The sequence below is a fragment of the Ambystoma mexicanum genome, chromosome 9, assembly GCF_040938575.1.
Source record: "Ambystoma mexicanum isolate Mex_15411 chromosome 9, UKY_AmexF1_1, whole genome shotgun sequence".
NCBI classification, from domain to species: Eukaryota; Metazoa; Chordata; class Amphibia; order Caudata; family Ambystomatidae; genus Ambystoma; species Ambystoma mexicanum.
In genome coordinates, this window is record NC_090931.1 from 1,532,538,494 (window position 1) to 1,532,599,441 (window position 60,948).

Below are 60,948 nucleotides of genomic sequence, written 5' to 3' on the forward strand. Positions count from 1 at the left end.
CCGGTTTTTCATACCTCCCTTCTCAAGCCCTATCTAGCCCCGACCCGGTTGGTTCCGACCCCGGCCCTGGTGTCTATCTCCTCTCCGGATGTATATGAAGTCAGTGCCATTTTGGGTTCCCGCCTTTGTAGGGGTCGTCTCCAGTACCTGGTGTATTGGCTTGGTTACGGTCCCGAGGAGCGTTCGTGGGTCCCTTCCGGGGACGTTCACGCTCCACAGTTGGTTGCTGCTTTCCACCGGAATAATCGATCAAGCCCACGGGGTCGTGGGCCTTTAGGGGGGGGCTCTGTCACATCTCCTAGGTTTCCCATCCCAAAGGTCTCTCCCGCTCACTCACCTGCAGAGGCAACTAAGTCAGTGAACAGCGTCGGCGGATGAAAACGCTGCCTGGCAGTCCGGGTGTCTTTCGCCCCTCCGCTTGTTGGCAGTTGCCTTGGAGACTTTTTCGCAGCCGACATCGTCCCCGGCTTTCATCCTGGCACCGTACGGTGAGAGCCCCCACAACAACCCTGATGAACTGCATCACGTGACCCAAATCACGTGACATTCCTCACACCGCACGTTCCAGTGTTTTTTTCCTCACGTGACAGCCCTGAATGAGTCATAAGCACTCGAAAACATGGAAGCCGTGCCTTACAGCTGTTTCACGTGAGGTTTTGGCGTTTCTTGTTGCTCCTGTTGACTTCATCCTTGTTTCGACTTCGGACTGTTTCACGGACCTGCCTTTTGCTCTCTCCTCGGATTCTGGTACAGCTCTTCAAGACCTCGGATAACTTGACCTCGGACTGCTCAACGGATTTGGTTTTTGGCTTTCTTGGAATTCTAAGTACTACTTAGGCACGGCCTTGGACTGCTCTCTTGGACTCGTTTGGAACTTTCACTTAACTTTGTATCCTTGGAACTTTGGACCTGTTGCTCCTATATTTTGCACCTTGTACCTTTGGAACTTCACCATCCTGATCCCGGGTGTTGCCTTCCTGCAAGTCAGATTGAACCCTATTCACCTGGCCCCCCGATTCACTACTCTTCATCATTCTGAGGGTTTTTCCTGTCATCTATCGGGGTAAGCCTTATTCCAACTGTATTTAGTTTACATTTCTACTACCCTCTGTTTTCTTATATATTGCTTTTGCCTTACAGTGATCTGGGGTTCATCCGGTGTTCCCGGTTCCTGACTGATGGCTACAATACCTGTGGCCTCAAAGACTGCACAGGCAGTAGCTTGTTCTTGCCTGTGCGGTACTTGGGGACGGAGGTGCAATAAATCTGCACGACCATCAAGATCAGGACAGGTTGGCTCATTCACTCTTTGGGTGAAGCCTAGTTCTGTCAGAATGTTAGATGCTGCTATGGCATGTTGGTCATTGGTGTCATTGAAGCCAATATTTAAGTCACCCAACAGTAATGTATGGGATGTGTCTTTTAAGTTTTCTGAGAGAATGGTGGTCTCATGCGCCATGCAAGGGATGCAGAACATTGCCTTTCTACCTTGAACTAACTTCATTGCCTTAACAGGTGTATCCCAGTCTACCACATGTGCTATTCCTAACTCCATTAGCCGGCTTGTAGTCCAATCCATCTGTCAACATCTCTATCCTTTATTCATGAACACAATCCACAGGGACAATAATATCACTTGCGAAACGAATACCTTCAGTATTGCCTGTTTCCTCATGGCCACGGCATACATGCCTGGTGTAGCCTGAGTACCCAAATTATCTCAAAGCAACGTTAGGTGTGTTGATGTCTGTTTGTACTCCTGTGTCCTCATGACATTCATACTGCCCCTTTATCATGAGGTGTGTCGCAGCCATCCCGCTTATTTCTTACCCTCTTCCTGTTCCCATGTGCACCTGATGCGGCTCTCTGGCTCATGACTGTGGCCACCAAAGCATGTATTGATCCTGCAACAATGCTATGTCCCATGTATGCATTCATTATGTAGCTCCCCACAACAAGAGGCAAGCTTTTCCAAGTTTGTATCCACTGTACCAATTATGTCCCCAATATGCATCCATGATGTAGCTCCCTGCAACAAGAGGCAAGCTTCTCCAAGTTTGTATCCACTGTACCAATTATGTCCCCAATATGCATCCATGATGTAGCTCCCCGCAACAAGATGCAAGCTTTTACAAGTTTGTATCCACTGTACCAATTATGTCCCAAATATGCATTAATGAAGTAGCTCCCCACAACACGAGGCGAGTTTCTCCAAGTTTGTATCTACTGTACCAATTATGTCCCCAATATGCATCCATGATGTAGCTCCCCGCAACAAGAGGCAAGCTTCTCCAAGTTTGTATCCACTGTACCAATTATGTCCCCAATATGCATCCATGATGTAGCTCCCCGCAACAAGATGCAAGCTTTTACAAGTTTGTATCCACTGTACCAATTATGTCCCAAATATGCATTCATGAAGTAGCTCCCCACAACACGAGGCGAGTTTCTCCAAGTTTGTATCTACTGTACCAATTATGTCCCCAATATGCATCCATGATGTTGCTCTCCGCAACAAGAGGCAAGTTTCTCCAAGTTTGTATCTACTGTACCAATTATGTCCCCAATATACATTCATGAATAGCTCCCCGCAACAAGCGGCAAGTTTCTCCAAGTTTGTATCAACTGTACCAAACATGTACCAAATATGCATTCATGATGTAGCTGCCCGCAACAAAAGGCGAGTTTCTCCAAGTTTGTGTCTACCATACCAATTATGTCCCCAATATGCATCCATGATGTAGCTCCCCGCAACAAGAGGCAAGCCTTTCCAAGTTTGTATCCACTGTACCAATTATGTCCCAAATATGCATTAATGAAGTAGCTCCCCACAACACGAGGCTAGTTTCTCCAAGTTTGTATCTACTGTACCAATTATGTCCCCAATGTGCATCCATGATGTAGCTCTCCTCAACAAGAGGCAAGTGTCTCCAAGTTTGTATCTACTGTACCAATTATGTCCCCAATATGCATCCATGATGTAGCTCCCCGCAACAAGAGGCGAGTTTCTCCAAGTTTGAATCCACTGTACCAATTATGTCCCCAATATGCATCCATGATGTAGCTCCCCGCAACAAGAGACAAGTTTCTCCATGTTTGTATCTACCGTACCAATTGTGTCCTCAATATGCATCCATGATGTAGCTCCCCACAAAAGAAGCGAGTTTCTCCAGGTTTGTATCTATCGTACTAATTATGTCCCCAAAATGCATCCATGATATAGCGCCCCACAACAAAAGGCGAGTTATTCCAAGTTTGTATCTACCGTACCAATTATGTCCCCAATATGCATTCATGATGTAGCTCCCCGCAACAAGAGGCAAGCTTTTCCAAGTTTGTATTTACCATACCAATTATGTCCCCAATATGCAGCCATGATGTAGCTCCCCACAACAAGAAGCAAGTTTTTCCAAGTTTGTATATTATGTACCTTCCAGGTCTCATGAATGGCTGGTTGGCAGCCATTGTAACAGGCAAGCCCTTACTGTAACCGTATTCTTAAGTTAAAAGCGCCTAGATACCTCTGGGTTTTGCGCGCTATATAAATGGCAAAATAAAATAAATAAATAAATAAGTTTAGGAAGTATTTTAGGGATGACCGCGATTATCGCTAAGATAGGGTTTAACGCGTTTCAACCCAAATTTGATGACACCTATAGAAAAAGGCCAAAAGAGAGTACACCGAATTCATCACAGGGAAGCTCAGATATAGAATCAGTAGAAGAACCCGCTCACACTAATTGGACGGAACCTACTGGTATTATCAGAAATACCAATATACAGAAGAACGTTTTTTTTTAGAAGAGATCAGACGGTACAGGAAAGGCACGATAAGAGATTTTTCTAAACATGTACAGTTTCATGACCCTCTCGCAACACATATATCAACAGCAAACACAACAGCAGGGGCAGGAGGAAGTTCAGAAGAAAAGAAAGGGGTAACAGGCAGACTCATGAGATTGGGCACAAGGAGACAGATAGTGAAATGAATGAGCTAAATGTAGTTATCAATTTGTCTAATCGACAGCTTACTGAAGAAGAAGAGTCGGTTTTAAATAAAGTACTTTCCTTTGCACCACTAATGACTTTACCAACTTTCAGATCGATATTTTCAAATTTGTTCGAAAACTGAAATTGAAGACGTTTTTTACTAATAAATCTGAGACTTATATACCAAAAAGACAAGAGAGACCATTGAGTCATTTTTCCTTAGAGGACATTGAGAATACCCATCTCCTAATGTCTCTCGAATCATAAACCCAGGTTAGTCAGGAAGATATACACACTGATTTAGGCATACTAACCAGCAATTTGAAGTTTAACAAACTTAAATCTAAATGTAAGTTTATCCCTCAGATGCTGATAGAAAACATAATTGACACTTTTCATCAACCAGTCATAATAGACATACATCATCATTTAGATTTCAAATTGAGAAAATCTAATTTGGGACAACATAATCTCAAAAAAATGAACAAGTAGCTCTTGATGCATTAGCCAAGGACATGAACATTGTAATTAAGGAAGCAGACAAGGGAGGCAATGTGGTTATTATGAATAGAAGTGATTATAATTTACACAGGTTTGTTGCACCTGGAGACACCAGGGTGCTACAAGAAACTAGCCTCCAACCCTATCAAAATTACAGTCCATGAATTTGAAAAATTAATCTTGGAGTGGCACAGATTAGGATTACTGATGTATGAGGAGAAGTTCTTTTTGTTTATTGCAAAACCAACCATGCCAACCTTATATTTTGTACCTAAAATTCACAAACCTTTTGACCAATTTCCACAATTAGGAGTGGTATAGGTTGGACGACTAAATAAAGAACATGTACATACATTACAATTTTACATCGGAGACAGTACACATGTACTGCAGTTCCTGCAACAAATTGAGTGGCAAGAGGATTACCTATTAGCCACTTTAGACGTAAAAGCATCATACACCTCCATTGACCATCTACTGGCTATTAAGTCAATTGAATACACGGTATTGATCTTCAGCAGTGCTACGATGGAGCTTTGACCCTTCGCATGGAGGGAACATCCCTTCTCAATGTCAGCTGAGAGTCCTATGAAGAAGAGCCTTTGTAAGTGCCCCTGGACCATGCAGTTGGTGACCAGCTCAGAGTTTGGGCTACCGTGCTGCAAAAATCACCATTCCATATTGAGGCCTGGAACCTGGGGGATCGCCAGCATGTGCTTCAAGACTCACTTCTGCCAACTATCATAGTTCCAACATCAAGGGAACCCGCGATAGGAGGCAAAGCCTGGCTGTGACAAGTGTACCCTCATGTGTCGCTGTGCATCAGTGGCCTTCGTCTGAAACAGCTTTCCTGCATCTAATCCTGTGCCGAGAGGGGCGCTGCATCGAGTTCTTCTGCATTCTCCAACCTGAAGACCTGGCACCAGTATTTGTCACCGACTGGAGAAGTGCTCAAACCTGCAACACCTGGGCATCAGAGACTGGAGCTAAAGTTGGGAAAAGCAACTGCAGACCCTCTTCAGAAGACCTGCCAAGTCCTAAGACGAATCAGTGTACCGAGGGTTGGTGGTAATGATACTTACCTGAACCCCTACCTCCCTTTTAAAATGTTGTCAACTTTTAGAAACTTTTACAACAGCTTGGCTTTGCCATTGCTTGCTCGGGCAAGAACAACAAAACGTGGGTCACTAGTGTTAGTTAGAATACCTTGTCCTGTGCCACTTGTAACTCTTCACTGGACCTCAGAATCCCTACACACATTTGTTCCCCTCTCACAAAATGGTGTGGAATTTGGTGAAACATTGGGCACAAGGCCCCATCCAGCTTAGGGATGGATTTCTAAAGTTAGATCTATCTCTGTGGACCTGTAGTGCTGCATACTAATACTTAGCTTCCTTTTCAAGGATTTGATATGTTTTTTGCTGTGCTTCATTGATTGTATATATGTATCTTTTATTTAATGTTGTGTGATATAATTACATGCTAGTAGTCATTTACTTTTCATAGTGTTATATGGTCATAAATAAATAAGTATTTTTATAACTGATTGTAAGGGTGTTCCCTGACTTTTCACTATATGTACTCATTGAGGACCCCTTACAATTTCACCACCTCTTGAGACTTAGCATAGATCACTCGTCCACCTACCTTGAACTGGTTTGGCTACAGCTCCCAGAGTTGTCCCTGTCACTGAACTAGGTTGGCCTTTTATACATCTGTCCACCAGGCAAGTGTATAGAAAACCAGTCCTAACAATAGGCTGGGAAACCGCCTGACACTCCTTCCTCAGACGAGTCCCGAAAAACATGTCCAAATGCTTGCAGAGACCTAGAGCTAATGGCACCAGGACGCCTCTAAGGAAACGGGAGAGTCAGAAGGGCAGAGAGACCAGCAGCAAGTTAGTGCTCCCTGATGCTGTGAGAATAATTGAACAGCAACCCTGCTTTACCTGCAGATGACCAGGAACAGGCCGCAGGTAATTCATTCAGGAAACAGAGAGCAGAAAAGCAAGAGATGCTAAGCAAGGAATCCAGGAAGAAACTGGGGTTGCAATCCAGTATAATCAGAGGCAGACCAACCAAGACGCTGGGCAGACGATCCAGCGACAGGCAGAGGTTGAGTTCCAGAGTAATCTCAAAGGCAGACAAACCAAAACAAAGAGCAAGAAATCCAGGGGAGAATGTCATGTCTAACTGAGCCTAACTTCTCATGCTTAACCGTTGACCGACAAAGCTTCTCAACTCAGATTGCAAAGGTTTCTGAAGTGTTGTGTGAAGCCCATGCTCTGTAGGGACCTATACTGGAGCCAAAGCACTGTTTATTGCACTGATTAGATTCTATACCCCATGATGACAACATACCATGAAGCATATGTGATGTGACTTCTACCACTAACATTCCTGAAGCAAATGCGATGTGACTTCTACCACTAACATTCCTGAAGCATATGTGATGTGACTTCTATCACCAACATAGCTGAAGCAGATGTCATGTGACCTCTACCAGTAACATACCTGACGCATATGTGATGTGACTTCTACCACCAACATACAAGCAGCATGGGTTATGTGACTTCTGCCACTAGCATACCTGAAGCAGATGTGATGTGACATCTACCACTAACATTCCTGAAGCATATGTGATGTGACTTATACCAGTAACGTACCTGAAGCATGTGATGTGACTTACCACTAACATACCTGAAGCAGATGTGATGTGACATCTACCACTAACATTCCTGAAGCATATGTGATGTGACGTCTACCACTAACATACCTGAAGCATATGTGATGTGACTTCTACCAGTAACATACCTGAAGCAGATGTGATGTGACTTCTACCAGTAACATACCTGGAGCAGATGTCATGTGACTTTTACCAGTAACGTACCTGAAGCATGTGATGTGACTTTTACCACTAACATACCTGAAGCATATGTGATGTGACTTCTACCAGTAACATACCTGAAGCATATGTGATGTGACTTCTATCAGTAACATACAAGAAGCATAGGTTATGTGACTTCTGCCACTAACATACCTGAAGCATATGCAATGTGACTTCTACCACTAACGTACCTGAAGCATGTGATGTGACTTACCACTAACATACCTGAAGCAGATGTGATGTGACATCTACCACTAACATTCCTGAAGCATATGTGATGTGACTTCTACCACTAACATACCTGAAGCAAATGCGATGTGACTTCTACCACTAACATATCTGAAGCAGATGTCATGTGACCTCTACCAGTAACATACCTGACGCATATGTGATGTGACTTCTACCACCAACATACAAGCAGCATGGGTTATGTGACTTCTGCCACTAGCATACCTGAAGCAGATGTGATGTGACATCTACCACTAACATGCCTGAAGCATATGTGATGTGACTTCTATCACCAACATAGCTGAAGCATATGTGATGTGGCTTCTACCAGTAACGTACCTGAAGCATGTGATGTGACTTACCACTAACATACCTGAAGCAGATGTGATGTAACATCTACCACTAACATTCCTGAAGCATACGTGATGTGACTTTTACCAGTAACGTACCTGAAGCATGTGATGTGAATTTTACCACTAACATACCTGAAGCATTTGTGATGTGACTTCTACCAGTAACATACCTGAAGCAGATGTGATGTGACGTCTACCAGTAACGTACCTGAAGCATGTGATGTGACTTTTACCACTAATATACCTGAAGCATATGTGATGTGACTTCTACCAGTAACATATCTGAAGCATATGTGATGTGACTTCTACCCGTAACATACCTGAAGCATATGTGATGTGACTTCTACCAGTAACATACCTGAAGCAGAGGTGATGTGACTTCTACCAGTAACGTACCTGAAGCATGTGATGTGACTGTTACCACTAACATACCTGAAGCATATGTGATGTGAATTCTTCCACTAACATACCTGAAGCATATGTGATGTGACTTCTACCACTAACATACCTGAAGCTTCATATGTGATGTGACTTCTACCACTAACATACCTGAAGCATATGTCATGTGACCTCTACCACCAACATACCAGAATGTGACTTCTACCAGTAACGTACCTGAAGCATGAGATGTGACTTCTACCGCTCACATACCTGGTGCATATGTGATGCGACTACTACCACCAACATACCTGAAGCATATGTGATGTGACTTCTACCACTAAGCAGAGCTTCCTTCGCTTTCCTTCCAGCCAATAACATGCTTACTCTGGCTACCCAATCTGTGCAAAGAGGTTTGTTGTTCTTGCTAACAGGTGTCTGAAAATGGTCTTAATGTAAACATACAAGAGACGAGGAAACCTGCATGCTAGGTCGAAGGTATAATCTCTGTGCACTTGTCAAGAATCCCCCGGCCTCCATGTTGTGTGAAAGGGACTCATTCTCTCCAGGAATCTCGCTGTGTTATCATAACACATTCTATCACATACTACTGTGTTTGTAGACCAATAGAGGTGGTGCACTGAAATGATCGTCATTGTTCTAATAGATACACTCTCTTGATGATGTCCTAGTGTGATATAAGGAAATTGTTTAAATCTACAGAACACAGAGAATTGCATTACATGGCTCTACTACGACTATTCAAACCTTGGAGAACACAGAAATAATTATTAGGCGACAATGATACATTTGAAGCTGTATTCACAGCAAATGAAAGCAATATAACAAATTACATTTTAAAAAATACAGAGAAATGTTAGATAATGAACATCAACAAGAAAAAGAAATAGAAAGAGAACTGGACAGAGAAACACCTGAAGGCAGTCAGCCATCTCTTACAGGAAGCCAAGGACCACTTGATGAACCACTCATGCAAAGAGAAGCAGAAATAGCAATGAATGAAGTGGAAAACACCATGTATCAATGCAAACATTCTGAAGACGACGTGTCAGTGCTCAAATCATATTAACAACTCTACATTCACCGAGATGGCTATGAAGTAATTGAACATGGATTAAAACATACAAATAAAGCATGCAGTTGCAAAAATGACAAACCTCTGCTCTGGTATTTAAATAGTGAAACTGGTTCTGGCAAAAAATGTTGATTAAAAGAATTCAAACATTTAAAGAAGATAAAACAAATAACCTTTCAACTCTTGTAACAGACACCACAGGTCTAGATGCTTACAACATAGAAGGTGTAACTTTACAACGACTACTATTCCTCCCAGTGGAACACTGAAACAAATTAAAATATTACAAATTGTGAGCAGACTGTGCATCTGAGAGCATAGAATTCTGTGACTAATGAAAGTTCTTCTAGTAGATTAAGCATGGATTCCAACCTAACGGATAGTGAGCAGTATAAAAGGGGAGTGCATCGAATTGTGAGCGGACGCTGCATCTGAAGAGCGCAGCCTTCTGCGACTAATGAAAGTTCTTCTAGTAGATTAAGTAAGCATGGTGTCCAACCTAACCGCATAGTGAGAAGTATAAAGGGGGAGTGAATGGATGTTAGAGTGTGGTTTGCATGGGTGAGGTCAGGTGACATGAAGGTGGGCTGAGAGACAAGGGGAGGACAGACAGAGTCGAATGCTGGGGGGTAGTGCTTATCGAAGCTCAAGCACTCACAGTTTGGCTCCTTAGCAGTACGTAGCCCTATAGCGCCTTAGCAAGACGTAGCCCTATAGCTCCTTAGCAGGATGTAGCCATATAGCTCCTTAGCAGGACATAGCCATGTAGTTCCTTACTTAGCAGGACATAGCCATATAGCTCCTTAGCAGTACGTAGCCATATGGTTCCTGAGCAGGACGCAGCCATATAGCTCCTTAGCAGGACGGTTTCTTCTATTTTCTTTGAATATTAATGAATTTGGGTCTGTACAAGGTTCATTGTCTCTATGTATATACATCCCATACATCTCTGGATTATGTACACAGTGAATTGGTTTCCTGAACAGTTGCTGCACCACAGGACATTTATTTATGTCCAATAGCTTTTATTTTTTACCAACGTAGACACTGTTGCATGGCATGTGTCAGACTCAAGTACACCATTTGTTCTCCAGACAGGCAAGTTGTTTAGCCATTGTAATATTATTTTTGAAAGATGATTTGCTATGGAGGAGACGCATCATACGTTTATTTGTTTGCATTATAATTGCTCACAGTTAGATGCCCTGAAGATGGACTACACAGTCCTAAATGCATTGGCCAACACGGGCTGCCTCGCAAGACCTTGAAGAAAATGGAAATGCAATCAAATATTTACAATTCTTTTCAGAGGGAAGAGTTGGATCTAATGAGTCTTGCGTGAATGTTTCTAAACCCCAGGGTGCAACCACAACTGTGGGCACTTCCGACAGTAGTATTTGATAGCAGTAAATCTGCCATGAGTCGCCGCTGAACCCTGCTCTGGTGTGTTCCCTTGTGTGTCATGTTCTCACAGATACTTCCACCTCACCCATTACACTCCTTTCTGTACTTCCTGGAAGTACTGGAGTGCTTCTAGAGGTGTGCCGATACCTGGTAGTTGTCATCCAGGTGTAGTTTCCCCTGTATCCTCATCTTCCCCTGTATCCTCATCTTCCCCTGTATTTTCAGAGCACCCACTAGTCATGCATGCCTGAATCATCGCAAATCATACTCTGGGTGTGTCCCAGACTTGCTCTTTTTTTCTCTGGGATCTTTTTTGTTTGTTTTTGTTTGTTTGTTTGTATTATTTGTGACGCGCACCTAACCCGTGGGTAGCAGGGCGCAAAGCAACAAGAGGAGTGTACAACTTAAGTTACAGAGCACGCAGTAAATGAATCCAACTAGGTTACAGTGTTGGAAGCATCAAACATTTTGGTCCAATACATCAAAGTATAAGTTATAGGTGAATATACATAGTTTTCAAGTTGTAGATATATCTAAGCATAGAGGTAAGAGGATATACAATTTATGCACAAGTTACAGAAGGTGCGGCAGTGGAAGAGATTGGATGTCATAGCATTAAGAGTCATGTTCCTTGATCCAGTGGATGGTATTAGATCTGAATCGTGGGTAGGGAAGGTCTTCCCTAAGAGATGGTGGTAAGAAATTCCAAAATTGTGCTGCTTTGACAGGAAAGCTATTCCCTCCAGACATAGTACATTTGAATCTTGGGACAAGGAGGAGGTTTGAGTTGGCCTTTCTAGAGGGGCGGCAGGAAGTCGGTCTGGTGAATCTCGTTATCAAATATTGAGGGGCCACTTTGTGTAGGCATTTATGGGTCAGAGAGACCGATTTAAGGAAAATGTTATCTTTAGTAGAAAGCCAATTGTACGATCTTCTAGCCTCTGAGATATGTGCTTTCCTCGGGAGGCTTAGGGCTGCTCTTAAGGCATTGTTTTGTAATGTTTGAATATTATTTGTGATGTATTTGTTACTACCTACGTAGAGCGTGTTGCAGTAATCCAACTTGGATAGGATCAATGCTCTGGCTAGAGTGATGCAGTTGTTTGGTGAGAGGAATGGTTTGGTTGCCCTAATAAGTTTACATGTATAAGATGTAGCGGAAGCCATGGCTTTGACTTGTTTTTTGAAGGTGAGCGTTGAGTCTAAATAGAATCCTATGGTTTTACCCTTGTTGGCTACGGTGATGATATTATCAATGACAAAAGAGGAGTAGTTTTGACATAATTTATTGAGGTTGGGTGTGGTGGCTAGGATGAGGAGTTCTGTTTTGTCATAATTTAGGCATAGACCATGAGAATCCATCCATGCCTGGATGATGAGGTACACGCGATTTACAAAGGCCAAATCCTTGACATAATCCCCCCGTCAGCGGGATGAGGATCTGGATATCATCAGCATAGTTCGTGTAGGTGATACCCAGGCCATCTAGATCATCGAAAAGGGGCTTTGTAAAAATGTTGTACAGGGTGGGGGAGACACGAGAACCCTTTTGGCACACCACAGGTAATGGGCATAGTGTCAGCGGCTGCTGAAGGGGAAAAAAACTCACACGGCGCGGTTGTTGAGGAAGGACTGGATCCATTCACATGCCTCCTTGGAGAAGTGAGCAGCCGACTGTAAGTGTGTGCAGAGGATCTCGTGGTTGCCCAGATCAAATGCAGCTGAGAGATCGAGAAGTAACTGAAGTGCTGTCTTGCCCTCATCTCTCAGCTCATCTATCTGTGCCTTAAGATCTATAAGCGCAGTCTCGGTCCCGTGCTGAGGTCTGAAGCCTGACTGTCAGACTCCTAGGAGGTGGTTGAGTTCAAGGTATTGTTGAATTTGTTGGTATGCCATCTTATCAAGGATTTTGAGAAGAAATGGCACTGTAGTGATGGGACGGTAATTGGTAGGGATGGCAGGATCTAGATTCGGTTTTTTAAGGAGTGGGAGGACCCAGGATTGTTTCAGATTGTTGGGTATGGTTCCGGCTGTAAAGGATGGATTTATTAGTTTAGTAATAAATGGTGAGAGTTCTCGAGCTGCATCTTTTATTAGTTGTGCAGGGCATAGGTCCCCATGGCAGTTTGAAAGTTTGAGTGCAGGAATAACTTTTTCAACCTCTTTGGTAGAGACTTTACTGAAGTTGAAGAGGGGGGTGGGCACAGGAGGTGATGTCCAGGTGGGTTGAGGTAGAGTAGAATTGGTGTTACTCAATTTGGAGATGGAGAGAAGGGAATCTTTTTTGTTACTGATTTTAGTTTACAGAGAAGTAATTTTATTGGCAAGAGCATTTTGAATATCTGTGCACCAGTTTGTGTCCTTGATGCATGAGTCAGGCAGCTGCACGGGAGTTTCTATTTCTTTCAGAATTGAGAAGAGCTCTTTAGTATTAGATTTCACTTGAGAGATTCGAAGGTTATAAGAGGTTTGTTTGGCATGGATAATTTCTTTTTTGTACTGGGAAGCTAAATTACTTAGGTTTATCTTATTAGTTTCAGTTGGATCTGATCTCCAGATTTTTTCATAGCGTTGTTTCTCCTGTCTGATAGCCTTAAGGTGAGGTGAGAACCAATTGTTCACATGTTTGCAAGGTTTGCTCCTTCTCACTTTGAGAGGTGCTATGGCATCAAGGGAGGATAGCATTACTTTATTGTACAGATGTACCATGGTTGAGGGATCTGTATGGTCGGGAACAGCGTTAAGAGTAGGTAAGATCATAGGAATAAGGTTTTCAGAAGTGATGTTTCTCCTATTTCTAATTGGGACCGCTGGAGCTATGCTATTAGGTTGCAACGGTGGTATGGGCTCTAGGGAGAATGTGATCAGGTGGTGATCAGACCACGGCTGTGGAATTATAGATGAGACTGTAAGTGGGCAGTTGTGCACAGCTAGCCAGTCCAAGGTTCTACCTTTGGTATGGGTAGGAGCTGTGATTTTCTGAATGAAACCTAGTTCCTCTAGGGTGTTATTGATTATAGTAGCATTAGTGTCTAACCAGTCGCTAAGACCAAGGTTAAAATCTCCTAATATGATGCTTTGGGAGGAGATCTTGAGATTATGCGATATAATATTTGTTAAGTCATCTTCAAAAGATCCTAATGGACCAGGAGGTCTGTAAATTAGGTGAATGGATACAGTCTGCGTATTAGATAGAGTTAACTTAGCCGTTAGGGATTCACAAGAATTTATGTTGATGGTGAGAGATTCACTGATAGGTTGGTTTTAGCTATAATAGCAAGGCCACCGCCTCGCGAGGTGGTACGGTCGAGTCTTAGGAGGGTGTAGTCGTCTGGCACAGCTAGCATAATTGCTGGGCCGGCTGCTGGGTGGAGCCAAGATTGAGAAACAGCTAAGAAGTCTAGGTTTTCATTGTGTAGTAAGTCAGCTATGTCAGTAGCATGGGTTACCATATAGCGTGCCTTTATAAGAGCAACTCTCATCCCCGACTGAACTGGTTTCAGGATTGCTAATTGGTTTTAGAAAGGAGCCTAGTGCTGCAAAAGTGGAAGCGCTGCAGAGTTCAGCAAGAAGAACGTTCCAGGCAAGTCAAGCATTTCTTGGAAACTGACTTCTGCAGCAATATTGGAGATTCCAGTTTATAGATTCCATGTTCCATGTTTTTTGTAATCTCGTTCCCCCACATAACCAGCTTCTGGTACCCACAGATGCTGGAGATACTGCTAAGCTTCTGACACCCACAGATGCTGGAGATACTGCTAAGCTTCTGACACCCACAGATGCTGGAGATACTGCTAAGCTTCTGAAACCCACAGATGCTGGAGATACTGCTAAGCTTCTGACACCCACAGATGCTGGAGATACTGCTAAGCTTCTGGCACCCACAGATGCTGGAGATACTGCTAAGCTTCTGACACCCACAGATGCTGGAGATACTGCTAAGCTTCTGGCACCCACGGATGCTGGAGATTCTGCTAAGCTTCTGACACCCACGGATGCTGGAGGTACTGCTAAGCTTCTGGCACCCACGGATGCTGGAGATTCTGCTAAGCTTCTGGCACCCACGGATGCTGGAGATACAGCTAAGCTTCTGACACCCACGGATGCTGGAGATTCTGCTAAACTTCTGGCACCCACAGATGCTGGAGATACTGCTAAGCTTCTGACACCCACAGATGCTGGAGGTACTGCTAAGCTTCTGACACCCAGAGATGCTGAAGATACTGCTAAGCTTCTGACACCCACAGATGCTGGAGATACTGCTAAGCTTCTGACGCCCACAGATGCTGGAGATTCTGCTAAGCTTCTGACAATCACAGATGCTGGAGATACTGCTAAGCTCCTGACACCCACAGATGCTGGAGATACAGCTAACCTTCTGACACCCACAGATGCTGGAGATACTGCTAAGCTTCTGACACCCACAGATGCTGGAGATACTGCTAAGCTTCTGACACCCACAGATGCTGGAGATGCTGCCAAGCTTCTGACACCCACAGATGCTGGAGGTACCACATGCTGTACCGGCCTCCTGAGCCCAGGGCAGCCAGCATGATTGTCAGAATATAGGCTGATTATATGTTAAACTAAACATACATTGTCTGAATTCATCGTTGCATATACCATTATTCCTGTTGTGGTCAGAATTGTATAACCTCAAGGAGAATTCAGAGAAATACAAACATGATAAGAACGTTTAATAAGCTGAGAATCACATTCATTCTAAGATAAAAGTGAAATCAAGACGGTCACCCCACTACCTAAAACACACCAATCGCCTCTGTTGCAGGCAGCAGTTTACTCCAAAGTAAAGGCAGAAAACAGAAACATTTATTTTGTATGTAACACAGCGGCACATTGGCTGAAGCTCAATATTCTTTTAATCAGCATTTCATCCAATTTGTGAACACAGGTGTGTAAAGTTTCAGTTCAGCATGTCAGTTTTCCAGGATTACTTTAATGTGGTAAACATTTTTGCCCAGTATTCCTTCTTGGAATTCAGAGAGCAAGTCTATGATATCATTACTCCCACAACACTTTCATTTCAGAAAGACCATTTAATTTCCAAATTTGCATAATGAGTTTTATTGCCTCACATCTCAGTGAATAATTCTATTCCATTTGCCCTCTCTGCTTTATTCCCCAGGTCCTTCACACCAAACCATTGTCTTATAAGATAATGCTTTAACAGTGGGTATGCACACGCCCTTTAGTAAATGCCCCCCCATGCCGCTCCTAGGCCATGGAACTATCCACTAATCTTATGTGCCCCCAATAGAGACAGGCGATAGTGTAATACGCGAGAGCGGACCTTGAGGAGAGAAAGGAGCCCAGTGGTGCAAAACTGGAAGCGCTGCAGAGTTCAGCGAGAAGGACGTTTGAGGCGAGTTATGCATTTCTTGCAAACTGACTTCTGGAGTAATATTGGAGATTCCAGTTTATAGATTCCATGTTCCATGTTTTCCCCTTGATGAACATTGCCTTTTCACATTTGTATTGCCGAGCTTAGTCCAATTAGCCATGCGAGAATGCAACTATCTCCCAATGTATTAAGGACGGGTTCCAGATCATTTAAATTTGGAATGTTTAAATCCCTGTGATTATTAGTTGAAAGTAACATTTCTTTATGGGGGTGTACAAATACAATTCTCATTCTCAGTAGAGGCATTGTTTCACTTAAGCAGAACAATATTTAACTCTTTGTTTTTCACGCTTCTTTGCATCTAGCAATTCATGCAAAATAAAATATTGAATTTTTACTTTACAGTTCCTCTACTATCATTCAGTAGTACCTGTATAACACATCCCACTGGTAAAGTGTGCCTGGTGTCACTGGGCTGAACATATCCATGGAGCTGAGGGGTGAAAACAGGAAAGCAGGCAGCTATGTGTCCATTGCTTCCAATTCTACATACATTTATTAAGATGGGACTATGTGACAATTCTTGGGAAGTACATGTGATCAACACACTGTATCAGCAGGGCTGGGATTAAGAGTTTCTTTCTTTAAAAAAGAAAGAGGCAATCTCTATGGTACTTGTGCATCCAAAGGACACATGGGCCCTCATTACAACACCGGCACTAAACCATGGCGCTATTAGCACCATGGTTGGTGCCGGTGTTGTAATGGGTCCGCCATGGTTCAATGGGGAATTACCACCCCATTCCAAGGTTGGCGGGGCGGTAATTCCCCATTGAACCATGGCCCTTCCCCATTACCATTTTCACCCCATGGGGCTCTATGGGAATGTGCTAAGTACGGTACCGCAAATTGCGGTATAAAATAATCTAATTCTAAAAAGGTAGAGGATATCCACTAAACGGAGATGTAGACAGGGTAGCGGTACTATGCGGTCTGAGTTGCATATAATACACTATGCTAATGAGAAAAACGTACAGGAGATACGCAGCATCTGAATCACAAGTCCTGTCTTGGAAATGATACCCCCATTTTACGTTGAGATGAAGCAATTGAAGACATTTTTTATTGTGTATTGCAAAAATTTGAATAAACTTTTGGCGATGATGCCACCACCCGGTTAGACATACATACATCTAACACGGTGGGAGAGAGAACAGTTGTAAAGACACCGATCAGAGACCACCGTATAGTCCTCTTTGTATGACTACTTTGCGCTGAGGTAAGTGCGACACTAGTGAAACCAGGTAGAGTGAAGAAGTGGCTTAATCGCAATGTTAAAGAAATCGGCTATTGGTAGTCAAAGTGAAGAAGTGACATTGGAATATAGCAAGCCTATAAACCTGGCGGAATGAATGAATAAAAGTTGCCGGCTAGATCGGTACTTACAGTGTCATGTTATGTAATGTAACACTCATAACGAAATGACCAGTAAAATTATGGAATGTAGTGTGACGAATGTGCATAAAGGGATAGATATACCCTGCCTATAACAAAGAACTTCAGCAAAGTAGTGAGTTTGAAAAACGGTCGGGTTACACTAGAGAAATGAAATGGAATTGCGCGTAAAAATAACGGGCAGGCGACGAGATACTATGTACTACAATGTAGATTCATAGAAGATTGATTAGAGATCTGGTTCCCTTCAGTACGCTATTGTCAAGACTACCTGCTGTATGGAACTAACAGCACTCAACTATATTAAGCCAGCAGACGAGACGGCACACACCATATACATTGGACCAACCACTCAAATTGAATAACAAAAAGATCAATATTTAAGTATATACTATAAGTTAAGTAATATACTCTGATGTGAAACACAGACTAGATGTAGGAACCAACATGAGTGCTTACGGAGAGTTTTTTATTTACTGGCGTTTTCATTGTTTTATAGTGATTTGAAAGGAAACTAATCCAATATGAAGTCCATATGTGGGTCAAGGACTGAAGAATATCTAATTTGGACAGTTGGTCTACCCCATTAAGAAGCATTTAGCGGTATCAAACAACAGGGATTGTAAGAGTAAGAATATACTCTCTCACACATAGTTTTTGAGATATGATCAAGGAATAGTGAAGATGATTGAAGAATGGATATCTATTGCAGGGGAATTAATTTTTGTGAAACCTACACTACGTAAAAGAGATCCAGTGGATATAGGATATCGAGCTGATGCTGACTATGGAAATGAGTACACGGCTGCACCTATTGCGTTGAATTGTTGGCGATCAGAATTCTTTGCAATCAGGATTGAATTTTACCATTGGTATTAGGAGACCACATATAATTGAGTCTCCATCATTTCACTTTTTCAGGTTAGACCGGAAATATCTGGCCAAGCTTAGAATTGGAGTGAGGATTCATTCATCACATCTGTGCCGCCCCCATAAGTGATATATGGAGGCGAGTCAGATGAGGTGGTTACTGTTAAGCGTCACTTAAAATACATTTAGAGTGCTATATGAACAAGGGGGGTATGACAGACAAATTGAGTTTACAATGGGTTTTATTTGTTTGTATAGGTGGTGTGGTTCAGCCTACTGTGAGAAATAGGACTTATTGTGTTCCTGTTTTTGTCCTGATGAAGATTGCATTATCGAATGGACATAACTTATGAAGTCCAACACTGACAACCGAAACAAAACACACGTCGACCAAATATCTGTGGGAATATTTACATACAGATTGAGTCACCTTAGAATGGTCAGAGGGATCCAAATACTGTTGAAACTGAGAATTGTAGAGAGTGACCCAATTTAGATGGTCATTCCTGTATGTATTGAAGAAAGTTTGTGGAGATGTAATGAGAGTGAATGAATGAGAAATGGTGGAGAAAAGATATGTGAGCCAAAAATGATGTGTTAATATTGTATGGGAAATGATTTATGTTGTTTTTAAACATTTATATACAATAAAATGAAAATGGATTAGAAGAAAAACATTTATCGATATATGAGAAACGATAAATAAGTGTGATTTGTCATCCTCCATCCTTTGGTCCATATTGTTGTTATATATGGTAGATTAGTCAGGCCAGGAGTAGAACATAACATGTTAAGGAGAGGGGATCAAGTGGAGCCCTGGGGCACACCACATCCTGTTCTTAAGGGACTCTGATATCAAATGAGGTGTCATAACTGCTAATGTTATCCTGCAGGGATTGCAAAAAGGAGATGGTTGTGTCCCTGAGTGAGGCATCTCTTAGACTAAGGAGGATCTAATGGTCAATGGTGTCAAAGGCAACCGAGAGGTCCAAGAGAATTATAAAGGTTTCACACATGCACTTCACCAATGCAGGTTCTCATCTGTATATGTTCTCTGGCACCATCTAAAGAAATGATTACTCACTTAGTGACAGGCAGCATCTTGCAAAATAATGTATAGGGCTGTTTCCTTCCCTCATATATCCAAAGAGTGTCTATAGTTATTGATTCAACCACTGCATTTTTAAGCTTTTTCAGAATGGTGGTGCCCGTTAATCTGCAGGAGGTGCTTGGGAAAAGTGTTCTGTAGGATGAGTATCTTAGAACATAATGTACAGTTTCCGGTTAGAATATTCCAGAAATATTCCAGAAAGGATGCATTTGAAACAGCATTGATTCAGCCAATCATAATCAGCCACTATTTGTGAGCTAAAAGAAACTGGCAACAACTGTGGTGATAATTTCACAGATTTAGTCAATAGCCATGGCAAACTCAGACCCATTGAAGAAGCACCACCTCCTCTCTGAAGCTTCAATTGAAAAGAGGATTTCACCACCTGCATGTCCTCGTTTGGCAGACACGAACACTGGAGTATTTTCAACATTCACTACACTGCAACGGTTCCTTGCATCTGGTGCCTAATAAGATTACTGTTCACAAGCTCTTTTCCACATTATGTGATGTTTCTCACCTGTATGTTTTCTGACGGTTAATAAGATGTCAAACCCTTTCCTGCATTCAGTGCACTCATGAGGTTACTCATCTGTATGTGTTCTCTGGTGGATAGAAAGATGTCCCTTCTGAGAAAACCCTTTCCCGCATTCTGTGCACTCATGGTGTTTCTCACCTGCATGTGTTCTCTGGTGGCTAGTAAGATTTCCCTTCCGAGCAAACCCTTTCCCACATTCAGAACACACATGAGGTTTCTCACCCGTATGTGTTCTCTGGTGGTTAGTAAGAGATGTATTCCAAGCAAACTCTTTCCCACATTCAGTGCACACATAAGGTTTCTCACCTGTGTGTTTTCTCTTGTGGCTATTAAGAGCTGTATTCCAAGCAAACTCTTTCCCACACTCAGTGCACACATAAGGTTTCTCACCCGTGTGTATTCTCTGGTGTTTAGTAAGATGCTCCTTCCAAGCAAACTCTTTCCCACATTCAGTGCACACATGAGGTTTCTCAGCTGTATGTGTTCTCTGGTGGCTAGTAACATGTTCCTTCCGAGTAAACGCTTTCCCACATTCAGTGCACACATGAGGTTTCACACCGGTGTGCTTTCTCTGGTGTTTAGTAAGATCTGCATTCCTAGCAAACTCTTTCCCACATTCAGTGCACACATGAGGTTTCTCGCCTGTATGTGTTCTCTGGTGGCTAGTAAGATGTCCCTTCTGAGTAAACCCTTTCCCACATTCAGTGCACACATGAGGTTACTCATCTGTATGTGTTCTCTGGTGGATAGAAAGATGTCCCTTCTGAGAAAACCCTTTCCCGCATTCTGTGCACTCATGGGGTTTCTCACCTGCATGTGTTCTCTGGTGGCTAGTAAGATTTCCCTTCCGAGCAAACCCTTTCCCACATTCAGAACACACATGAGGTTTCTCACCCGTATGTGTTCTCTGGTGGTTAGTAAGAGATGTATTCCAAGCAAACTCTTTCCCACATTCAGTGCACACATAAGGTTTCTCACCTGTGTGTTTTCTCTTGTGGCTAGTAAGAGCTGTATTCCAAGCAAACTCTTTCCCACACTCAGTGCACACATAAGGTTTCTCACCTGTGTGTATTCTCTGGTGTTTAGTAAGATGTTCCTTCCAAGCAAACTCTTTCCCACATTCAGTGCACACATGAGGTTTCTCAGCTGTATGTGTTCTCTGGTGGCTAGTAACATGTTCCTTCCGAGTAAACGCTTTCCCACATTCAGTGCACACATGAGGTTTCACACCGGTGTGCTTTCTCTGGTGTTTAGTAAGATCTGCATTCCTAGCAAACTCTTTCCCACATTCAGTGCACACATGAGGTTTCTCGCCTGTATGTGTTCTCTGGTGGCTAGTAAGATGTCCCTTCTGAGTAAACCCTTTCCCACATTCAGTGCACACATGAGGTGTCTCACCTGTGTGTGTTCTCTGGTGTTTAGTAAGATCTGCATTCCAAGCAAACTCTTTCCCACATTCAGTGCACACATGAGGTTTCTCACCTGTATGTGTTCTCTGGTGGCTAGTAAGAAGTTCTTTCCATGCAAACCCTTTCCCACATTCAGAACACTCATGGGGTTTCTCACCTGTATGTGTTCTCTGGTGGCTAGTAAGAATGTCCTTCCGAGTAAACCCCTTCCAACATTCAGTACACACATGAGGTTTCTCACCTGTATGTGCTCTTTGGTGGCTACTAAGATTTCCCTTCTGAGCAAACCCTTTCCCACATTCAGTACAGACGTACGGTTTCTCACCTGTATGTGTTCTCTGGTGGATAGTCAGATGTTCCTTCTGAGCAAACCATTTCCCACATTCAGTGCACTCATGAGGTTTCACACCTGTATGTGTTCTCTGGTGGATAGTGAGATGTTCCTTCTGAGCAAACCATTTACCACATTCAGTGCACTCATGAGGTTTCTCACCTGTGTGTGTTCTCCGGTGGCTAGTAAGAGCTTTATTCGAAGTAAACTCTTTCCCACATTCAGTGCCAACATGAGGTTTCACACCTGTATGTGTCCTCTGGTGACAAATAAGATATCCCTTCCGGGAAAACCTTTTCCCACATGCAGAACACTCATGGGGTTTCTCAGTTGTATGTATTCTCTGGTGACGAATAAGATTTGCCTTATGAGAAAACCCTTTCCCACATTCAGAACACACATGAGGTTTCTCACCTGTATGTGTTCTCTGATGGCTAGTAAGATCACACTTATGGGCAAACCCTTTCCCACATTCAGTGCACACGTGAGATTTCTCACCTGTACGTGTTCTCTGGTGGCTAGTAAGATCTACCTTCTCTGCAAACCCTTTCCCACATTCAATGGGCACATGATGTTTCTCACTTGTATGCATTTTGTGAAGGCAGAAAAGTGTATCATGCAAATGGACGCTATTCTCAAATTCAGTGACCTAATAAGGTTTTTCACCCATGTTCTCATGTGGGCAATAAGTATGTTTTTCAGATGGCAACTTTTCCCATATTCTGTGCATGTGTAAGGTTTCTCGTCAGTTGCACTTCTCACTATATCTTTTCCTAAATTCAGAGCACAGATGAGCTTTCTCTTGCGAAGATCATTTCTGGTGACAAATACAATTCTTCCTTTGATTGAAGCTTTTAAAATATTCAGCGTAAGGATATGCTTCTCCTATTCACAAAATGCTTTAAAGAAATGACATTTTTGTCGTTTTCATGTCAGGATTGACATCCAGAACAAATTTGGATATTGGATGTTAGCATGAAAGAGTTGCATGGACAGAAGCCGCCTGGTAGCAAATAGGCTTCTCAATCCGAGTTGCTGAAAACTCTGAAAAGACAACTGGACCCCACACTTGCATATTCTAATAATGACGCTTTTCACTGCATTAGTCCAGAGAATCTAACAATCACTGCGGTTGCATTTCTGGGGCATCAATCACCTGTTAAAATAAAAGGAGATGCATGTTATTAGTTGCAACATGTTCAAAATCGTAGGCATCCCATGTAACAGGCAGACTGGTTCTCAGTAGTAGTAATGTGCACTAGTTAATCACTCACACAGTAGCTCATAAGACTTTCAATACTAGGGTCCTATCTACTGGGGACACGCACTCTAGGGGGCAGAGTAGTGGCTCGATGATGATAAAATATGATGTGATAGTGGCCGTATGCAGCAGGAATAGTGGGATTATTTTTATTAAGACCATTTTAGCATCCAAGAGTAAGAGGAATGAAACATGCTGGGTGAACAAACATTTAAGTGGGTACTTTAATCATCAGGGCCATGCATATACCTTCTACCATTTTATTTATTCAGAATTGAACAAGACCCCTAAAACATGTTGGAAAAGTTTAAACATGGCTTTTTAATTACTGTTTACAGATAAACTTACTATAAAATGCCCTCATTCAAGCTCTCTGTTCAGGGGTTGAAATTGCGGGTTATTCGTCTTTGATCCACGCACCATGGGGCACTTTAAAAACTTTTTCCAGGGCCACATTTGGTTCCTAGTCGACCCCTCTGCATGAGGAGAGGAATAAGAGAAAAGGAAGTGGGTACAGAGCGGGCCTGGATACACAGGTCAGGAGACAGAAGCAAGGAACATGTGCAGAGAGGCATACATATATCACAGCAGGTTCTTACCTTTTGTAGCCTTTTCTCCTTACTTTTTGCTGAACACGACCAGACAACAATAATGTATTCAAGTCTGGAGAAAGCAAATATTATCATATGATTAATTGTTCTATAAAGAGTGATCTGAAGTAAATACTCCAAGCAGTTACATGACATACACAGAAAATATTTCATTCTATTGACGAAAGAAGCTGCTGACCCACCCTCATAACCCGCCCTCCATCACATACACAGGAGAAAGGCTTACAGAAGGTTTTAGAAGGAAAAGCAGAGACAAGTCAACATTTGAAGAAGAGGTGGGGGGCAGTCCTAGGAACACATCTACCAATCAGGGGCTCACAGTCTTCCCCCTTCTTCTTGGGGTAACCCCAGAACCAGCGATTTCCATCTAACTAGATGATGTTCGTCAAAATATGCACTAATCAGGTAACCATCACCACTAGATCTCTTCCCACCTCCCTGTCTCCCCCACAAACTGAAGCAGGAACCTACACTGTTTATCCTCTACCCCTCTTTTCCAACAGAACAAATCTGGTAACACCTGCAAAACCACCCCAATGTCACACATCCTAACTGAGCAATTCCCTCTGCACACGAAACCTCACACAATCCAACATATAATGAGAAACCGTCTCCGGGCAACCGCACGACTCACACGCCGCCGATGCAGCTCTACCGATCATACATTTACACCCCGCCAACCCCGTATGACCCACCCTAAGGTAATTCAAAATAGTTTCCTCCCTTCGTGCCAACTCTACACCCCCTTCAACTGCCCGAAACCGCACCTCCCTGCACACTACATACAACTGCCACCCCTTCAAACTCATATCCCACCGATCCTGCCACATATCCTTAATCTTGCCACGCACCATCACCTGTACCCCAGCCACGCTCAATGGGACTTCCACATCCACCTCGCCCTTAAGCATGGCCGCATACGCAGCCTGATCCACAAACTCATTACCCAAGAGCCCACAATGACTGAGAAGCCCAGCCAACTACACCACGGTACCCCCGCAACACTCCTCTAATCACTGTCTAATGAGCACAACTATATCCCCCCTATCAAAGTTCTCCTCCTTGATAGACAACAACGCACTCATCAAATCCACAACCACCACCACCTTAGCCAACTGCATCCCCAGAATCTGAAGCACTGCCATATTAACAGCAATCAACTCCGCCGTGCAGACGGACACATTATCCGACAATCTAGCCACTGAAAACTCCATCCGTCTGAAAATAGCACGCCATACCAACCCTGTTCCTCTCGGGGTCCCTGGAACCATCCGTATATACCTTAGCGCCAACTTTCACCTCCACATACTGCACCGCCAATCTTTTAATCACCCCTCGATTACTACTTTGACTACCACCTTTTCCAAATCCAAACAGATAATTGGATCATGCCACATCCAAACCGGCACCACCACGCTAGCCACATCTTCCACCATACACAACCTCTCCACCCCCAATCATTTCACCAGCCTGTCCGCTTGGAACCCAAAGGTCCCCCTTTCCTCTCCCAACTCCCAGTCTTATAGGCCTGCAACCAATTAACCACCAGACACTTCTTCACAGGATGACACACACTGAGGGACTTACATCGCAACCAATACCTAGCACTCATCTCCCCCCGTCTCAAATCCAATGACAACATCCCTGCCAACACTTGCACAGCCTCTGTGGGGGATGACCGAACGGTCGCAGTCACAATCCTCACCGCCCTTGCCTGAACACCATCAAACAGATCCTCTGACTATAACTGCTCTGCAGCTGAACCCCGTACTCCAGCACACTCCTGACCAACCCCACATACAACAACCTCATACTCCTCTGGCCTCCACCCCATCCCTGACCAGATAATGCTTTCAACAAATTAAGACGTCTTTTACACTTCACCACTGTCCTCTCCACTTGAAACTTCCAAGACAGGCGCTCATCCAAGAGCACACCAAGATACCGTAATTTCCGACACCTGAACCAACACAGCCCCACTCAACTTGAGATCCAAACTGACACCACTACGTCACCTGTTAAACAGCATACACACCGTTTTGGAGGAGGACACCATCAACCCCAAGCCTGACACCATCTTTCCATTACCTCCAAAGCCTCCTGCAACCTTCTTTGAATCACTCCACCCACCTTACCCCTAACCCAAATCACCCCATCATCTGCATAGAATCCCACCTGACAAGCACACTCCCGAATTTTCTCTGTAAGGCCACCCACTGCTACAAGAAACAAAATAGAGCTGAAAACGCTACCCCAGGACGTCCCATTTCCATCAAAAACTCTCGATACAACACAAAACCAACACGTACCTGAAACACCCTATTCATCAGAAAATCCTTAATCCAAGAAAACATCTTCCCCTTACACCTTTCTCTCGCAGCACAAAAAGCAACCCACCCCTCCACACCATATCGTACACCTTCTCCATATCAACAAAAATCACCTCACCATCTCCCGACAGGACAAGGCCTCCTCCACATCTGTCGCCAGCGCCACAACTGCATCCATCACTGATCTACATTTACGGAACCCATTCTGAAACACAATCAGCCGCTGCTCCGACTCCAAAAAATGCACCAGGCGGCCACACACCATTTTTTCCATCACCTTGCACAAAACAGAAGTCAAAGCAATGGGACAATGGGAGCCACACAAGCCATCCAGCTTCCCCAATTTCAGAATCGGCAGGATGACAGACTTCTTCCACTCACTAGGAAACGTACTGCTACCCCCACACTACAGTAAACAGCTGCAACACCTCCAGCAAACAAACATCGGCAAATGATGCAAATAAATATAACAGACCCCATCTGCACCCTGATTCGAACCTCGTTGCCTCCTCAGCACAGCCCGCAACTCACTCCAAGTGAAGTACATGTCCATACTGGATGTTCAATTGAACACGGCATTCAGCACACCATAATTAACAGCCATAAACTCTGACATTTTCCGTCTGGACACCAGAGAATAATTTTCTGTGATGTGCACACACGCAAAATAATTACCCAGTGCCTCCGCTTTACCACCATATAACACCCCATATCAGTAATCAAGATCCACCTTTCGCCAGCCTAGACATATGCCGAAACCTTGCCCACACCTTCGACAAGCAAGTATCACTAGAGAGAACCACGAAAATTCCTCCAATACACTTGGTTATGACACCAAATCACCCTCTGCACCAGTGCCCTAGCCTTTTTATACGTGACAACATCCACCACTGCTTTAGTATGCATGGCCTTCCGACGCTTCCTCTTCCTATCCTGCACAGCAACTGTACATTTGGACAACCACCACAGGACCTCAGGTTTCCGGTAGAGCTTACCTCGAGCCGGGGCCAGTTCTGCCACAACACTCTGGAAAATGCCTACCAGAGTCAAATCCATCTCATCTACAGTGGGTGGCACCCCCACCCCATCACACCCATCAACCTACTACACCCCTCTCCATACTTCACCCAAACCAAATTACGGAAGTTACAACCCATCGGCCAGGACTTGCTGACTTCACCACCCTGACATCTACCTCTATGGATATAGACCAGTGATCACTCCCCACCCGTCCTCAATTTCCAAACACACTTAGAAACTAAAGAAGCTGAGACCCAGGTCAAATCCAAACAAGATCCCATACCAGTATGAACATCAGTCCTAGTATGCCCCGGCGAGTTCAATAAAATAAGCCTGCACTCATCAGCTAGCACCACAAGACTAGCCCCATTAACCTCTGTCACTGTTTGATTCCAAAACATATTGTGACAATTAAAATCACCACAAAAAACATATCTGCCGCTCCGCCCCAGTGCCTGCTGCAATGCCCCCATATCCAGAGATCTACACGGATTATAAAAATTCAAAACAACCAACACATCATCATCCACAAACAACTGCACACCAATCATCTCCAACTCCCCACCAAACTCAAGGACAGAACATTGAATGCCATTCTTCACCAAAATGCAAACCCCTCCCGCACAGCCTGCCACTCTATCCTTCCTAAACAACACATTCCCCGGAAAACAAAAATTAATAACCTCTCTCAACCACATCTCCTGCATGCACATGACATCAACGTCATACACCCTCAACAACTCCTTCAACTCCTACCCATTCGCCAACAAATTCCTTGCATTCCATTGCCACAACCTCAGACCCCTGAACCATCACGGGTGACGGCACCACCACTTACAGGCCGATTCATGGAATAAATGTGCGCCGAAAATCCCGGCGCAGAGGGGCCAATGCGTGCGCTGCGCCGAAAATCAGCGCAAAGCGCAGGGAAACCAGCGCACGTCGATTCATGGAAGTCCCTGCGCAAGAAAAGCAGAGGACGTGCGCGGAAAAAACGCGCGGCGCAGGCCGGCGCACAGGTCAACCAACGTCGTGCGCCACGGCCACTGCGCCATCACTCCGAGCGCAGCGCACAGCTCTAAAGTAGGCGGGACACTCGGAATGGGGAATAAAATGGGGCACAACACTCGGAATGGGGAAGAATGTGGGCGGCACGGGGAAAGTTCAGGAGGCAAGTGCGCGGAACGCCCACACGCTCGCATACAACACGTATTCATGGAATAGAATAGGGCAAAAAAGCGCACGCTCAAAGCAGCGCACAGGCACAAACAGGCACAAACACGACCGCCACAAGAAAGCAGGCGGTAGCGTCTCTGCGATCGGCAAGAAATGTGCGCTAAAAGGTGCGCCAACAAATAGCACCTATATACAGACATGATCAATGTCCAATACTGTGGCCCTCCAGGACAAATGACGTACAAAGGGGTACCCACAAACACAGACACGCGCAGAGAGAAAAAATAAACGTGTGCGTGCATACCGGGGTGCGCGGTAAGTTGCACACGCGATATGGCCGGCTACGTGGATTCCAGGGGTGCGCGGGAAGTTCCACACGCGAAATGGCCGGCTACGTGGATTTCAGGGGTGCGCGGGAAGTTCCACACGCGATATGGCAGGGAACGTGGATTGCAGGGGTGCGCGGGAAGTTGCACACGCGAAATGGCCGGGTACGTGGATTGCAGGGGTGCGCGGGAAGTTGCACACGCGAAATGGCCGGGTACGTGGATTTCAGGGGTGCGCGGGAAGTTCCACACGCGATATGGCAGGGAACGTGGATTGCAGGGGTGCGCGGGAAGATCCACACGCGATATGGGCGGCTACGTGGATTGCAGGGGTGCGCGGGAAGTTCCACACGCGATATGGCCGGCTACGTGGATTCCAGGGGTGCGCGGGAAGTTCCACACGCGAAATGGCCGGCTACGTGGATTCCAGGGGTGCGCGGGAAGTTCCACACGCGATATGGCCGGGTACGTGGATTCCAGGGGTGCGCGGGAAGTTCCACACGCGATATGGCCGGGTACGTGGATTCCAGGGGTGCGCGGGAAGTTCCACACGCGATATGGCCGGGTACGTGGATTGCAGGAGTGCGCGGGAAGTTGCACACGCGAAATGGCCGGGTACGTGGATTTCAGGGGTGCGCGGGAAGTCCCACACGCGATATGGCAGGGAACGTGGATTGCAGGGGTGCGCGGGAAGTTGCACACGCGAAATGGCCGGGTACGTGGATTTCAGGTGTGCGCGGGAAGTTCCACACGCGATATGGCAGGGAACGTGGATTTCAGGGGTGCGCGGGAAGATCCACACGCGATATGGGCGGCTACGTGGATTGCAGGGGTGCGCGGGAAGTTCCACACGCGATATGGCCGGCTACGTGGATTCCAGGGGTGCGCGGGAAGTTCCACACGCGAAATGGCCGGCTACGTGGATTCCAGGGGTGCGCGGGAAGTTCCACACGCGATATGGCCGGGTACGTGGATTCCAGGGGTGCGCGGGAAGTTCCACACGCGATATGGCCGGGTACGTGGATTGCAGGAGTGCGCGGGAAGTTCCACACGCGAATTGGCTGTGTGCTCCCAGGCATTACCTGTACACCCTCCACGGCCCCTGCAGGCAGCACACACCACAGGGAACTACCCTGCACACCTGCTCATGTCTCCCACCACCCCCAACCCCCCATCCACCAGGGGCACCCTCCACCAGGCCCCCACCCATGTCTCCCACCACCCCCACCCCCAGCACTGTGGGGAACCTGCCAGCAGGCCCCCACCCATGTCCAACCCATTTCTCCCACCACCCCAACCCCCAGCACTGTGGGGAACCTGCCAGCAGGCCCCCACCCATGTCCAACCCATGTCTCCCACCACCCCCACCCCCAGCACTGTGGGGAACCTGCCAGCAGGCCCCCACCCATGTCCAACCCATGTCTCCCACCACCCCCACCCCCAGCACTGTGGGGAACCTGCCAGCAGGCCCCCACCCATGTCCAACCCATGTCTCCCACCACCCCCACCCCCAGCACTGTGGGGAACCTGCCAGCAGGCCCCCACCCATGTCCAACCCATGTCTCCCACCACCCCCACCCCCAGCACTGTGGGGAACCTGCCAGCAGGCCCCCACCCATGTCCAACCCATGTCTCCCACCACCACCACCCCCAGCACTGTGGGGAACCTGCCAGCAGGCCCCCACCCATGTCCAACCCATGTCTCCCACCACCCCCAGCACTGTGGGGAACCTGCCAGCAGGCCCCCACCCATGTCCAACCCATGTCTCCCACCACCCCCACCCCCAGCACTGTGGGGAACCTGCCAGCAGGCCCCCACCCATGTCCAACCCATGTCTCCCACCACCCCCAACCCCCCATCCACCAGGGGCTCCCTCCACCAGGCCCCCACCCTTGTCCCCCTGGCCCCTGGTCCTGACGATACACAATAATGGCAGTAATGGCCAGCATACCCAGCACAAACACCCAGGCAAGGATTGCATGCACCCACATAGTGAATGCAATCACATGACACAACCCCAAAGGCAAGTATGCAAAAGAACACATGTCCGCCACACACACATACACAATGGGTGCAAGTGAATGTCAAAACCCATATCATGACATGTAAGAAACCAAAGAAAAAATGACACAAGTGTAAGATAATATAAAAATGTATTAAAAAAAAATCAAGTAAACTAATACAACTATCTGGCAAAGCAAATAAAAGGTCCATGTCCGGGAACAAAAATGAGAAACCAAAAAACAAAGGATAGAAAAATCAATAGATTTTGTCCAAAGTAAACACATGTAGTATGAAATGAAAGAAAAACCATTACGACATGGTGTAAACAATATGAAAGTAAAAAAATGTACCTCACAAAAAATAACAATATATACAGGATTGTTCAAGGGTCCATGAGCCCAACACCACAAATGAAACCTAATACTAACTAATTAAAAAAATATGTACAAAGAAGTGGCCATTGTCCAAGCGGTCCAAAATAATAAAAAGAAATAAAGGAAACCTAGCACTAACTAACTAAAAAACTATATACAAAGGCAGCGGGCTAGTCCTGCGGCTCACTTGGTGATGCTGGCCAGGGCATCCTCGAACTCCATGTCAATGTCCTGGAGGCGGGACTCAGTCCTGGCCCCGAGGTCTCGCAGGGACAACCCCATGTGCTCACCAAATTCCCTGCGAGCCTCCTCGAGGCACTCAGCCCGCCTCAATGCCTGATGCATGGAGATCTCAGCCCTGGCCATGGCGAGCCGCTCCTCTTCCGCCCGCTGCCGCTCCGCACCTATCCGCTGGCCAAACTCCTCCCACACGGAACACACCGCCATGCCAGGGTTGCCCTGCCCTCCGGCCGATGCCTGCCCCTCCGATCTTGATGGCCCTGAGCCATGATGCCTCCCACGTCGAGCCCGCTGCTGCCTGCGACGCCACTGCCTCTGCCAGCACGACGGCATCCAGGCTGATGGTAACCACCGACGCCGTCGTGCACGTGCCCTGCCCGATGATGCCGGCACATCTTCCATCTGCTGGGGTCCACTTGCTGTGTCGTCCACCCCTGCTGGACCTCCGACTCCCAACTGCGGCAGGGATGGGATCCCCACCGAGCTCGCTGCATTGGTCGGGGCAGGTCCACAGGGGGCCATGGTGGCATCTGGGCCGGAAGACGGCAAGGAGAATGACCGGTGGATAGCCTGCACAGAGGAGGAGAGGGCCGTCAGATTGGCCAACACATGCAGGAACCCCCCGAACATGGCCGATCCCAATTGGGCCACGTCGGCACGGTGCACTTCGTGATGACGTGCGTGCTCCTCCCGGGAAGCACGCACGGCATCACGAATCACAGCCGTGCGCATCGCGACCCCAATCAGGACCTGCTCCACGCGGCCAGGGGTTCCCACGGCCGCAGGTGGAGGGGAGTCAGTTGACATGGACATCCCCTCTACCTGCGGACGGGCCTGGGACGGGGCATCCCTGCTGGTGCATGGTGGTGCACTCACAGGGTCAGGGACAGCGACATGCACAGGCCCCTCCACGGTGACCTGTGCTGCCTCCTGCCCCTGGCCCTGGACTGCACCACTTGCACCAGCAGGGATGCTCCCACCAGGCCCCATGTGTGCACCAGTGTCGGCCTCCTCCTCCTCTGTGCAAACCACCAACCTGGATGGCTCCTCACCGTCTCCCGCCGTAGCAGGCCCCTGTGGGGGCTCACCCACCCCTTCCGCTGCAGCCGTGGGGGCATCCCCGCCGCCTTGCTCCACAGCGCCGTCTCCGCCCTCTTCTTCACTAGCCGCTGCGTAGAGGGAGACAAAGGACACAAGCATCAGGCTACTGTACAATGGTCCCCTAGACAGGAAGCAATAGCAGATGAGCACCCCTGTCAAAGTACACTTCCATCATGTCCCTCCACAACACATGGGTCAGTCCAGGCAAAACACACACAGTAACAGGCATGGTGCATGCCATGCACATTTCCATGCATGTCCAATTGACTCTTGAAACATTCAATGAAATGTAACTCACATGCATCATGGCTCATGCATATGACATGCACACACTTCACCTCAGTCACATCCATCTGGCCCCAATCACACCGAACACAGGCAAAACAAGGGTAAGTTGGGTGCGTCACTGAATCTGTGCATTGTCACACACATGAGTCATGCATCCATGGCATGCACAAGTCACAGACATGCAGGTCAGGCACACAGACATGGCTACCATATATGTACCTGGCATCAGCACCCATCCTTCACCCCCATCCATGTCCAGGTACAGAGACTGGCATGCTCTCATGTCCCAAATCTGCATAGTGCTCCCCATGCCGCATTTCAACACATGCAACAACCATGTGGGTCACACATCACTGGTCGCACATGCATTACCATGATGTCCCAGCACACATACATGCATACATGGCCCATGGCACACATACAGGCAAGTATCATAGAACCAGCACACCGCAACATGCCCTGTCTCACACAGTGATGCTTGGACACTTACCGCTCAACTCCAGACGGGTCTCCCTCTCAAGGATCTGGGCGTGGAGCGCTGGGCGTACGCGTTCCAGGACCCTCTTCTGGATGGAACTCATGTGGCCCCGGCCCCCCTCCACGAGGCGCCGGGCCTTCACAAGGGACCTGGACCTCAAGTCCTCCCAGCGCTTCTTGATCTTCAAGACGTTGCGGGTTGCCACCCCCTCCGCGTTGATGGCAACCACACAGTCGGCCCAGATCCTCTCCCGTCCTTCCTTGCTGGCGCGGGACGATCCAAAGAGGGCATCATACTGCCCCAGGACATGCTCCACCAGGACACCAACTTCGGTGGCAGTGAAGCTGGTGCCCCTCTGCCCCTCTGGCCTGGGGTTGCCACTGGTGCCAGATGTAGAAGTGCCCGACATGGCAACCCCAGAGGCAGGTGTGGGTGGGCAACTGGGTCCTGGGGCTGGGCTGTGGAGCGATGTAATCCCAGTTGGGAGTCTTCAGTTCCAGCAGGGGTGGACACAGCAAGTGGACCCCTGCAGATGGCTGATGTGCAGGCACCAAATGGCAGGGCACGGTGGCAGCAGGCAGGCAGGCAGGCAGGCAGCAGCAGATAGCACGTGGGAGGCTGCTCAGGGCACTGGGGGGCAGTAACTCGGCCTTCGGGGCAGGAGCGTGGTGTTCCGTGTGTTTTCGGGTGGCCAGCTTGATACGGAGTGATTTGGCACGTGAAATTCCTGCACGTCAGCGTGAAATCCGAGGAAAGGCCCTTAGCGCGTAAGTGCGTCAGCACGCATACGCGATTCTATTGGACCAGAGTCCCTCATCGCGTAAGCGCGTCTGACGTGATCCGCACGGGCGTTCCCCACTCAGCACGTGAAGACGGAGCACACGTGGAAATACTGCACGTCAGAGTGTCATCGCGTGTAATTGGCCAAAAGTGCGCGTACACGCCATTGGCCTATGTACGTGTATTTCATCGCGTGTAATTGGCCAAAAGTGCGCGTACACGCCATTGGCCTAAGTACGTGTATTTCAGGGGCGCGCGGCCACTTACACAGGCAAGTACGTCAGCGCACCTGTATGCCTGCAGCGTGGGAATTTCCACACGCGATTGGAGTGGGAACTCGATTCCAGGGGTGCGAGGCTCACACGCTCGCCTACAACACGCGCAAGGCATTAATTTGCGCACTTTTCAATAAACAAGCCAGATGCCAGGATGAACATACCGTTCCTAGCAGCAGTGGCAGTGGGCTACCAAAGGAGGAGGAGGAGAGTCAGGGCCAGAATATTCACACCCAGAACCAGCCTATTCGGGATGCCTGATGACCAGGTGTATGGGAGGTACAGGTTTCCAGCACACATCATACTGGACCTGGTCAGTGAGTGGGAGGATGACCTCACATCACCCACCCTGTGCTCCCAAGCACTCAGCCCCCTGCAGAAGGTCCTGAATGTACTGCACTTCTTGGCCACTGGATCCTTTCAGCGGACAAGTGCCATAGTGGGTGGTGTGTCACAGGCCACGCAGTCACGCTGCCTACACCAGGTCTTGAACATCATCACTGCACGGCCATCAGTCCGCAGGCACATATATCTCCCCAGGACTCATGCAGAAAGGCGGACGTGCATCCAGGAATTCTATGGTGTGGCTCAATTCCCCAAAGTGCTTGGTGCAATTGACTGCACACATGTGGCTCTACGTCCACCCAGGGCAACAGAGCACATCTATAGAAACCGCAAGCACTGGCATTCCATCAACGTCCAAGTTGTATGCAATGCCAAGGGAATAATCACATCAGTATATGCCAACTATCCAGGGTCCACCCACGACAGCTTCATCTACAGAATGTCTACCCTATGCCGGGACCTAGAGGCTGGCCAGCATGGAGATACATGGCTGCTTGGTGAGCATGAATGCCACTGCACATGCATGCATGTCAGATACTGGGTCATGACACAACACCACTAATGATACCCATCACCACCTCCGCAGGGGACAGTGCCTACCCTATCAGCCCCCACATGATGACCCCAATCCGGAACCCCACCACGCCACCCCAGGTAAGGTACAACACAGCCCACATTGCAACACGGGGCATAGTGGAGCGCACATTCGGAGTGCTCAAGTCACGCTTTCGCTCCCTTGACCGTTCTGGCGGGCAGCTGTTATATGCTCCCCGAATAGTGTGCAGGATCATAGTGGCAGCATGTGTCCTGCACAACGTTGCAACACGCCGGGGCCTGCCCGTGGACATGGTGGTGCCCCCACATCCACAACCACATGCACGCCCGCTGCGCATGGGAGGGGAAAGGGCACGGGGGGAGGCAGCCCGTACGCAACTGGTGGCCAACTTCTTCACCTAGGAATCACAGTGCTGGCTAGTGCACACTGCTCTGGCACATACCATCTGACAATCAATGATGACACTACGTGACAATGTCTGAAAATTACTTGACAATAAACTGTCAGATACACATCAGCCTGAGATTGTTAACATGGAAGTGTCAATATGTGTGCACCCCTAGCTACACATACACCAGCAATGCATCACAACGCAAAGACACAACTCCATCAATCTAATATGCATTGCCACAGGCGATTCACTACATGACAACATTGCCATGTCACCCATTCCCTTCACAGTCCCGCCACTGAGGACACCATGTCATGGTATGTGACAGCAAACAAACTGGCCATCACAACATGACACCAGTGTCACAAATAGCAGTGCCCCAAATGGAACATAGCCGCACTTGAGCAGCTAACCGCCCTGGAGCCACTACTACACACCTGTGTAAGAGTAATTTCAATCAAATTACACACCAACCCACCCTGAAGCCCACCCAAACAAGACATATTGCATGTAATCAATGGTAGTCTCATTACCTGATTCAGCTGGTATGTCCTCACCGTCCAGATGTACAGTGATGGCGCCATGCAAAAGTGTCAGTGCACATCTACCGACATGTAGTCTGACTCCAGAGAGTATGCCCTTCTGAAGATCTGTGTGAAATACCTGCAAAACATGAGCAACATATGTAAGTAGAGGCACATATCAAACCATCATGCATAGTTAGGTGCAACAACAATGAACACTATGAATGTCTACACAGTATTGACTATGGACTGGCCAACAGCTCATGGGAGTCCAATGTCACCGTGTAATTTGCTGTCACTTGGGCACACCCTTTGCAAGCCCATGGAAACGGAAGCAGGAGGGGTGTGGATGTCTGCTACCCAAGCATCGAAACCAAACTCAGGACAAGCCTGCATGTGCCCAGCCACAATACAGTAAGCCTCATTACACGGAAGGCGGTAATCCAGGGTGCTATTAGCACCCTGGACCATGCCGGTAAATTACCGGCACCGCCTTGGCGGAAAGGGGATTTACCGCCCCATTCCAAGGTTGGAGGGGCGGTAAATCCCCTTTCCGCCATTGCCCTTCCCCATTCCCATTTCAGCCCCATAGGGCTCTATGGGAATGGGGAAGGCGCTAATTACGGCACCGCAATTTTGCGGTGCCGTAATTAGCTCCGAGGTCCCTTAGCGGGTTGGTACTTAACGCCTGCAAGAAGCAGGCGTTAGTTCCTCCAACCCGCAAAGGGACCTCGTAGTACGGCGGTAAGGGTTAACGGTCACCGTTGCCATTAACGGTGACCGTTAACCCTTACCGCCGTCCGTGTAATGAGGCCCAGTGTATGCCCAGGTACCCACACAAGGCAACACTCTTGCAAAATAAAAATAAAAAAGAGAAAAAATGGCCATGAAAGGGCCGGCGGGGGGGGGGGGGCCACCTATGAGGTCCGAGGACAGGATGCACGCCACAATCCACCTGTGTGGATCATGGGAAAGGAAAACACCCCATAGGCTCGTGGCCCACACGGCTACTCTGTTGTGGGAGATGAGTCGCTATGGCTCTGGCCAGACCCTGCAGCTGACTCTGGAGGTGGGGGAGCTGCCTCAGAAGATGGTGTGACAATGGGAGGCAGCCCACGCAAAGCACGAGTTTGCTCCTCCATGGCTGCAAGCAGGCGGGTCTGGTAGTTCTGGTTCTGGGTTATAATCATGCGGAGGTCCCCATGCAGTAACTCCCGGGATGACCTGACCTCCGCACGAGTTGCCTGCATCTCGGCCGAGAGCGTCCGTGTCAGACGCTCCAGCTGCTCCTCTGTCCTTCTATGGGATGAAGCCTCAAGCTCTAACAGGGTCGACCTGAGGTGACGGAGTTCTTCCCTCAGGCCTTCCCTGTGGCGCTGGGACTCCATGGAAAGTGATTCCCGCAGAGTCGCCAGTGCCGCCCGCCTGTCCATGTTGGACGCCAACATATCCTCCCTGTGTGCCTGGCAGATGGACTCTGTAGCCTGCTCCAGTCGCTCCATCAGCCTTTCTGGGGGGACAATGGAAGTGGCCACCCTATCCATGGCCTGTGCAATCATCTCTGATGATGCTGCCTGTTGGGTGGCCATACCGTAGATGGATTGCTCCCAAACGGTATTGCCAGGTGGCATACGGCCACCACGTTGACGGGCACCACACCTGCCTGGGGCAAGGCGGACTGCGCCTTGCTGTGCCGGCAAGGCCTCAGGCTGCAGGACTGCATTCCCTCTCTGATCTGCAGCCCCAGGAACAGGATCAGAGATTGGGTGGTGTGGCCCTGCATCCGTAACCACCGGAGGCTGATCTGCCGACACTGACATCCCCATTGAGGGCAATGGCCCGGCTGCAGGTGGGTCGGACAGAGGAGATTCTCTCCCAAGAACACTCACCTGCGACTGCACATAGGTGTCATCCTCCGAGTCTACACCTGAATACTGCTCGGGGGAGGAACCCCCAGAGACACCCCTCGACAGCACGGCCTGCAGCACTTGTGGGTTTTCACCCACAAACACACCACGTCCCTCACTTGTGGTAGGTCGGCCCGGGTTGCCCTCCTGGGACGGCTCCACCACCACATCCCCAGCATCAACAAGTGCTTCGTCCCCTGCAAAGACATGAAAGAGAAAAATGGAAACAGGCATTAGCACCATGGCATGCAACAAGGGCTGATGAACAACATAGGCAGTAGTCCTACGACACATGTCCAACATGACTGGGAGACCTCCTATGCATTCACCATCACTGGGTCTGTAGGGGAGGCTCAGGGCATACAATGTACAGATTGGAGAGCAACGCCTGCTCACCTTGCTGCCTAGCACTGCCATCACACATTGGCCGGTGATTGCCATGTCAAAGGCACATGCCATCACACACATGGCATGTGACATAGCCACCAAGTGAAGAGGGAGAGGAGGGCTACTTTTTTGGATTTCAACCACTCTGGTCCTGACATTGCATCGTCACATCAATAAGTATACATGTTGTACGTGGATCTGCTAGTCCAAATTGGCAACGATGCACAGTGCCTTGTCTACATCAACAAAATGCAGTAAACAATGTGATTCCACCTCCCCATCACCTGTAAAGGATTCATATTGCATTCGTGAAGCACCGGTCAAGTAATGTATGAAGGTACAGCGGAGCACTGAGGGGTGGTGGGGCAGAAGGGGATGCCAGTCAACAATCCTACTGGTGCTGGTGTCATTCATGTCACGCAAGTGCAGGGGTGGGTGGCACAATGAAGTGCAAGGGGGAGTGGCGGCTGGAAGTGCTGTACAAGGTAAGTAGGACTTGACGTCAAGGGCAGATGGTGTTAGGCGCAGACAAGTGCTGGGGGGGTGCCCTATAGGGGTACAGAGACAATCATGCTGTGCTGTGGGCTCGGAGGGGACAGGGGAGGTACACACTGCTTCTGGCTCGGCAAGGTCCTTTCAGATTTCTATGTGTCCTGCAGAGTTGTCACATGCCGCAGATATGTGGCCTTGGATTGGGGATCTCATCTTGGTGAAAAGGGTGAGGCGCTATTGCCTTTGGAGCATGTGGCAGGCCAGTTTGCCAGAGGATGGCCATGTTGCAGGACATTACCTCTCTGCCACCCGGCACCTGTGGTTTGGGTTCACAAGATCCGAGTCATGCCAGGACTCTGCATTGGCATGGGGCTTCAGACAGGTGGTCATGACCGTGGCAAAGACATCCAGTGTACCTGACATGGAGTGGAGCATGGAGTGGGCCCTGTCAGGATGGGAGTGAGCCTAAGGGGGAGCTGGATGGGGGAGAGATTTTGGCAGCATGAGCCTCGACTGACACACACTTCATGGGTCGGAATACCAAGAAGGTGTGTGACAGTGGTGAGGGTGGCTTTGCCTGTGGGGTGGTGAGGGTGAGCTGGGAGGAGAGGAGAATGTGATCACTCCAGGAGAGAGGAGTGCAGAGATGGACGGAGAGGGGAAAGTCAGATGAGATCAGAGCATCAAGAGTGTGCCCTGCAGAATGAGTAGGGACAGACGGGAGTCTAGAGGGTGAGAGGGAGTTGCTGAGGTCACAGAAAGGTCACGTGGGGGCATCAACAAGCATGCAGGTGGATGCGTACAGCACCAAGGATGAGGATTTCTGTGTCTGGGGACATGAGTGAGGAGGAGAGGTGAGGACACTCAGAAAGGAAGTAGTACATTTGACCAGTTTTCCCAGACACAGTACGCACTGTTTGAGAATGTCAAGGTGTGGTGGAGAGAGACCTCACACAAGCCATTCCAGAGTGGAGTAGGTCTAAGTAGGAGTGACAGTGGCAGGAATACCCTCAGGGAAGCCAAGGGCACACCCCCCCTGCACAGTAGTGGCGGGCCAAGGAGAGGGTCAAGGATGCAGACAGAGCTGGCCGTCAGACATGTTTCCATGAGACCAAGGATGTCAAGGTGCATAACCTCATGTAAGTGACAGATATCGGAGGAATGCCTGATGCAGCCGCAGTGAAAGGAGTGTAATTGTGGAGGAGGTTGACAGCCTTGTAGGACTTACGGGGAGTGCTAGAGATCAGAGGTGCAGCATGTGTAGGAGTTGGAGTGGGAGGCGGAGAAGGTTCATGGGAGGGTGCAGGGAGGCAGTGCAGGATTGATGAGGAGAGAGGAGGGGGGACAGCAGGAGAGGTAAGGAAGTTGATGAGATGTGGGTAGCATTTCTCAAGGAGATTGAGGTTGGCCTAAGGGCCTTGGACTGAGACGCTCCCATTACCATGCACATCAATAGTGGTCTCTGAGGATTGGAAGGAGGCCAGGAGTACACCCCAACGGGTCCCACCTATGATGGTGGAAGAGGAGCAAGGAGAGAGGACAGGGACCATGTGAAGGGTCTATGGGACAGGCAAAGGCATGTATGAGCAGATGTCAGTGAGAGTTAGCTTAGAGTAGGCTCAGATGCACTGGTCAGCAATAGGGTGGGTCGCATTGGAGGGCAGGGTGCCCTCATTTGACTTTTGGCAAGCAGGTGTCGTGAGTAGGGCACGATGGTCTGAACTGTAGAAGTCATGGAAGATAGACCATGAAGAGCAGCATGGAGTGTGAGGGAATGGGGCTCGAAACCAGACGGTACCAAAGCCCACAGGTAGGAGGTGGATGTCAAGGCAACATCCACAGTATGACAGCATGTTGGTTGGCATTTATATACAGAGGACGCATTAGCATGTGGTATCATTGCATGTCAGGCATGTGAAGATGAAACTTGAATGGCTGGGGGAAAGGATAGGAATGGTATGTAAGACATCAGATGAATAGACAGGGGAGTATGAGCAACAATGTAGTGACAAAATGACTAATCAAGGGCAACTTCCATGGTGTTGGCCCATATGTGCACTGTTGCCAGTAGGGATAGTGCTGTGGCCAGATGGTGTTGCACTGAACATACTGGATGAGGCACATGGGTGCCACTATCAACTCTGCCACACACCCCCTTGACAGGCACCCAACATGAATGCTTCACACACACACCATGCACATGGATAATACACACATGCATGTGCACTCACCGGATGATGCCTCGTAATCAGGGAGGTCTCCCACACCTTGGAGTTGTCCCTCGGTGACGTAGGATCCAGCTACGGACTCGTGTGGTGTGAGTTCTATTTCCTGTGCTGGGGACCCACCTCCAGTCACCAAGGTTGCGGCATGACTTGAGGCCAGCTTATCCTTTGCCCTGCGCTTAAGGTCATTCCAGCGCTTCTGGCAATCACTAGCTGTGCGCCTCACTACTCCAAGGGCACTTATTCTGTCAGCAATGGTCTGCCAGTGTGCCTGGCGTCTGGCATGTGTGGTCTTGGACCCTGCAACGATGACCATTTCCCTATCATGATCTGACACATACTGAACAAGTGCATTCAGTTCGGCGTCTGTGAAGCTTGGCTTCCTTGATGGGCCGGACTGTGCAGCCGTGCCTGGGGCATCAGCCTGTGCCGGACGTGCACTCTTCCTCTTGCGCTTGGAAGGGGGTGGGGATCCAGAGTGTCCTACGCCGCTGTGGACACTAGGGGCAGGAGTCATGGTGGACTCAGTACTGGGTGTGTGGGATTGCCCACTCAGCATGGGAGTAGGTGCAGGCATTGGGGGTAGTGGGATGGGGTCAGGCCTGATCTGAGGTGCATGAACTAGGACCGACACAGTCTTGGCAGGGTGTATGAGAGGTGGGGTGGATGGAGCCACACCCTGGCTACGGGGGCCAGCAGATGACCTATCTGGCATAGATGCGCGTGCCCTGATGACACCAATGTGCACCGGTGCACGTGCAGTGGACCTGCTGACCTGGATGTCAGCGATGGAATCACCCTCGGACAGGTCTGGTGCCACAATGGCCTGGTCCGACAAGGGCTGATCGGGGTTGGTATCAGCCACATGACTCTCAACTGGGGGGGGGGGGGCATGGGTGTCCCTGACTGTTCCTCCAGACTGGGGGGGACAGGGGCACCCTGCAAGTCACAACCACGTCCCCTAGTGGATCCTCCACGGCCACCACGTGTGGCTCGGCCACCTTTGCCACCCTTACGGCTTGCACGCCTCCCAACCATGGCACTGATGGTATTGTGCGTATGGGAGTGGGTGTGCACAATTGTCCTGGGCAATTGGGTGTCAAAGGGGTTGGGTACCAGATGGTATTCGTACCCTAGTGCAGTGGCAAGGCTATATGACACCCCTGGGGAAAGATGACGGGTCACGCAACGCACAGGCACCCCAAAAAAGTTAAGGAACGTGCACAATACCCCTCCTAGACCACGTGTGCTGATGGAAAACCCTGCACTACGCTGTGGCATCCAGTAACACAATGAACGTATGCGTGTCACACGCAGCCTAGATTGACCTCTGAAGGGGTAGGCTACACACGGGGCAAGCACAGATGTTAGATACGTGCGTGACTCACCGTCTGCCAGGTAAAAGAGCGTGAAAAATGAGCGCTTTTGGTTGGCAACACCCCCGCCAAAAGAAGAGGTGTACGCTGTCTGAGGAGACAGGACAACAGTAGAAGGGGACACTGTTTGAGGGAACAGGCCCAGGTAAACCAGTACAAGAGGAAAAAGAGAAAAGAGCTGTCAGAGGTAACAGGGAGTACGAACTGGAAACGCCGTGAAGTAAATCGCGTGTGAAACGACAAGAAGTACAGAATTCACCCACTCGCTCTCCACGAAAATCACGTACAAGGAAATGGTGTTCAACACTACCTTTTATACAGGCCCACACGTACAGCGTCACTTACGGCGTGTACGTGCTTGGCCCATTTTCACCAATCACACGCTTTGACACTCCTGCGTGTAGCTCACTTTTCACCAATCACACGCTTTGTCACTCCTGCGTGTGGATCCTTTTTCACCAATCACATGCTTTGACACTCCTGCGTGTAGCTCACTTTTCACCAATCACTCGCTTTGTCACTCCTGCGTGTAGATCCATTTTCACCAATCACACGCTTTGACACTGCACGTGCAGGTAACTATTGACGCACATATGCTGGTGACGGGTTTTCGCGCGATTCGCTGAGTGTGGGGTTTTCACTTGCAAAATCACTCCCTATCAGGCTGTCCACGCGTTCAAACACGAAAGACCACGCTCCTGGCCAGGAGGCCAAATTTAAGTCCCCCAGAGCCCTGAGCACGCTCCCACCTGCCATCGGCTGCTGCCTGACTGCCTGCTGGCCACGTGCCCCACAGTGCTGGTGGGTGGGGGTGGTGGGAGACATGGGTGGGGGCCTGGTGGAGGGTGCCCCTGGTGGATGGGGGGTGGGGGTGGTGGGAGACATGGATGGGGGCCTGATGGCAGGTGCCCCTGCACTGCTGGGGGGTGGGGGTGGTGGGAGACATGGGTGGGGGCCTGGTGGAGGGTGCCCCTGGTGGATGGGGGTGCAGGGGGACATGATCAGGTGTGCAGGGTAGTCCACTGTTTTGTGGGCTGCCTGCAGGGGCCGTGGAGGGTGTACAGGGTACACCTGTGAGGGCCCACCCAGCCTATTCGCATGTGATAATTCCCACGCACCCCTGTGATACACGTACCCTGGCCAATCGCGTGTTGAACTTCCCGCTACCCCTGTAATACACGCACCCTGGCTGTTCGCGTGTGATAATTCCCGCATACCCCTGTGATACACGTTCCCTGGCCTATCGCGTGTTCTACTTCACGCGTCCCCCTGTAATACACGTTCCCTGGCCAATCGCGTGTTGAACTTCCCGCTACCCCTGTAATACACGCACCCTGGCTGTTCGCGTGTGATGATTCCCGCGTACCCCTGTAATACACGTTCCCTGGCCTATCGCGTGTTCTACTTCACGCGTCCCCCTGTAATACACGTTCCCTGGCCAATCGCGTGTTGAACTTCCCGCTACCCCTGTAATACACGCACCCTGGCTGTTCGCGTGTGATGATTCCCGCGTACCCCTGTAATTCACGTTCCCTGCCTAGTCGCGTGTAGTACTTCCCGCGTACTCCTGATTTGGAGATTGCCCGCTTTGCTTTCCTTGTTTGCCTGCCCTGTGAAGTGGTCCAGGGTTAGCGCAGCCCTTAGCGATGATTTAGCGATTTTGATGGCTTTTCCTTGCGCGAGGGCGTTCTTGGGGGCGTTACTGGCGCTGCTGCAGGCTCGCTGCGATTCTCTGCGCCACGGCTGGTTTGGGAGCTTGAAATCCATGAATACGCTGTGCGCGGAAATCTGTTTTAGCGCACGTGCCTGGCGCAGACTATCGCAGGCGCACGCTGTGCGCCAGCCGCGTGCGCTACTTGTGCGCTGGATTCTATGAATTAGCCTGTTAATCTGTGATATTTCCAATCTTTAAATACATCTTTGCAGCCTTCACCACTGCTTGCAACCGGTCCGATTTTGACTGACACTCGGCCATCATACTAATAGTTGTGATAATAAAATGCAACAAATCCACCATTCGGATAGTAACACCCCCGCCAATCACCCCTTCCACCCGCAAAGATTGTACCTGCCCCACCTCCACCTGCTTCACCACTGCAGCAGTACTTCCCACCACAACCACCTGCTCCGCCCACACCTTCTGAACTGCTGCAGCATAACTGATGTTATGGGCCACCCTCGTACTCACAACCGTACAGGCCTCTTGCACCTGCGTAACACACCCCTTAAAGGAAGCAAAATGATCCATGATCCCCACCACAATTACAAGACTTTGTGTACATACAGAGACACAATCCTTAATATCATGGGGACCACCACACTTACCACACCTTCTCTCCTTCCTACAAGATCGTGCCACGTGACCATACTCCTGACACTTATAGCATCGAAGAGGGGCTGGAACATAAGGCTTCACCCTAAAATGCTGAAACCTTAAAAACACGTGCTCCGGCACCTCAGTCCCCCTAAACCAAATGGCCACCATTGTAGAAATGATGCCATCAGGACCTTTCCTACCCAACCCCACACCTCCAAAACCCCAACATCGGCAAGGAACTCACAATATGCTTGCCATGCACACAGAGAGGTACCCCCCCTTACACACTGCACCGCCCTGTTTAGACACGGAAACAGGATGTCTCCCAAGACAACCCATATCGAATGCCTTGTTCCTGGTCACCTCACCCACACCTTTAACCAACAAACGCCCCCACACTGATTACCTGGAGAGACTGCACAGTACCAATCCCTTTCTGGACCCACTCTGACATCACAAAAGGGCCAACAACACTAAGATCCTGATTGGGCTTCACCGACTTTCCCCCTGCCAACCCAACTCTGCCTCCATGGGTTCAACCCCAAACTCACACCCACCCACTGCTGTCCACCACCAGAACCCCCACTGCCCTCCACCCGCGGATCCACAGATGATCTACTACAAAGCAGCGCCCCACTGTCATACCCATGCGACCCCCCCCTTCCTTCTCCCACCATCAACACCTGCTCCCGCCGAACGCTCTGCCAGAGACTGATGACCACCACATGCACCAGATTTCCCTTTCCCACCATCACCCTTGCCACCTCTCCCCCCTGGAACCCCAAGGGACCCCTTGTCAGATACACTAACCCCTGCAGACCCATTGGTAGACTTACCGCCCAATGCATCCCCCCTACCAGGAAAAGGCCGCCCAATGCATCCCACCCTCCCAGGAGCAGGCAGCCCAATGCATCCCCCCCCCCTGCAATGCATCCCCCCTCCCAGGAGCAGGCCGCCCAATGCACCCCCATCCCAGGAGCAGGCCGCCCAATGCACCCCCATCCCAGGAGCAGGCCGCCCAATGCATCCCACCCTCCCAGGAGCAGGCATTCCAATCCATCCCACCCTCCCAGGAGCAGGCAGTCCAATCCATCCCACCCTCCCAGGAGCAGGCAGTCCAATCCATCCCACCATCCCAGGAGCAGGCAGCCCCATGCATCCCCCCCATTCAATGCATCCCACCCTCCTAGGAGCAGACCACCCAATGCATCCCACCCTCCCAGGAGCAGACCACCTAATGCATCCCACCCTCCCAGGAGCAGGCAGTCCAATGCATCCCACCCTCCCAGGAGCAGGCAGTCCAATGCATCCCCCCTCCCATGAGCAGGCCGCCCAATGCACCCCCATCCCAGGAGCAGGCCGCCCAATGCACCCCCATCCCAGGAGCAGACCACCCAATGCATCCCACCCTCCCAGGAGCAGGCAGCCCCATGCATCCCCCCCATTCAATGCATCCCACCCTCCTAGGAGCAGGCCGCCCAATGCACCCCCATCACAGGAGCAGACCACCTAGTGCATCCCACCCTCCCAGGAGCAGGCAGTCCAATGCATCCCACCCTCCCAGGAGCAGGCAGTCCAATGCATCCCACCCTCCCAGGAGCAGGCAGCCCCATGCATCCCCCCCATTTAATGCATCCCACCCTCCCAGGAGCAGGCAGCCCAATGCATCCCCCCCCATTCAATGCATCCCACCCTCCCAGGAGCAGGCTGCCCAATGCATCCCCCCCTTCCCAGGAGCAGGCCGCCCAATGCACCCCCCACCCCCTCCCAGGAGCAGGCCGCCGAATGCACCCCCCTCCCCCTCCCAGAAGCAGGCAGCCCAATGCACCCTCCTCCCCCTCCCAGGAGCAGGCAGCCCAATGCACCCTCCTCCCCCTCCCAGGAGCAGGCAGCCCAATGCACCCTCCTCCCCCTCCCAGGAGCAGGCAGCCCAATGCACCCTCCTCCCCCTCCCAGGAGCAGGCAGCCCAATGCATGATCCCCCTCCCAGGTGCAGACCACCCAATGCATCCCCCCCTCCTCCCAGGAGCAGGCCACCCAATGCATCCCCCCCTCCTCCCAGGAGCAGGCCACCCAATGCATCCCCCCCTCCCACGAGCAGGCCATGCGCCATCTTGCACCCCATTCCCAGCCGCACACTCTAGAGCACGCCCCTGCCCACTCATCTCGGCGGGCGCAGGGACACCCACCCCACACTCACCAATTAGCGCGTGACTCTCACCCTCCTCGGCATCGCGCGCACACAGCCCCCGCCAGTGCCAAGACTCGCCAAACGGCCACCCCTCCCGCAGCAGCCCCAGGTGCGCCTCACCCTTTCTCCCCCGCGTGAGCCGCCGCTGCCCGAACTCTCCAGTTCCTGCCTGAGGCGCCGGGATGTGGCGGGGCGGCGAGAGTTCCTGCTTCCCTCCCTGAGTATTTGCCTAAGCAGGTAGACTTCCTGGCTCACGGTCACCGGTACGTTATGCTGATAGACCGTATTGCGCATGCGCTGCCAATCGGTGTCTCTGGTTTTGCGCAGCCTCAGTCCAGCGTTGGGAATCTTCTGCTCATAGACCGTTCTGCGCATGCTCATTTGATAGTATCTCTAATTTGACGCAGCCTCAGTTCAGTGTTGAGAATTTCTACTGAAAATAGTCCGTTCTGCGCTGGCTTCGCTAGGCGGTATCTTTGTTCCTGCGCAGCCTCAAAGCAGCGTTGGGATATTCTGCTCATAGACCGTCGTGCGCATGCACGAGTGATCCGTGCATCTGGTTTTGCGCAGCCGCAGTGCTGAGACCCCTTGTTCGCTCGCGGCGCAGACTCAGAGGAGTTTCCTGTATCCAAACTCACCTCTCACCTGGCGGGTGTTGCTCTGATGTCTGTAAGAGCTCTTTGACGAGAAACCCTCCTCGATCGAAGGCGAGAAGTCCTGTTTAACATGTACCGACCTTGTTGGCACTACTCCGTTAAGTAATGCACCTTACCCACTCTATCCAGAACGCCCCGTGGCGGCCCTCATCAAACTTCACTCATCCCCGAGCGGTGACGTCATTTGTGTACACGTGACGTCCCCGCGCGGACGGACATGCGGGGTTCCTACCTTACACAGCAGCCTCGTTCTGACTGAAGCGCCTTACACATCGCATTACCATGCGCATTCGGGTGATCGTTAAACACTGTGGTGTCACGTGCCCAGTTATTTACGGGTCACGTGACACACCAGAAATAAAGGAATCACCTTAGAACGCCAGTCCGGGTTTATGCAGTGAAACATGTGGTCGTGTCTTTCTTTTGTGCACCGCGGCGCACCAAGCCGGTCCTACCCCCAAGGTCGGGCCCCACACACACCACCAGGGACCTGACATCACACTGGTGACGAGGGGAAAGGAGAAGAGCCCGCGAGCGGAGCTGCATATCAACACGCGCAGCATCCGAGCCTCGTTTTCACACCCCCAACATTCCAAACCTACACGCAGGCCCGACAGAAACTTTGGATGCCTCGTTCTCAGCCCCCCAACGTTCTAGGAGCATCGCGCTCGGTACAAAGTGGCTGCAAAAAGTCCCGCCTCACCCAAGAACAATTTAGGTTTAAAACATTTTTTTAAAAAAAATAAACAATTTTTCTCCTATTGAACAATTAAAATATCAGGAGGCACAACCAAGCTATCAAAGTCAACGGAAGACATCACTCAAGCACCCAGGCACCTGCATCACGACACGGGTGAGTGAAGCCCTCCAGGGCCTGAAATTTTTGGCTGCGCCATCACCCCAGTAACGCAACATGTCCAGCAGAGAGTCAAGCCCCTCGAAGGTCAACACTAGCTCGTCATCCAGAAGGAGCATCACCACAGATCACCCCGACCCAGCGCTCACCACGCTCATGCCTCCGTTTGACCCATTCACCACTGGAGCAGCCATTCGCTGGGAAATCTGACTACAACAGTTTGAAATGCACCTCGACGCAAGAGATAGCACAGTACCACAGAAACGCACCTTCCTTTTGCTCAACATCGGGGCTGCCGCCTTACGCCTGTTTAACGCCATCCCAAACCGCGGAGACGGAAACGACTACGACGCTGCGAAGACTGTGCTCACTAACATGTTCAAACCTGACCTTAACCCGGACTATGAACGCTTTCATTTCTGCATGGCCAGGCAGCGAGACACCGAGACAGTTGATACATTTCATGCACACCTCCTTAATCATTATGCCGCAGTCTGTCTAAACCCGCCAAACCGAAACGACAGAGAATCAACTCCGTGACCAGGGCAAGAGCGGCAGAAAAAGTTTGCACCCAGAGAAAATCCATTCCAGCCTAACAAGAAAGGAAAGGCCAGAGCCGTTGATCACTCCCAAAGATCCCCAGACACAAGCGAGAGTGACGACAGCATTGACAGCGAATCCCCTGATAGGAGAGACAAAGACAGACAGAAAAGATGGAACAAGCAGATACACCGGGTGCACCTCATCTCGGCCGTTGAACCACATCGATCCCGACAACGGAAGAGACCCTCATGTACAGTCATCGCCAACGGAGAACCACTAAAAGTAGTCATCGACACTGGCGCAACAGTGAAAGTAATGCCAACGACAGCATTCGGCAAGCTCCGCCCGAAGCCCAAACTCCATGTGAAGAAGGTCCGACTATACGCGTACGGATGCAAGAAGCCCCTGCCAGTGCAAGGATGCTTTAAATCAGACTTTTCTCATAATAACACCAGTTGCCGGGCACGCATATATGTCGTGGATGCTGGCTGTGAGACGCTGCTAAGCTGCAAGACAGCGGAAAAACTAAAATTAATACATTTCACTTTCAGCCTTCAACACAAAGAACTCGATGGCCTACTAGAACAATACCAGAAGATATTCCAAGGCATCGGATGCCTGAAAGGCCGAACCATCAAGCTCCACATAGACCCTACCATCGAGCCGAAAGCCGTCCGACACCGACGGATACCGTTCCACTTGAGAGAGGCAGTGGAGAAGGAACTGGCCTAGCTCAAAGAAGCAGGAATAATACAAAAGACGTCAGGCCCAACCCCGTGGGTATCCCCCATGGTGGTTGCCCAAAAACCCAAACAACCCAACGCAGTACGAATCTGTATAGACATGAGGCTTCCCAATGCAGCCATCGGAAGAGAACGCCACATAACTCCAACGATAGATGAGCTCATTGTGGACCTCACAGAAGTAACGATATTCAGCAAACTGGACCTCAGATCTGGCTATCACCAGCTCCGACTAGCCAGAGAGTCGAGATACGGTATAAACGGCTTAACTTCGGGATATCGTCAGCTGCAGAGGTATTCCAACACGAAATCCGAAAAGTCCTCGCTGGCCTAGAGGGCACCACAAACATCAACGACGACATCCTTGTGTATGCGTCAAACGAGAGAGAGCACCACAAACGCCTGGCAGCAGTCCTGGGCAGATTGGAAGAAGCAGGCCTGACGCTAAACGCAGAAAAATGCAAATTCGCAAAGGAAGAACTATGTTTCTTTGGGTACATCTTCAACGCAAAAGGCGTATCACCTGACCCCTCCAAGGTGGAGGACATAAAGAACACCAAGGCACCTCAATCTGCCACTTAGGTAAGGAGCTTCATGGGAATGGCGAGGTACTGCGCGCGGTTCATTCCAGACCTCGCCAGTATTGCAAGCCCACTCCGAGAACTAACAAAGAAAGACCAGAAGTGGGAATGGACATCGATCCACCAACAAGCATTTCAACAAATTAAGGACTCAGTGTCAGCCTCCACAACCATGGCATTCTTCAACATAGAAAGGCATACCGAACTCCTTGTAGATGCCAGCCCGGTTGGCCTTGGGGCGGTACTAACCCAGACAGACAATGAAGGCAACGTGTTCCCCATCGCATTTGCCAGTCGGGCACTCACCAAACCTGAGCAGAACTATGCACACATAGAGATAGAAGGACTCGCTATCCTGTGGGGATGCCGTCATTTCAAAGTGTACCTGCTGGGTAAGCAAGCAAAGGTATTTTCGGACCACAAACCCCTGATCCCGATATTCCGAGGGTCGGCTCCTCACCCACCAGCACGCATTGAGAAATGGATGCTGCAACTGCAGCCCTACAATATCGAAGTTGAATATCGCCCAGGGACTGACAACCCAGCCGATTACCTGTCCCGTCACCCGAGGCCTGCCACGGAAGGAGAACAACGCCATGCGAAGGAAACTGATGAACATGTGTGCCACGTAGTCGCCTGCGCCCGACCACGGGCCCTGCCCTTGCAAGAAGTAGCATGTGAAACGGAAGCGGACCCCATTCTGCAACATACCACCAGCGCCATCCAGTCAGGTAATTGGAAGAACTACCTCACGTCCATGGCCCAACGCACGACGTCAGCTCAAGCCAAACTCCGAGCAATATTCGGGTTCCGACATGAGCTCTCTGTTGCCCCCAAAGGGGTACTCCTCAAAGGCCACCGAATCATACTGCCAGCATCACTAGAGGAGAGAGCCCTCCGGCTAGCTCACAGCGGACACCAGGGCATTGTCAAAACCACGGCATACCTAAAGTCCAGAATGTGGATGCCCAACATACAACAACGGGTAGTGGAGTTGGTAGAATCCTGCGCAGCCTGCCAAGCCTCCAGAAGGCCTGAGAACCCAGAGCCCATCAGTAGTGCCCCAAGAAGCAGCAAGCGGTGGGATGCAGTCAGCATGGACCACTGTACAATTGCCGGCGAAGGATATCTACTCGTGGTAATTGACGAGTTCAGCAGGTATCCTGAGGTAGAACACGTGGCGTCCACCAACGCAGAGACCACAATCCTCACGCTAGAAAAGATCTTCGCAACACACGGAATTCCAAGAAAGATAAAGAGCGACAACGGACCATCATTTACCAGCCAAGAGCTGCGCAACTTCTTTAAGGACATAAATGTAAAACACAAGCAAATCACCCCAAGATGGCCCCAAGCAAACGGCGACGCCGAGAGATTCATGGGGTCACTCAATAAGGTCATTCGCATCGCCAAAGAACGAGGACATCCATGGCTGAGAGCGGTATATTGTTTCCTGAGGACCCACAGGCAAACCCCACACTCTTCCACAGGCATCAGCCCTGCTGCTCTCATGCTCGGGGTACCCATACAGGCAGAGCTTCCCATACACCCTCAGTGGGTAGCCCCCGAACCTGACATCCCGGCCATAGGTCAGGTAGGACTGAACCTGACATCCCGGCCATAGACGCCATGCGACTGAGGCAAAATGAACAAGAAAGCATTACCAGGCGAGCCAGTCACAGAGAGTTAACGCCAGGCGACACTGTCATTGTCAAAAACCGGGCTACGCCCAAGAAGATGTCCCTCAACTTTGAACTCCAACCGTGGACAGTCAGTGCGGCAAACCACAGCATGGTTACCGCCACCCGAGGGAGCGAAACAGTGACAAGAAATGTGTCACACTTCAGGAAAGTACCACCCGAACTGTGGGAAGAGTGCCCAGCGTCCCCAAGAAGAGAGACGATGGCACCTTGCACGCCCCGAGACCGAGTATCACCCAGAACCTATGCCACGCCAAGAGACCCCGAGACGACACACCAGCAAGAAGGTAGGACTGAACCTGAGCTCCCAAGAGCGGACACGCCAGAGAGAGGTAACACCCGATACCTCCTGAGAGAGAGGCCGAGACCGTCCTCCCATCTCCAGGGATACGTGGTGGACGGAGTTTACCTACAGAAAACCCGGCCAAGATGAACTCAGAGTCAGTTTGAATGCACGGTACCGTTCTAATGTTTTGTTGTTAATAGTAGTGTAAACCCCTCCAAGTTGGGGAGGAATGTGGTGTCACGTGCCCAGTTATTTCCGGGTCACGTGACACACCGGAAATAAAGGAATCACCGGAACAGGCGTTAGAACGCCAGTCCGGGTTTATGCAGCGAAACGTGTGGTTGCGTCTTTCTTTTGTGCACCGCGGTGCACCAAGCCAGGCCCAAGCCGGGCCTACCCCCAAGGTCGGGCCCCACACACACCACCAGGGACCCGACATCACAAACACCAGGTGAGCATGGCAGCTTTAATATAGAAGTATTTACTGTAACAACTGCTTTCCTGTAACCACGCCTACAGATAAGGACCCCTGGATCATATCTGCCTATTGGAAAATCAAACACCCTGAGCTGCATTCCCTGCCCACAGTCACAAGAGACTCCGGCCACATGTCATAAAGGTAACTTCTGCTGTTGCATGTTTGCATCTTGCACTTTACAGTGGAATGCAGTAAATGTGAATGTCCAGGGACATGCATAACTACCCAGATTGCATAAGATGAATGGCATTCGCCTTCCATTAAAGCAATACACAAACAAAACAAGAGAGGATGTTTCCTTCAAATAGTGTTTTTGAAGACGTTAACATGTGTGCATGTTTTAAACTCCAAGAGCCAATACAAAGGTTTTCCCTGGAACTTGCAGTACCGGAATGTGACATTTCACCCTAGTTGTTTGTCATCAGGTTATATCGTGCAGTGGTGAGGTGTCCAGCCTGCAAACCTGATGGCTGTGGTGCAATCCCTGAGGTCGGCTAATTCACAAATTCAAAGAGGACCTTCAATGTTTCTCATTTTAGTTTGGAGGGACCGAGTCCACCCTCTGAAAAAAGTGGGTGGACTCCATCCACCTGCCTGTACCCTCGACTTGAGCCTTGGGAAACTGCCCAAAAAGAATGGAAGCTGAAAAAATAGGAATACTGCTTTAATTAATGACACTGGATTGAAAGCAGTATTCTGTGTTTTTTTTGTTGCTACAGCTTGCATTCTTTTTGGCAAATGTGCATTATGTTTTAATCGCCCTTCAATTTAGGGTGACTAAAACATAAGGCAAACTGGCCAAAAAGAATAAACGTTTAAGTTAAATAAATTTGGTAATACTGCATTCACGTCGTTTCTAGGTCCTGTCAAATTGGCTGCAAAAGACCGCTGCCGGTCACCAATCGGATAGAGAATTGGACGGGACCCAAAAACCTGGAGACTCCAGGCCTGCTGCCCAAGAAGGATGTGCCCCCTCCAACATCGTGGGGCACAGTCTGCAGTTCTACTATCAACTGAAGCAGACTTTGCAGCACTTTTAAGATGGCCGCCACATTTATCACATCTTTCTGGGATGTCTGTCGTGCCTGGAGAAGGAGAGGCACTCGACTACATCAAGCCGTCAGATTGGCTTTAACATCCATCAAATACTGAGGCCCAGCTGACCCGTGAGCGAGGCGGGGCCTGGCATAACTGTCTCGCTCATGGCTTCCTGGCTTACCACCACCGTCCTACGTGGGATCGGGGCGTTCCAAACCTCCCATTTGCATCCAGTGTCGCTCCTGTCCTATCCACAGGTAAGAGGTCCTCACTCTCATGATCCCTTATCTGGCCATCACCCACCCACCTCGCTACTGCGCCCTGTACCTTGCTCTCATGCGTGAGCCCTCACTCTCGCACCCTCTTGAAACTTGCTTGCACCGCCCTGCCTTGGGCTGCCTTCTGCAGCCTTCTGCGATGACCCATCTGACACCGCACTGTTATAGGCATACCAATGCCTATAACAATGCCTACTTTGCACTGCTGACACAGGCCTCTGCACTGACTCTTGATTACTTCCAGTTTACGATTGTTCCATACAGACCACCTTTTGTTTGTTTGTTTTGAATTTATTGTGCGCACCAGACCCGAGGGTATATGGGTGCAAGAGCATAGGAAAACGTACAGCTTAGTGGCAGGTTACAAGAAAAACATACATCTTAGTGACAGGATAAAGAGTACAGAAGTGTCAGTAATGAACAAGATTAATCAAGATTACATAATACAGCAGTTAAGTTTAGGCAAAATAAACGATTGAAGCATAATTGGAGGTATATACAGTAGGTTAAGTTTGTAAATGGTTTTGTTATTAGTTGCTATTAACCAGCTGATCAGGTTTTGCCTAAATTTGGTGAAGGATTGTTCCATTCTCATTGAGCTAGGTAACTCGTTCCATAGTTGGGCAGCTTTGACAGGGAAGCTGGATCCACCAATGGTGGAGAGTTTGAATCGGGGTACCTGAAAGTGATTAGTGTTTGCTGATCTAGTCAGTCTAGGGGGTACTATTCTATAGGATCTGTCTATTAGGTATTAAGGGGCTTTGTTGTTTAGACTTTTGTGTGTGAGTGTCATGAACCGTCGTCTGCATCCTTTCTGGACTTCCTGGTCCCTGACCCATAGGGGATTGAATACAGTGATCCTTCCAACATGGCCGCTTGAAACGGAATGCTGCTGGCCATTCTCTACGCTCCACGCTGTACGCTCTACAAAACAGACACACCCTGCGGCTCTGCGCATCTCAACGCTACCGCTTGCTGTAGTTGGACGTGTGTTGCTGGAGTTCACTCGAGGCTTTCTTCTGATTCCTGGTTCCCGGTTCCTTGAATTCCCCTTCCTTCCTCCCATTCCTCTACCTTACCTTCAAACTTCCTGGATTTTCTTCCGCGCTCGGGTCACGGCATTCCGTGCCTCCGAGTGTGAGCATCATTCCTTCCTGGTATCCGCCCTGGACTTCTGAACGTTCTAAGAAGTTGGATTGCGAACCTCACGCTGGAATCCGAGGACCAGCGCTCGGGTTTGTACAAATCCCGGACTTTGAGAAAGAAGACATCACAGAAGGTTGCAAGCAAACAATAAAAGCAGGTGAGAAGGGCAGAGACTTGTGACAGTGAGGGCAGCAGTTTTAAGTCTAATTTTCTCATGTGTGGAGAGCCATTTATGCTTCCTTCTTGTTTCGGAAATATGTTCTCTCTTGGGGGTGTTCAGAGCAGCTCGGAGAGCATTGTTTTGCTGTATCTGTATTTTATTGGTAATGGATTTGGAAGCTCCAATGTAAAGGGCATTACAATAATCTAATTTGGAGATAATCAGAGCTCTGGCTAGAGTCATGCAACTATTCGAGGGTAAGAATTGTTTGCCTGCTCTGATAAGTTTACAGGTGTAGGCTGTTGATGAGGCTAGAGAATTTACCTGTTTGGTAAATGATAATGTGGAGTCTAGATATACGCCTAACATTTTTACTTCCTTAACTACTTGAATTACATTCTCATCGATAATGAAGGCAGAGTAACTTGAGCCTAGTTTGTTGAGCAGAGTTGTAGTGCCCAGGATGAGAAGCTCTGTCTTGTCATCGTTCAAGCAGAGGCCATGGGTGGCCATCCATGCCTGAACTATACTGTAGATTTTGTTCACCATTGAAAGGTCCTCACTGTAGTCTCCTGTGAGTGGCAGGAGGATCTGGGTATCATCTGCATAGTTAGTGTAGGTGATACCCAGATGGTCCAAGTCATCAAACAGGGGTTTAGTGAAGATATTGTATAGTGTTGGTGATACACAGGAGCCTTGTGGCACTCCACAGGTGATAGGGATAGGGTCAGCTGCCGCAGAGGGCGAGAAGACCCTCATGGTACGGTCACTAAGGAATGATTGAATCCTTGCTATTGCCGCTCTAGAAAAGTGGGCTGCTGAATCCAAGTGATTACATAAGACTTTGTGATCCACTAGGTCAAATGCCGCAGATATATCTAGTAGGAGGAGCAATGCAGGTTTCCCATTGTCTCTTAATTTATCTATTTGTGCCTTGAGGTCAATGAGTGCAGTTTCCGTGCCATGTAGAGGGCAGAAGCCAGATTGACGGGAAGCTAGTAGCTGGTTGGCTTCAAGGAAGTTCTGGATTTATATGTAGGCTACCTTATCCAGAATCTTCAGCAGAAATGGCACAGTTGTAATCGGTCTGTAATTGGTGGGTACAGTTGGGTCTAAGGTTTGCTTTTTGAGAAGTGGGAGTACCCATGATTTCTTTAGGTTACTAGCGATAGTGCCAGTATTGAAGGAGGCATTGATCAGTTTAGTGATAAATGGGGCTAGATCCCTAGCCGCGTCTTTGATCAATTGTGCTGGGCATAGATCGCCTTTGCAATTGGATGGTTTGAGTCCAAGAATTACTTTTTCAACCTCAATTATGGAGACTTTAGAGAAGTGTAATTGGGTGTGGAGTTTAGTATTGGGCGGTACTATAGTTTTGGGAGATGCTGTAGTAGCTAGTAGCTCTTTTTTTAATTCTATTTTCTTTTGGAGGTTTAGGACTTTATTCGCTAGTGCATGCTGGACTTCAGAGCACCAAGTTTTGTCTTTGATACAGTTGTCTTGGGCAGTTATGGGACTTTCAAGTTCTCTGAGTATGGAAAATAGCTCCTTTGTACTGGAATGAACTTGAGTGATTCTGTTGTTATAGGTCTCTTGTTTGGCTAGCAGGATCTCTTTCTTATATTGTGGTAAGATGTTTTGTAGTTTTAGTTTATTTTCAGGTGTGGGGGAGAGTTTCCAAGTGTTAGCGCAATTTCTTTTTTCTAGTCTGAGGTTTTTTAGGTGAGGAGTTACCAGTTGTTCAGGTGGTTAAAAGGTTTGCTATTTCTTAGTTTGAGAGGGGCAATGTTATGAGTCTTGTTCATAATTGTATTGTATAAATGGACTAGAAGGTTAGGATCTAAGTTGGCAGATAGTGCCTTGAGGGTGGGCAGGATGCCTGGGATTAGTTTGTCTACTGTCATATTCTTCTTATTTCTGGTAAGTATGGTAAGTATGGGTGGTGCCAAGGGTTGTTGAGGGGTGGCAGTTTTAGTGTCTATTGTGAAGGATATCAAGTGATGGTTTGTCCAGATTTGAGGGGAAATAGTTAGGGTAGAAATATTACAATTATGGTCTGCAACCCAATCTAAGGTTCTCCCTTTGTCATGGGTTGTGTCACGTCTCCTAGGTTTCCCATCCCAAAGGTCTATCCCGCTCACTCACCTGCAGAGGCAACTAAGTCAGTGAAGCAGCGTCGGCGGATGAAAACGCTGCCTGGCAGTCCGGGTGTCTTTCGCCCCTCCACTTGTTGGCAGTTGCCATGGAGACATTTTCGCGGCCGACATCGTCCCCGGCTTTCATCCTGGCACCGTACGGTGAGAGCCCCACAACAACCCTGATGAACTGCATCACGTGACCCAAATCACGTGACATTCCTCACGCCGCACGTTCCAGTGTTTTTTTCCTCACGTGACAGCCCTGAATGAGTCATAAGCACTCGAAAACACAGAAGCCGTGCCTTACAGCTGTTTCATGTGAGGTTTTGGTGTTTCTTGTTGCTCCTGTTGACTTCATCCTTGTTTCGACTTCGGACTGTTTCACGGACCTTCCTTTTGCTCTCTCCTCGGATTCTGGTACAGCTCTTCAAGACCTCGGATAACTTGACCGCGGACTGCTCAACGGATTTGGTTTTTGGCTTTCTTGGAATTCTAAGTACTACTTAGGCACGGCCTTGGACTGCTCTCTTGGACTCGTTTGGAACTTTCCCTTAACTTGGTATCCTTGGAACTTTGGACCCGTTGCTCCTATATTTTGCACCTTGTACCTTTGGAACTTCACCATCCTGATCCCGGGTGTTGCCTTCCTGCAAGTCAGATTGAACCCTATTCACCTGGCCCCCCGATTCACTACTCTTCGTCATTCTGAGGGTTTTTCCTGTCATCTATCGGGGTAAGCCTTATTCCAACTGTATTTAGTTTACATTTCTAATACCCTCTGTTTGCTTATATATTGCTTTTGCCTTACAGTGGTCTGGGGTTCTTCCGGTGTTCCCGGTTCCTGACTGACGGCTACAATACCTGTGGCCTCAAAGACTGCGCAGGCAGTAGCTTGTTCTTGCCTGTGCGGTACTTGGGGACAGAGGTGCAATAAATCTGCACGACCATCAAGATCAGGACAGACTGTAAGGCCTTTCTGGTCGTCCAGATTATGAGCGCCTCTCCCGGGGACCCCGTGGCCGCTTTAAGGCAAGCGGTTGCGGACCTTAGGACCGACATGGCCGCAGCCACTACCGCCATTCACCATAGACTTGATGCCTTACAAAGTACCCGTTACCCTTTACCCGCTGACGCCGATTTCGGTGACCCTACCCCTCCATCCCAAACATCGGTTCCGCCACCTGCAGTCCCTACCCCAGTTGTCCTTTCTACTTAATTTCCTCTTGCTGCCCCTGAACGCTACCAGGGTGACCCCAGGAAGTACCGCACTTTTTTGAACCAATGCAAGTTACATTTTTTATGTAGGCCCCAAGCTTTCCCTGATGCCGTGACCAAAGCAGCCTTTCTTCTTTCACACCTGTCTGGGGTTGCGGCAATTTGGGCTAACCCCTTAATGGAGAGTGATCATCCCGCCCTATACGACTTCGATCTGTTGGTTGCTGAAATGTCCAAAGTATTCGATACTAGGTATAGGGCACAGTCTCGAGACCTAGAGTTATTGGATCTCACGCAAGGCAAACAGACGCTTATTGAGTACATCACCCGCTTTAATCAATTGGCTGCTGAGACCTCATGGCCTGAAGAAAAGAAGGCAATTGTATTCTATCGCGGTCTTTGCAACAGTCGAAAAGACGCCCTGTCGGTGATCCCTGCTCGTCCTTCTGCTTTTTCTGAACTAGTGGATCTAACACTGCAGATTGACGCACGTAAGATCGAGCGTAGGGCAGAGTCAGGAGCATCCAGTCAAATTCCCCCGACCACCTCCTCTGCTACTCCAGAACCAATACAGGTCAGTGGGATTAGAAGCCCTATCACTCAGGCAGAACGGGAACGTCGGGGATCCGACAACGCCTGTTTTTACTGTGGAATCCATGGGCACTATGTAAATAATTGTCCGCGTCGCCCGAAGAGACCATCATGTTTTCAGAAGGCTCGCCCTTAAAATTGGGGGTACGGGCGGGCCCTTCCTTGACCCCCACTGGACCAACGTTTGGTCCTATCCGACCGATTGTGGTCCAGGTATTGTTGAAACCAACTGCAGATCAAGTACATTCGGTACAAATTGTGATCGATTCTGGGGCTACTGGCTGTTTTATTGACATTGCACTAGCACACACACTCAATCTACCCCTGATCAAGAAAAAATATCCTGAACCGGTACAAGCGGTTGATGGCTCGAGTCTATCTTCTGGCCCTATTGAATATCAAACCGCTCCAATGACAGTGGTGATTCAAGATGTGCACCGGGAGAAACCTTATCATTCGATCTTATCACCACCCCTCAGTTTGGTGTTATAATGGGTATCCCTTGGCTTCGGCAACACAACCCATTGATTAATTGGGGAACTGGGCAAGTTACCTTTGAATCTGATATTTGCCAACATGTTTGTTTGACAGAACCTGAAACACAGCCCTCTCCTGCTTCTTTACTAGGGGCTATGGCCTCCTTCAGTATTGCAAACACTGGTACATCCGAAACGGTCCCACAAACAGTGGGAGCCGTCGTAGCAGGGGTTCCTGTGGTTTACCAAGACTATTTCGAGGTCTTCGATAAGGGCACGGCAGAGGGTCTACCACCACATAGACCTTATGACTGCCCCATTGATCTCATTCCTGATGCACCAATACCGAAGGGTGGGATATATTCGCTCTCTCCACTTGAGGAGCAGGCACTCAAAGAGTATATACAACAGGCTTTACGTTTGGGCCACATACGTCCATCCAGTTCTCTGGCTGCCAGCCCAATCTTTTTCGTGCCTAAGAAGGAGGGGGACCTATGTCCTTGCATTGACTATAGACGATTGAATGCTATCACCATAAAAGACCGGTATCCTATACCCCTTATTTCCACACTATTGGATAGGTTAATACGGGCATCAATATTTACCAAACTCGACCTCCGCGGTGCCTATAACCTGGTTCGTATGCGCAGCGGAGACGAATGGAAGATGGCATTCTGTACTCGTCTGGGTCTATTCGAGTACACCGTGCGTGATGCCCTTCGGTCTCTGCAACGCCCCCGCCACTTTTCAACGTTTTGTTAACAAGGTTTTTTACGACATTCTTGATATCTTTGTCGTAGTGTACCTAGATGATATACTGATCTTCTCCTCCTCTCTAGAAGAACACATAGCCCATGTTAAAGAAGTCCTGAAACGTCTCAAGGAGAATTCCTTGTTCGCTAAACCCGAGAAATGCATGTTCCATACTCAGGAGGTCGACTTTCTAGGTTTTCATATTACACCGGGAGGTCTATCCATGAACCATTCAAAAGTTTGTGCTATCATTGATTGGCCCGCTCCGACCACTCTCAAACAATTGCAATCGTTTCTTGGTTTCGCCAATTTCTATCAGCGATTCATTGCTGACTTCTCCTCGATTGTTTCTCCCCTCACTACTTTAACTAGTCCCCGGTCCCCGTTCCATTGGGGCTCAGAACAACAACAGTCTTTTGATA

The 60,948-nt window shown here is 49.0% G+C and overlaps 1 pseudogene; it reads right to left on the reverse strand.

The window, feature by feature from the left end:
- Positions 1-20,055: 20,055 nt before the first annotated feature.
- LOC138489452 (zinc finger protein 850-like) lies at positions 20,056-38,091 on the reverse strand (annotated as a pseudogene).
- Between the last annotated feature and the right edge of the window lie 22,857 nt (positions 38,092-60,948).